Source organism: Arachis stenosperma, chromosome 5 (genome assembly GCF_014773155.1).
Source record: "Arachis stenosperma cultivar V10309 chromosome 5, arast.V10309.gnm1.PFL2, whole genome shotgun sequence".
Classification (NCBI taxonomy): Eukaryota; Viridiplantae; Streptophyta; class Magnoliopsida; order Fabales; family Fabaceae; genus Arachis; species Arachis stenosperma.
In genome coordinates this window covers 25,956,670-26,028,758 of record NC_080381.1, presented here as the reverse complement: position 1 = coordinate 26,028,758, position 72,089 = coordinate 25,956,670, and the positions used below count along the sequence as shown (strand labels likewise).

The 72,089-nt window shown below is 35.7% G+C and overlaps 1 protein-coding gene and 1 non-coding gene across 2 annotated transcripts; one reads left to right on the top strand and one right to left on the bottom strand.

Annotated features, from left to right (window-relative positions):
* Positions 1–44,393: 44,393 nt before the first annotated feature.
* On the bottom strand, positions 44,394–44,501 carry LOC130983824 (small nucleolar RNA R71). The gene has a single exon (XR_009087798.1). It is a non-coding gene; the product is annotated as a small nucleolar RNA R71 (small nucleolar RNA).
* Positions 44,502–48,670: 4,169 nt separating this feature from the next.
* LOC130980604 (uncharacterized) lies at positions 48,671–56,314 on the top strand. The gene is made up of 2 exons (XM_057904264.1): positions 48,671–49,484; positions 56,142–56,314. Exons 1-2 carry the CDS (start codon positions 48,671–48,673, stop codon positions 56,312–56,314), a joined length of 987 nt encoding a protein of 328 aa, XP_057760247.1.
* The last annotated feature ends 15,775 nt before the right edge of the window (positions 56,315–72,089 follow it).

Genomic DNA, 72,089 nt, shown 5'->3' with positions numbered 1-72,089 from the left:
ATTGGGGGTTGGTCGGATATAGTGACATATAATTCTCCCGATGTTTTGATCTAGAAAGGTGTGTGGTATAATCAATGACTAAGTTTCATCTCTTCTCATGAGCAATTAGATCAAAGAATTGACAATTGTTCAAGTTTAGAGAAATTAAATTGCCAAGGAATTGGGATTCAATCACTCATGATTGCCAAGAGATCAATGAGTTGTGGTGGACGAAATTGTGATCATCAATGTTGTATTCTTTGTTGTTGTATGGAATAATTATAATGGCTCTTTACTATGTGTGGTCACAACTCCGTTCAACTAACCAGCAAGTGTACTGGGTCGTCCAAGTAATAAACCTTACGTGAGTAAGGGTCGATCCCACAGAGATTGTTGGTATGAAGCAAGCTATGGTCATCTTGTAAATCTCAGTCAGGCGAGTTATAATTGATTATGGATTTTCGAATAATAATAAATAATAAGCAGGAAATAAAGATAAATAACATAGGATAGAAATACTTATGTAAATTAATGGTGGAAATTTCAGATAAGCGTATGGAGATACTGTGCCCTTTCTTTTTCTACTTTCCTACTTCTTCCTTCAATCCTTCTTACTCATTTCCATGGTAAGCTGTATGTAGGGCATCACCGTTGTCAATGGCTACATCCCATCCTCTCAGTGAAAAAGGTCCAAATGCTCTATCACAGCACGGCTAATCATCTGTCGGTTCTCAATCAGGTTGGAATAGAATCCCTTGATTCTTTTGCGTCTGTCACTAACGCCCAGCCTTTAGGAGTTTGAAGCTCGTCACAGTCATTCAATCCCGGAATCCTACTCGGAATACCACAGACAAGGTTAGACTTTCCGGATTCCCATGAATGCCGCCATCAATCTAGCTTATACCACGAAGATTCTGATTAAGAAATCTAAGAGATATGCGCCCGGCCTAAGGTAAAACGGAAGTGGTTGTCAATCACGCGCGTTCATAGGTGAAAATGATGATGAGTGTCATGGATCATCACATTCATCAAGTTGAAGTGCAACGAATATCTTAGAACAGGAATAAATGAAATTTAAAGGAAAAGAGTAGTAATTGTATTAAAACTTGAGGTACAGCAGAGCTCCACACCCTTAATCTATGGTGTGTAGAAACTCCACCGTTGAAAATACATAAGTGAAAGATTCAGGCATGGCCGAGAGGCCAGCCCCCTGAATGATCAAAAGACCGAATGGCCAAAAGATTACTAATACAATAGTAAATAGTCCTATTTATAATAAACTAGCCACTAGGGTTTACAAGAGTAAGTAATTGATGCATAAATCCACTTACGGGGCCCACTTGGTGTATGTTTGGGCTGAGCTTGATCTATCCACGAGCTTAGGCTTCTTTTGGAGTTGAACGCCAAGTTGTAACATGTTTTGGGCGTTCAACTCCGGGTTGTGACGTGTTTCTGGCGTTTGACTCCCGACAGCAACATGGAACTGGCGTTGAGCGCCAGTTTACGTCGTCAATTACCGAATAAAGTATGGACTATTATATATTGCTGGAAAGCTCTGGATGTCTACTTTTCAACGCCGTTGAGAGCGAGCCATTTGGAGTTCTTTAGCTCCAGAAAATTCATTTCGAGTGCAGGGAGGTCAGATTCCAATAGCATCAGCAGTCCTTTGTTAGCCTCCTTATCAGAGTTTTGCTCAGGTCCCTCAATTTCAGCCAGAAATTACCTGAAATCACAGAAAAACACACAAACTCATAGTAAAGTCCAGAAATGTGAATTTAACATAAAAACTAATGAAAATATCCCTAAAAGTAGCTTAAACTTACTAAAAACTACCTAAAAACAATGCCAAAAAGCGTATAAATTATCCGCTCATCAAGTTGCATGATTGAAGAAGAGATGAGATTGCATTGATCCGGAGAATTCAATATCTCCTAAACCCAATGATCCTCCCTATTCTCATCTACCCATTCTTTTATTCTGTTTACTTTTATTTTCATCACCCCATTCCCTTTTAATTTCAAATCATTTAAATTTTCTTTACTTTATGCAATTTAACTTTCAGCAATTTACATTTCTGCACTTTAATTTCAGTCATTTACTTTAAGCCATTTACATTTCTCGTCATTTAAATTCTTGCAATCAATCTCTATTAATGATTTGTTTAACTAGATTATCCACTTGACTAAAATTGCTCAATCAATCAATCTCTGTGAGATTCAACCTCACTCTTTGTGAGTTTTTACTTGACGACAATTCAATATACTTGCCGAAGGAAGATTGTAGAGATACAAAATTCAATGATCAAGTTTATGGCGCCATTGCCAGGGATTGATTTTGTATTGACAATGACTAAGTCAAAGGATACCTAGATTGAATATTTTTCTTTTATTTTCGCTAACCAATTTAATTTCAGTTGATTCACTTTATTTTACAGCAATTTTCATTTACTTTCATTGTATATCTAACCATTTGAATCCTAATCCACTAACTATTTTACCACTCAACTCTAACCACACTCTTTCAACAGAGTAATTTTCTTCACTTGCTTTCTTATGATGTGCCTTGTGTATGCCAGGAGGAAGAAGAGGGACATCAACCTCCTTTAATTCCAAACCAGAGAGGACATTTCTAAGACTAAGAAGAGAGGCATCTGTAAGAGGAAAGAGAGTTGTTGGTGAAGAAGAAGTGGAAGAGGACCCAGATTTAAACATGGAGGATGAAATGCCACATAATCACGGAGAAGGTGCTAGCAACCATGCTCCACAAGTGAGAAGTGTGTTAGGTTCTTTCATAAATCCCAACCTTGAGAATTGTGGAAGTAGCATCCTGACACCCAATGTGCATGCCAATAACTTTGAATTCAACCCTCAGCTAATCATCCTAGTCCAAAACAATTACCAATTTGAAGGGAGTGCTCAAGATGATCCTAACCAACACTTGTCCACATTCTTGAGGATTTGTGACACTGTGAAAACTAATGGTATTCATCCAGACATATATAGATTGCTCTTGTTCCCTTTCTCTCTTAGGGACAAGGCATACAAATGGCTTGAGTCTTTTCCCAAGGAGAGCCTTACCACTTGGGATGACGTAGTGAACAAGTTCTTGACAAAGTTCTACCCTTCTCAAAGAATCATCATGTTAAGGACAGAGATGTAGACCTTCAGGCAATTAGATGGAGAAATCTTCTATGAAGCTTGGGAGAGGTACAAGGAACTGACAAAGAGGTGTTCCCCTGATATGTTTAATGAATGGGTATAGCTTCACATCTTTTATGAGGGCCTATCTCAAGAAGCAAAGAAAGCATTAGACCATTCATCAGGAGGTTCTCTCAACACAAAGAAAACCATTGAGGAAGCCATAGACATCATTGAGACCGTGGCAAACAATGAGTATTTCAATGCCTTGAATAGAAGCACCAATTCCAAGAGAGGAGTGATGGAATTGAATCAAATGGATGCCTTGCTAGCACAAAACAAGTTGAACACAAACTAATTGGCAGCCCTTTGTATGCACATGGAGAAGACACAAGTTTTAGCAATCAATACACAAGCACCAGTTCAAGAAAGAGTCATCCCAGAAGAGGAATGTGACTGGGAACAAGCAAACTATGTTGGCAATTCATCCAGACAACCTTATGATCCCTATGCCAAGACTTATAACCTTGGATGGAAAAATCACCCAAACTTTGGATGGGAAAACCAGCAAAATCAGACCCAAGATCACAGACCACAAAACTCCAACTACTAAAGTAATCCCAACCATCAATCCTCCAATCACAGACCATACCAAAGCTCACATAATACCACTTTCCAATCCCATTACCAACCACAAAATAGCCATCCCCAACCTCCAATTTCCAACCCATCATCAAACCCTCCCTCTGAAGATAGACTCTCAAGATTAGAAAAATTGATTGAAACGCTTGTGGAGGAATCAATTGACACAAAGGAATTCAAAGAAAAAGTGAGATCCAACATGCAGAACCAAAGAGCTGCCATTAAGAAACTGGAAGTTCAAGTTGGATACCTCTCCAAACAAATCCCCCTGTCTACTCACACATTCCTTAGTGACACTATGGCTAATCCCAGAGAAGAGTGCAAGGTCATTACACTGATGAATTGGGAGGTTTTAGAAACACCCAAGTCAGAAGATAAGAACAAAGGAGTTTCAGATAAGACATTGAAAGAGTTAAAACAAGAAAGAAGCAGCCATGATTCAATGGAAAAGGAGACCCTGAGACCTTATGTGCCATAAGCCCCATATCCTCAAAGGCTCAAGGGAAGCACCAAGGAGAAGAAATACTCTAGATTTCTAAAGATATTCAAATCACTCCCTATTAACATCCCCTTCATTGAAGCTCTCCAACAAATGTCACTATACATCAAGTTCATGAAGGAGCTGTTGTCCAAGAAAAGTCCCTTGAAAGGAGGACAAACATTGGTGATGACCAAGGAATACAGTGCTCTCATTTAGAAGGATCTACCAACAAAGAAGAAGGACCTAGGGAGCTTCCATATTCCTTGCACCATAGGAAATATGGCTATTGACAGAGGATTCTGCAATCTGGGAGCAAGTATAAATCTCATGCCCCTATCTCTTATGAAGAAGCTTCAGATTACTGAGTTGAAGCCTACAAAAATAGCCCTGCAATTGGCTGATAAATCTTGCAAATAGGCACTTGGGGTTGTATAAAACGAATTGGTAAAGGTAGGGAAATACTTCTTCCCTGTAGACTTTGTCATTCTTGATATGGAAGAGAATCACCTTCATCCCATCATTCTCGGAAGACCATTCCTAGCCACAGCTAGAGCACTAATAGATGTTGAAAGAGGAGAATTGATGCTGATAATACATGATGAGCAGCTAGTATTCCATAAATTAATTTATAAAAATAGAACTAGTAGCTTTTATTATTCCACCCAAACATATATGTTAAAACATAATAAAATAATAGATTTTGTTATAAAATTATCAGTTTAATAGGTGCAAGTTACATATTAATTTAGAGGCAAGTTTCTATGGTGCCACTTTTAAAATAGGGGTATGGTGCCATTGTGATGGTGTAAGATCCTACCCCCACAAAGTCTTACATTATAGTCATAAATCAGAAGTAGTGAGGTATTACAACCTCTAAACGAAAAATACATACATACATACATACATACATACATACATACATACATACATACATACATACATATATATATATATGTATAGTTTGAAAAATATATTATCTAGGAGCTTTGAAACAAAAGATAAGCAAACAAAACATTAATCGTGTCGCACTCAAAAGCATTAAGAATAGAAGCGTCGATACAGAAAACCGAAGAGACAGATATAAATATATAGGTATAGAATTCCAAAAGAGTTATATAACAAGCTCTAATCCTGACTGTGAAGCAAAGGTCGGCATATATATACATCCCAAAAATACAACAAAAGCATAATTCTGTTTTCTTCAAAATCAACTTCTAAGAGGGATATACAAGTTAAAATACCAAAATGGAGAATACATATAATTGAGTACAAAATATAACTTCCAAAAGCAGACTTTGCCTCCCAAAGAGAATCTAGTACGCTCAGCAAAGTGCATCACGTCTTGTATTTGAAAAACAGAGAATTCCCAAAATGGGTGAGAAATAAAAGGTTTCCAACAGGATAACAGTTCCAAAATAGAGATGATGTAAAATCAAACGAACCCACTAGGCAATCCTAAACTTCGACAAACAAGATCAAAGCCTAGGGTTCATACTAATACAAAACAGGGTAAACATACTACATACTTTTCTATGTCAATGGTCCATAATCTTAAGTTCTCTCCAAGGGTCCTCTCAACCTTTCTCTTTTCACTTCAATACCACATCATTTCAGTATTAAATTCAGTAAATGTTTAGCGAAAACAAACACAAGTAATAGGTTGCAAACACAAACAAGAACAATTACAACATATATTGCAAATAATAGTTAAGCAGATATATACACATAGGCAATCTAAGTATAGATGTACACTAAAAAAAAATTTCACATAAATGTATATGATACATATCTTTCTTACTGGCCATGAGCTCATACGTCGGTTAAAGTGTCAGAACTCGATAAATCCGGTAGCTAACCCAGATATTGTCTCTTTGTCGTGCATCTCCGTGAGGAATATATAATCTCAACTTTATCAAAAGCCAATCTGAGAGGCTAGTTCCCTTGTACCTCTCATAGGAGGCAGTGCTATCCGGGGTACGTGTCCGGCCACTCTTACAACCAGAGAGAGCCACAAAACAAGTGAGATTAACCACCGTCTTTATTTTGGCATAACTTAGATCAGTGCACAAGCGGATTCACCATCGTTCATGCCACGCCCTTACCAAGAGTAAACATTAGTTCAGTATGCAATAGGGGTGTTCAAAATCGATCCGGATCGTACTAAATCGATAGATCAAACCAAAAAAACCAAAAACCAAATTAAACTGAAAATAAAAAATTGAAAAAAATGCATTTTGCTATTTTTTGCGGTTCGGTTCGGTTTTCGGTTCTTACCATGAAAACCCTAATCGAACCGAACTGAACCGGTTCGACCAAAAATCCTAAAAATTAAAAACTACCACCCCACCCCCCAAACGAGTCCTAGTACTGCGCAAGACAATGCGACTGCATCCCTCCCCAAATCCCCAATCTAAACCTAACCCCTAAATCCTAGATCGAAAACTAACCACTAACCACGCAAGGCACCATATCTCACCTTCTGCGACCTGCGCACCCAGCCAGCAGCCACAGAGCCAGCCTGAGCCACCTACGTCCTTAAATCTTGAAGCCTTCCTCCAAATCCCACTACCGAACAGAGCAGATCCCCCACCACCGGTGCACCATGAAGACAAAGACTCAGCTCAATACAGCACCTCGCCACCTTCGACCTCGCCACCTCCACCCAGCAGCGTTTTTGGGTTCTGGCCACCCACGATCAAGACAGCACCTTCCAGTCTCCCACCCAGCCACCGAATATGGAGCCCGAGCCATCTATTCAGGTAATCTTTAGTCGTTTACTATTTCCTGTTTACTGATGCATCGTTGGTATTGCTGGTTATTGTTCAGTTTATTCAGTTTAGGGTTATTGTTGGTATTGCTGTTTACCATCTATTCAATTTATTGTTGATAATTTGGTCTTTCTGATTTATTGTTCAGTTTAGGGTTATCAGTTTATTGTTCAGGTTTTGTTCAGGTATTGCTGGTTTATTGCTGGTTATTGAGTTAAACATCAGTTTATTGCTGGTTTCTGTCCTTGATTTATTGTTCAGATTATCAGGTTTTGTTCAGTTTATTGCTCAGTTTATTGTTGAATGTTGATATCTTGGTATTGCTGGTTATTGATTTATTATTCAGTTTATTGCTGGTTTTTAATTTATTTGTTGTTGTGTTTCTGTTCTATGTATCATCTATTTGTTGGTGATTGTTCTGATTCTGTTTGAATAATTTATGTTCTATATTCAGTGTATTTTTGAAATTGCTAATTGTTGTTGATTGTTGTATTTGTTTATGCAGTTTGTTGTATTTGGGGGGTTTTAGCTTATGAATGTGTATTATTTCTAATTGTTAGGGTTCTAGGTTCTGATTGTTAAAGAAGGTGTGTCTTTTATTGTTAGAATTCTAGGTTTTGATTGTTAGAGAAGGTGTAAGGTATATTTAACTGCATTTTATATATAACTAATTGCTGAATTTAAGATTTGTGTGCTAATGTAGTTGCCATAAGGAATTCATTTGGTGCCACAAATTACCCTGTTGTGCTATATATATATTGGTCTTTTCTGATTGCTGGTTCACTGATCATTGTTTAATTTATTTGTTGTTCTATTTAGGAAAATTTATTTGTTGGTTTACTGATCATTGTCACCTCTTAATTTAAGCAGATTTTGAAGTTTTTTTTAATGACATTTCCATTGATGGAGTTATTAAGGAGAGCTTTACGGAATAGTTTGTCCTGTTTGTTATAACACTTGTAGCTTTGGTTATGATGTACTAGGAAAGAATATGCATGAATATGAATATCTTGATAAGAATGGAATAGTTTGTCCTATTTGTTATAACACTTGTAGCTTTGGTTATGATGTACTAGAAAAGAATATGCATGAATATTAATATCTTGATAAGAATGTGATGGATTGTCGATTCTTTGAATCAGTGACTGATTTCTTATTTTAAACTCAGTTACTTTGAGATCATGCAAAGAAAACTCTAAAGGTGGCTCCAAGACTTTTCTTTTGTTGAAATTTATAGTTGCATTAGTAAAATTGCATATATGATATATGTGTCCTTATAAGAATAAAAGGATAACTTGGGTAGACATTATACATGCAAGAAATTATCACAATTCACAAATAGGTAAAAAAAATGAAGAGACAACATTTTTAAAAACTGAACAAACTGAACCGAACCAAACCGATTTTAATTGATTTGGTTTGGTTTGGATGGTCTCGATAAAAAAACCGAACCAAACCAAACCGCAGTTTAATTAAACGATTGAATTGGATGACTTTTCTCTCAAAAACAGAACCAAACCACACTACGAACACCCCTAGTATGCAAGCAGGATTAACCCTGGCCCTTGCTCAGTATGCAAGCGGGATTCACCCCGGCCCTTGTTAACACAGTAAAATCAGACATCATTAGTCTTATCATTATCTTTAACACTTCAATCCACAATATTATTCAAACTTATCAATTTCATCCCTTAATTAAGCTCATACTCATTCCCAAGCCTAAATACTAGTTAGCGGACCTTAAACAGGAGTTACAGAGGTGAAAAAAGCAAATTGGATAGGCAAAACAGTTAAAATGCAACATTTTCTAAAAAAAAAATAGGATAGTCATACGTACACATGCCTCGTGCGTACGTCAGAACTGCATCTGGGTTCGAATCCTACTGAGAGATCTACTAGAGATCAGAAATTGCTGAAGAAGGGTTAAGGATTTACCCGGTGTGAGATATCACATTGTTCGAGGAACCCTAGATGCTGTCGGAGTAAAGGATCGTCAACAAGGTCGTTCTAGTGCGTTGTAGATTCTTATCCAAGAATTCCCTTTTGGCGTGTACGCATGGAACGCGCACGAAAAATATTCAATTCAAAGGAAAAATTATATTATTGTAGATGTAATTGAAAACCAACATGCATTAGGAGAAGAAGAACAAATAAATGTCAAAGAAAAATCCTCAAAATACGAAGAATGGAGTTTATACTTAAAGAGTAAAAATAAATATACATTTTATTTTTAATTTACATATATAGTCATTAACAACATAGTTATAATAATATTAAGAATATCGTATTGAAAATCACATTTAAGAGGAATATATCAAGTCAAATACACAAAGAAATAACAACATGAATAAAAGACTAAAACATTATTACAGTGATATCAACATTGATTAGCGAATCCAAAGGTATGTTCTTTCTATAAATTTTTGAATATATTTTTTCTTTATTTAAAGAATTATATTAATATAATAAATTTAACCAGAACAATACACTATAATATTATTTTAACAAAACCTATAACATAATTTTAACTTAATTTCATCCATATTTATTTTTTATTTAACTATTATATTATAATATTTTTAGGTGACTATTCGGTTCGCACAATTTCAAATATAAAAATCTATGTCAATCCACAAATTCATAGAGCTTACTTATAGGTATTTCATAACCAACAAATCTAAAATATTAATCTATTTATTTTATTATTTTATTTAACAAATATAAATAATATCCTAAAAAGAATTGATTAACATGAAGAAGTAATGGAGATACCAAACTAAGATCATGCCAACACAAATTCTCAAAACAGATTGATCAGAAATCAAACAAATATCCAAGATCTATTGACTATGCAATGGAAATCTGATGATCAGCTATGACTGATGAGCGGATAATTTATACGCTTTTTGACATTATTTTTAGGTAGTTTTTAGTAGGATCCAGCTACTTTTTAGTATATTTTTATTAGTTTTTAAGCAAAATTCACATTTCTGGACTTTACTATGAGTTTGTATGTTTTTCTATGATTTCAGGTATTTTCTGGCTGAAATTGAGGGACCTGAGCAAAAATCTAATTCAGAGGCTGAAAAAGGACTGCTGATGCTGTTGGATTCTGGCCTCTCTGCACTCGAAATGAATTTTTTGGAGCTACAGAAACCCAAATGGTGCGCTCTTAATTGCACTGGAAAGTAGACATCCTGGACTTTCCAGCAATATATAATAGTCCATATTTTTTCTCAAGTTTTGATGATGCAAACTGGCGTTCAAACGCCAACTTCCTGTGCTATTTTGGAGTTAAACGCCAGAAACATGTTACAAGCTAGAGTTAAACGCCCAAAATAGGCTGCAAACTGGCATTTAACTCTAAGAAAAATCGCTACACATTAAAGCTACAATGCTCAGCCCAAGCACACACCAAGTGGGCCCGGAAGTGGATTTCTGTATCATTTACTTATCTCTCTAAGCCCTAGTAACTAGTTTAGTATAAATAGGACTTTTTACTATTATACTCAGATCTTGGGGGGGGGGGGACTTTTGACATATTTGGATCATTTTTAGTCCTTAGACATCGAGGGCTGGCCTCACGGCCATGCCTGGACCTTCATCACTTATGTATTTTCAACGGTGGAGTTGCTACACACCATAGATTAAGGTGTGGAGCTCTACTGTTCCTCAAGTATTAATGCAATTACTACTGTTTTCTATTCAATTCAAGCTTATTCTTATTCTAAGATGTTCACTCGCACTTCAACCTGAAGAATGTGATGATCCGTGACACTCATCATCATTCTATCTTATGAACGCGTGCCTGACAAACACTTCCGTTCTACCTGCGAAAGCTAGAGTGTGTATCTCTTGGATTCCTGGTCCATGCGTTTGATTGCCTCTCCTGACAACAGAGCCTTTAATTCCTTGAGACCAGAGTCTTTGTGGTATAAGCTAGAATCAATTGGCAGCATTCTTGAGATCCAGAAAGTCTAAACCTTGTCTGTGGTATTCCGAGTAGGATCTGGGATGGGATGACTGTGACGAGCTTCAAACTCATGACTGTTGGGCGTAGTGACAGACGCAAAAGGATCACTGGATCCTATTCCAATACAAGTGAGAACCGACAGAAGATTAGCCCTACGTAACCCGTAGCTGGACCATTTTCACTGAGAGGACGGACGGTAGCCATTGACAATGGTGATCCTTCAACATACAGCTTGCCATAGAAAGGAGTATGAAGGATTGGATGAAGGCATTAAGAAAGCAGAGATTCAAAAGGGATAAAGTATCTCTATATGCTTATATGAAATTCCCACCAATGAATTACATAAGTATCTCTATCTTTATTTTATGTTTATTTATATTTTAATTTTCAAAAATCTATAACCATTTGAATCCGCCTGACTGGGATTTACAAGATGACCATAGCTTGCTTCAAGCCGACAATCTCCGTGGGATCGATCCTTACTCACGTAAGGTTTATTACTTGGACGACCCAGTGCACTTGCTGGTTAGTTGTGCGAAGTTGTGAAAGAGAGTTGAGATTACAATTATGCGTACCAAGTTGTTGGCACCATTGAAATCACAATTTCATGCACCAAGTTTTTGGCGCCGTTGCCGGGGATTGTTCGAGTTTGGACAACTGACGGTTCATCTTGTTGCTTAGATTAGGTAATTTTCTTCTTGTTTTAACCATTATTTTATTTTCAAAAATCTTTCAAAATTTTTCTTCTTTTTCATTTTTCTAAAAATAATTTTCGAAAAATCCAAAAATATTTATAAAATCATAAAATCAAAAATATTTTGTGTTTCTTGTTTGAGTCTAGAGTCAAATTTTAAGTTTGGTGTCAATTGCATCTTTTTAATTTTCAAAAAATTTTCGAAAAAAATTCATGCATGTGTTCTTCATGATCTTCAAGTTGCTCTTAGTGAGTCTCCTTGTTTGATCTTCATATTTTCTTGTTTTGTGTCTTTTGTTGGTTTTCATATGCATTTTTGAATTCATAGTGTCTAAACCTGAAAAATCTCTAAGTTTGGTGTCTTGCATGTTTTTCTTTTCTTGAAAATTTTTCAAAAATAAGTTCTTGATGTTCATCATGATCTTCAAAGTGTTCTTGGTGTTCATCTTGACATTCATAGTGTTCTTGCATGCATCATTTGTTTTAATCCAATTAAGTCATTTTGTGGTTTTTCTCTTTTCTCATTAAATTCAAAAAAATCAAAAAATATCTTTTTTTTATTTCACTCATAAATTTCGAAATCTTTGGGTTGACTTAGTCAAAAAATTTTAAAATAAGTTGTTTCTTGTTAGTTAAGTTAATATTTCAATTTCAAAAATTTATCTTTTCAAAATCTTTTTCAAAAAATCAAATATTTTTCATTTTTCCTCTTAATATTTTCAAAAAAAAATCTGTAAAAAAAATTTTAATTTTCAAAATCTTTTTCTTATTTTTACTTCAAATTTTCGAAAATATTTACTAACATTAATGTTTTGATTCAAAAATTTCAAGTTTGTGACTTGCCTATTAAGAAAGGCTCAATCTTTAAAATTCTAAAATCATATCTTTTAGTTTCTTGTTAGTCAAGTCATTAACTTTAATTTTAAAAATAAAATCTTTTTAATTTCCTTTTCAAATCTTTTTCAAAATAAATTTCAATCATATCTTTTTCAAATCATATCTTTTTCAAATCATATCTTTTTCAAACTTTAGTTTCAAAATCTTTTCTAACTTCTTATCTTTTCAAAATTGATTTTCAAATCTTTTTCAATTAACTAATTGACTTTTAGTTTGTTTTACTATTTCTTATCTTTTTCAAAACCACCTAACTACTTTTCTCTCTCTAATTTTCGAAAATCACCTTCCTCTTTTTCAAAATCTTTTTATTTAACTAATTGTTTTAACTTTTAATTTATTCCTTTTCTTAATTTTCGAACTCTAACAAAATTTTAAAATAAAAACAAAAATATTTTCCTTTTTTTAATTATTTTCGAAAACTCTCTCTCTCATCTCTTTCTATTTATTTATTTAATCACTAACACTCTTCTCTTCTTCTTATAATTCAAACCCTCTCTTCCTCTCTGTGTTCGAATTCTTCTCTTCTTCTTCTCCTATTCTTATCTTATTCTACTCACATAAAGGAATCTCTATACTGTGACATAGAGGATTCCTCTTCTTTTTTGTTCTCTTTTTTTTTCATATGAGCAGGAGCAAGGACAAAGACATTCTTGTTGAAGCAGATCCTGAACCTGAAAGGACTCTGAAGAAGAAGCTAAGAGAAGCTAAAGCACAACAATCCAGAAAAAACCTTACAGAGAATCTCGAAAAAGAAGGAGACATGGCCGAATCCAATAACAATGCAAAGAAGATGCTTGGTGACTTCACTGCACCAAATTCCAACTTCCATGGAAGAAGCATCTCAATCCCTACCATTGGAGCAAACAATTTTGAGCTAAAGCCTCAATTAGTTTCTCTGATGCAACAGAATTGCAAGTTTCATGGACTTCCATTAGAAGATCCTTTTCATTTTTTTATTGAATTCTTGCAGATCTGTGATACTGTTAAGACTAATGGAGTTGATCCCGAGGTCTACAAGCTTATGCTTTTCCCTTTTGCTGTAAGAGACAAAGCTAGAACATGGTTGGACTCTCAACCTAGAGATAGCTTGAACTCTTGGGATAAGCTGGTCACGGCTTTCGTAGCTAAGTTTTTTCCTCCTCAAAAGCTAAGCAAGTTTAGAGTGGATGTTCAAACCTTCAGGCAGAAAGAAGGTGAATCCCTCTATGAAGCTTGGAAAAGATACAAGCAACTGACCAAAAAGTGTCTGTCTGACATGCTCTCAGAATGGACCATCCTGGATATATTCTATGATGGTCTGTCTGAATTGTCTAAGATGTCATTGGACCATTCTACAGGTGGATCTATTCACCTGAAGAAAATGCCTACAAAAGCTCAGAAACTCATTGAAATGGTTACAAATAACCAATTCATGTACACCTCTGAAAGGAATCCTGTGAATAATGGGATGCCTCAAAGGAAGGGAGTTCTTGAAATTGATGCTCTGAATGCCATATTGGCTCAGAGCAAAATATTGACTCAGCAAGTCAATATGATTTCTCAGAGTCTGAATGGATTACAAAATGCATCCAACAGTACTAAAGAAGTATCTTCTAAAGAAGAAGCTTATGATCTTGAGAACCCTGCAATGGCAGAGGTGAATTACATGGGTGAAGCCTATGGAAACACCTATAATCACTCATGGAGAAATCATCCAAATTTCTCATGGAAGGATAAACAAAAGCCCCAACAAGGCTTAAATAATGGTGGAAGAAATAGGTTTAGCAATAGCAAGCCTTTTCCATCATCTTCTCAGCAACAGATAGAGAATTTTGAGTAGAGCCCCTCTAGCTTAGCAAACATAGTCTCTGATCTATCTAAGGTCACTCTAAGTTTCATGAATGAAACAATGTCCTCCATTAGAAATTTAGAGGTACAAGTGGGCCAGCTGAGTAAAAGAGTCACTGAAACTCCTCCTAGTACTCTCCCAAGCAATACAGAAGAGAATCCAAAAAGAGAGTGCAAGGCCATAACCTTAATTAGTGTGGCCGAACCTAGAGAGGAGGAGGAGGACGTGAATCCCAATAAGGAAGACCTCATGGGACGTCCTCTGGACAAAAAGAAGTTCCCAATTGAGGAACCTAAGGAATCTGAGGCTCATATAGAGACCATAGAGATTCTATTGAACCTACTTCTGCCATTCATGAACTCTGATGACTATTCCTCATCTGAAGATTATGAAGATATTACTGAAGAGTAAGTTGCTAAGTACCTTGAAGCAATCATGAAGCTGAATGCCAAGTTATTTGGTAATGAGACTTGAGTGGATGAACCCCCTTGCTCACCAATGAACTGAATAACTTGATTAGGCAGACATTACCTCAAAAGAAAGAGGATCCCGGAAGGTTCTTAATACCTTGTACTATAGGTACCATGACCTTTGAGAAGGCTCTGTGTGACTTGGGTCAGGCATAAACCTCATGCCCCTCTCTGTCATGGAGAAACTGGGAATCTTTGAGGTTCAAGCGGCAAGAATCTCATTAGAGATGGCAGACAAATCCATGAAAAAGGCTTATGGACTAGTAGAGGATGTGCTAGTGAAGGTTGAAGGTCTTTACATCCCTGCTGATTTCATAATCCTAGACACTGAAAAAGATGAGGATGAATTCATCATCCTTGGCAGACCTTTTCTAGCCACAGCAAAAGCTGTGATTGATGTTGACAGAGGAGAGTTGGTCCTTCAATTGAATGAGGACTACCTTGTATTCAAGACTCAAGGTTCTCCTTCTGTACACATGGAGAAGAAGCATGAAAAGCTTCTCTCAATACAGAGTCAAACAAAGCCCCCACATTCAAACTCTAAGTTTGGTGTTGGGAGGCCACAGCCAAACTCTAAGTTTGGTGTTGAGAGGCCCCAACCATGCTCTGAATATCTGTGAAGCTCCATGAGAGGCCACAACCAAACTCTAAGTTTGGTGTTGAGAGGCCCCAACCATGCTCTGAATATCTGTGAAGCTCCATGAGAGCCCACTGTCAAGCTATTGACATTAAAGAAGCGCTTATTGGGAGGCAACCCAATTTTTATTTATCTATGTTATTTCATGTTTTCTTTAGGTTGATGATCATGTGGAGTCACAAGAACAAATGCAAAAATCAAAGAAAATTCAAAAACAATATTAAAAATAGCACACCCTGGAGGATAAGTTTACTAGCATTTAAACGCCAGTAAGAGTAGCAGAATGGGCGTTAAACACCCAGTCTGGTACCATTCTGGGTGTTTAATGCCAGAAATGGGCACCAGACTAGCGTTTAACGCCAGAACAAAGCATCAAGCTGGCGTTAAACGCCAGAAACAAGCAACAGCTTAGCGTTAAACGCCAGAAAAGGTATAAAAGCTGGCGTTTAACGCGAGAAACAAGCAGCAGTCTGGCGTTAAATGCTAGAATTGCACTCTAAGGGCGTTTTTGCATGCCTAATTGGAGCAGGGATAAGAAGTCCTTGACCCCTCAGGATCTGTGGATCCCACAGGGTCCCCACCAACCTCAACTCATTCTCTCTCTCTCTCACACCTTTTCATAACACTCTTCCCCAAATACCCTTCACCAATCACCTCCATATCTCTTCCCTAAAAACCCTACTACCTCTAAAATTCAAAATCCTTTCCCTCCCAAATCCAACCCTAAATACACGCACCCAACCCTCCCCCCATTCCTATATAAACCCCTCATCCCTCCTTCATTTTCACACATCACAATCACCTTATTCCCCCTTGGCCGAATTCACTACCACCCTCCATCTCCTCCATTTTTTTCTTCTTTTACTCGAGGACGAGCAAACCTTTTAAGTTTGGTATGGTAAAAGCATTGCTTTTTGTTTTTTCATAACCATTTATGGCACCTAAGGTCAGAGAAACCTCTAGAAAGAGGAAAGGGAGGGCAAAAGCTTCCAACTCCGAGTCATGGAAGATGGAGATATTCATCTTAAAGGTCCATCAAGACCACTTCTATGAGGTTGTGGCCAAGAAGAAAGTGATCCCTGAGGTTCCTTTCATGCTCAAGAAGAATGAGTATCCGGAGATCCGAAGAAGAGGTTGGAAAGTTCTCACCAACCCCATTCAACAAGTCAAAATCTTAATGGTTCAAGAGTTCTATGCCAATGCATGGATCACTAGGAACCATGATCAAAGTATGAACTCGAATCCAAAGAATTGGCTTACAATGATTCGGGGGAAATACTTAGATTTCAGTCCAAAAAATGTAAGGTTGGCGTTCAACTTGCCAATGATGCAAGAAAATGCACGCCCCTACACTAGAAGGGTCAACTTTGATCAAAGGTTGGACCAAGTCCTCATGAACATATGTGTGGAAGGAGCTCAATAGAAAAGAGACTCAAGAGGCAAGCCGGTTCAATTGAGAAGACCGGACCTTAAGCCTGTGGCTAGAGGATGGTTGGAGTTCATCCAACGCTCCGTCATTCCTACTAGCAACCGATCCGAAGTAACTGTGGATTGGGCCATCATGATCCATAGTATCATGATTGGGGAGGAAGTAGAAGTTCATGAGATCATACCTCTAGAACTCTACAAGGTGGCTGACAAGTCCTCCACTTTGGCAAGGTTAGCCTTTCCTCATCTCATTTGTCACCTATGTAATTCGACTGGGATTGACATAGAAAGAGGACAAGCCCATCACTAAGAAAAGGATGGAGTATGTAACACCCTACCATACAGAGTCTTATGCTTAAGTCATAATTCAGAGATGGCAAGGTATTACGACCTCTAAAATAAAAATTTAGTACGTATAGTAGTATGAATGATTGATTATAACTAGGAGCCTTTGTAGAAAAAAGGATAAACAAAAAAAACGCAACTCAAAAGCGCAACACTCCGATCGTTAACGTAACGAACAGGGATAACCCATCGCGAGATTATATATATACAAAGGAGTGTCAAGAACGGGAATATCAAGACTCAAGATCCGGCTGCGAAGATAACCGGTCCGAGCATAGCAATATATACATATGATAAAATAAGGAAAACCCCAAAGGAAACCCAAAGGGACACAAATACATAAAACTTATTCTCCAAGATCTCCCATAAGAGGAGTCATCACAGTTTGTATTATTTAATGGAGATAAAAGTATCTAAGCAAAACGTATAAACCAAAACATAGTCCCGAGAACAAAGGATCTTCGCAAATCTAGAAGTCTCCAGCATGCCTCAGCGGGAAACCTCACGTCCTGCATCTGAAAACCACAAAATCCGCATGGGTGAGAACCAAAGGTCCCCAGCATGGTAACAGCTTCCACATATATAATACATAATAATAGAGGAAAGTCAAAGGCAATCCTAGAACTTCCTCCAGATAATATCAAAGCTTATAAACAAGCTAAACCATATAAGGGCATCTGACTAAAGATTCTTCAGTCTAACTAATACTTCCCTTTCCAATTCCTTCAAACCTCCCAACCACCAGCAGGAGTATATTATAGCAAACACAGTTATATCAGACAAAGAATATACAAATAGGAGCAGTTAAGACATTTAGACAATTAGCAAGTAATATGCAGTCAAATAGGCAATCTCAAACAATTCACATAGTATGCATATGATGAATGCCTGTCCCTAGTGGCCGATGATATCATCTTGTCGGTTATAGAGCCAACCCGACAAGTCCTGGTCGCTAACCATTGGACTGTCCCTCTGTCGCGCATCCCCAACTCGAGTTATACTCGTTATAAACTTGATCATAAACATGATCCATATCCATCACCCTCACTGGTGAACATTTCGGGGGCGAGCTCATCCGGGCCTTTCACAGTGCCCGGCCACACTTACGACATAGGGTTAACAGAGCTTCGAGTCTCAACCTGGAGCACGTGGTGGCTAGCCACTGCTACTACCCAGGGAAACTCGTATCTCAGATAGTGGAAGCACAATTCACAATTATCAATAATTCAGCATAAACATGCATGAATTCTCATCCATGGATCAACATCCATATCAGCCATCCGGCTCACGGTTCAGTCCAGAACCAGCCAATATTCATATCATACACAGCCTTTCCGGCTCACGGTTAAATCCATAACCAGCCATCCGGCTCACGGTTAAATCCATAACCAGCCGTTTCATTAACAATTATAGCCTTTCGGCCCATGGCATAACAAGCACTTCCACCACCATCCTCCGCATCTCACATAATCATCTTGATCCTCATTGATCATTCATTTTTCCCTTGCTTCACTCGCAAGTTACCTCATTCACTAGCCCCTTTTTAATAGCTAGGCATGTCATAATGATTTAAGACATAAATGGTGAGATCGGAGGCTTAGAAGTATGAGATTTGGCTTTTAAAACTCAAAAATCAACTTTGGGATGAAAACAGGGCCACGCGTACGCGCACTCCACGTGCACGCGTGGATGGCCTCAAAAACTCATCGACGCGTAAGCGTCATGCACGCTAACGCGTGGATTAAAAATTTGCCAATCGACGCGCACGCGCCAACCGCGCGTACGCGCGGGTGTTCTCGTGCCCCAGACACAACACTGGCACAGTTCTGGCATAACTCTCTGGAAAATGGCTGGGCATTGGGTGCAGCACAATCGGCGCGCCCGTGCACATCACACGCACGCGTGGATGGCGTTTTCTGGAAGATCGGCGCGTACGCGCCAAGTGCGCCCACGCGCAAGTGGTTATTCTGCTAAAAATTTTCTAAGTTAAAAGGCTGCAGAATTCACCAATTTAAACCCCAATCTTTCATCGGACATAACTTCCTCATTTTAAATCGTTTTTCACCCGTTCTTCGAACGGCACGGACATCCCGGATCCAATTTCATTTCTAAAAAGATTTGGTACAAAACAGAGATCCGTAGTCCAAGTTATGTCCCGTCAAAGTATGCCCAAAAACCATATTTTCATACAAAACCACAATATGCCATTTTCAAAACAAGCCATTTTCAACTCTTTTCAAAATCAACCAAAACATGCCAATTTCATCCCTTTTCTTTGAAATCAATCAAAATGTATCAAATTCAACATCAAGCCTCCTCAACTCACACATTGACACATTACCACAAATTACCAAAATCACTGTCTCATCATTTTACCCCACTTCACCCAAGTGGCTCAAACTCAAACACATTGACATATCATATACTATTCCTCATGCCAATTCTCAACAACATCAATTCCAATAAATCATTATTGTACACAATCAACATCATACTCACCATCAACATGGTTCAACCCACAATTCAACCATAACCAATCATCAAGCATATATCACAACATGCATATTTCTCATACATCATACCATTAAGGCATCAATAATCATCATCACATATATGACCACATCATATATCTCAATCATTTAACAACATCAACCATTCAATGCCTATCTTAGGGCCTCTAGCCTAAGTATTTCCTACCACATTACATATTAGATACGGGAAACTGAAACCATACCTTAGCCGAATTTCCCAAGCTCCACCGGAGCACTTCCAAACCACTTATCCACAAGCTCTCAAGGCCTCAACACCTCCAAGAACAGATTTTTCACCCCCAAACCCTTTCCAAGCTTTTCAAAGTCACCAATCAAGCTCCAATATCCACACATACACAACCTAAGCCACAACCATCATACCCATACACAACATCTCAAAACCCAAACATCATAAAATCACAAATTACACTAGGGTTGAGAGTCTTACCACACCCAAGGTCCAAGGAGACAAGATTAACCTTCTCCTTCAAGAGAGTTGGGTCCTATAACATCAAAGAACCCAAAATCTCAACATTTTACCCATGAAACTCGAAATTAAGGGCTGGAATTTCGAACAGAAACACGTGGCTTACCTCAAGATTAATTGTATGGGTTTTGTAGAGCTCTCCACGGTGAACGCGTGGCCGCAAACGGAGCGGCAATCGGAGCTCTAGATCAAAAGTTATGGTGGTTTGAAGATCAAGTGAGAGATAGAGGTTTGAGAGAGTGTTCTTCCCCCATTTCCTCTCTTTTCAGCGTGTTTGGTGTTGTGTGAGGAGAGAGAGTGCTGAAAACTAGGGTTTTGGTTTAGTTATGTTGGGCCAAGGGCCCACTTTGGGTCCGGTTGGCCCGGTTTGGCCCGTTCGGTCCAATCTTGGTCCGAATTCTATAAAATTGGTACCGAAATTCTCGTCTCAGTCTCCTCTATCACATTTAGCCATAAAAATCACATTTTAGGCTTTCTAGAATAAATTCTCATTTATGGATTAATTAGCCGTTAATTAACCGGGTTTTACAGAGTAAACAAGAGAGCCCACTCGTGGACCTCAACAAGAGCATGAGGAAATTTCTCATCAAGAAATCCCTGAGATGCCTCAAGGGATGCATTTTCCTCCACATAATTATTGGGAGCAACTCAACACCTCTTTGGAAGGCTTGAGTTACAACATGGACTAACTAAGGGTGGAGCACGAAGAGCACTCCATCATTCTCCATGAGATTAAAGAAGATCAAAGAGCTATGAGGGAGGAGTAACAAAGGCAAGGAAGAGACATAGAGGAGCTCAGGCGTTCCATTGGATCTTCAAGAGGAATAACTAGCCGCCATCACTAAGGTGGACCCGTTCTTTGATTTCCTTGTTCTTATTTTTCTATTTTTCGAATTTGATGCTTTATGTTCGTCTATGTTTGTGTCTTCACTACATGATCATTAGTATCTAGTGTCTATGCCTTAAAGCTATGAATAATTCCATGAACCCTTCACCTCTCTTAAATGAAAAATTTGCCTAATTACAAAAGAATAAGAAGTACTTGGATTTCAAATTTTTTGTTGAAATTAGTTTAATTATTTTGATGTGGTGGCAATACTTTTTGTTTTCTGAATGAATGCTTGAACAGTGCATATTTTTTTATAGTGAAGTTTATAAATGTTAAAATTGTTGGCTCTTGAAAGAATGATGAATAAAGAGAAATGTTATTGATAATATGAAAAATCATGAAATTGATTCTTGAAGAAAGAAAAAGAAAAAGCAAGCAGAAAAAGCCAATAGCCCTTTAAACCAAAAGGCAAGGGTAAAAAGGATCCAAGGCTTTAAGCATTAATGGATATGAGGGCCCAAGGAAATAAAATCCAGGCATAAGCGACTAAATCAAGCTGTCCCTAACCATGTGCTTGTATCATGAAGGTCCAAGTGAAAAGCTTGAGACTAAGTGGTTAAAGTCATGATCTAAAGCAAAAAAAGTGTGCTTAAGAACTCTGGACACCTCTAATTGGGGACTTTAGCAAAGCTAAGCCACAATCTGAAAAGGTTCACCCAGTTATGTGTCTGTGGCATTTATGTATCCGATGGTAATATTGGAAAATAAAGTGCTTAGGGCCACGGCCAAGACTCATAACGTAGCTGTGTTCAAGAATCAACATACTAAACTAGGAGAATCAATAACACTATCTAAAATTCTGAGTTCCTATAGATGCCAATCGTTCTGAATTTCAAAGGATAAAGTGAGATGCCAAAACTGTTCAGAAGCAAAAAGCTACTAGTCCCGCTCATCTAATTGGGACTAAGTTTCATTGATATTGTGAGATTCATTGTATATTCTCTTCTTTTTATCCTATTTTTTTTAGTTGCTTGGGGACAAGTAATGAGCGGATAATCTATACGCTTTTTGGCACTATTTTTAGTATGTTTTTAGTACACTTTAGTTAGTTTTTAGTATGTTTTTATGAGTTTTTATTTAAAATTTACTTTTCTGGGCTTTACTATGAGTTTGTGTATTTTTTCTGTGATTTCAGGTAATTTCTGGCTGAAATTGAAGGACCTGAGCAAAAATCTGATTCAGAGGCTGAAAAAGGACTGCAGATGCTGTTGGATTCTGACCTCCCTGCACTCAAAGGGGATTTTCCGGAGCTACAGAAGCCCAATTGGTGCGCTCTCAATTGCGTTGGAAAGTAGACATCCTGGGCTTTCCAGCAATGTATAATAGTCTATACTTTTTCCGAGATTTGATGGCCCAAACCGGCGTTGCAAATCAGCTTCAGAATTCCTGGCGTTTAACGCCGGAACTGGCATAAAAGCTGGCGTTTAACTCCAGAAAAAGTCTCTACACATGAAAGCTTCAATGCTCAGCCCAAGTACACACCAAGCGGACCCCGGAAGTGGATTTTCACGTCATTTACTCATTTCTGTATATCCTAGGATACTAGTTCACTATAAATAGGATCTTTTGACATTGTATCTTTATCTCATGACACTTTACACGTTTCATACTGTAATTTCTACGGCATGAGTCTCTAAACTCCATGGTTGGGGGTGAGGAGCTCTGTTGTGTCTTGATGGATTAATGCAATTACTACTATTTTTCATTCAATCACGCTTGCTTCCATTCTAAGATATCACTTGTTCCTCAATTTGATGAATGTGATGATCCGTGACACTCATCATCATTCTCACCCATGAACGTGTGCCTGACAACCACCTCCGTTCTACTTTAGATTGAGTGGATATCTCTTGGGTTCTTTAACTAGAATCTTCGTAGTATAAGCTAGAATGTATTGGCGGCCATTCTTGAGAATCTGGAAGGTCTAAACCTTGTCTGTGGTATTCTGAGTAGGATTCAGGGATTGAATGACTGTGACGAGCTTCAAACTCGTGATTGTGGGGCGTTAGTGACAAACGCAAAAGAATCACTGGATTCTATTCTGACATGATCGAGAACCGACAGATGAATAGCCGTGCTATGACAGAGCGCGTTGAACGTTTTCACTGAGAGGATGGGAGGTAGCCATTGACAACGGTGAAACCCTACATACAGCTTGCCATGGAAGGAGCCTTGCGTGCATGAAGAAGAAGACAGTAGGAAAGTAGAGATTCAGAGGATAGAGCATCTCCAAAACCTCAACTTGTTCTCCATTACTGCAAAACAAGTATTTATTTCATGTTCTTCTACTTTTCACAATTAAACCTGAGAATTATTGATATCCTCACTAAGAGTTACAAGATAACCATAGCTTGCTTCAAGCCGACAATCTCCGTGGGATCGACCCTTACTCACGTAAGGTATTACTTGGACGACCCAGTGCACTTGCTGGTTAGTTGTGCGGAATTACAAAAGTGTGATTGCAATTTCATGCACCATGTTTTTGGCGCCGTTGCCGGGGATTGTTCGAGTTTGGACAACTGACGATTTATCTTGTTGCTTAGATTATGAATATTTCATTTTTGTTGGTTTAGAGTCTTTTATTTGAGTCTAGTTTCATATTCTAAGTTTAGTGTCTTCTTTGTGTTTTCCTTTAAATTTTCGAAAATTTGTGTTTGATTTTCTAAAAATTTTAAGTTTGGTGTCATTTTGTTGTTTTTCTCTTTCCTCATTTCAAAAATCAAATCTTTTTCAAAACAATTTTCAATCATATCTTTTTAATTGCTAATTCCAAAATCTTTTTAATTAGTTAATTAATTTAGTTTTCAATTTGCTTTGATTTTATTCTCTTTTGGTTTCTGAATTTTTATTTTATTTTCCATTTATTTTATTTTATTATTTTCGGTTACTGTTAGTTAAAAAATATATATATATATATATAAAATAAAATAAAATAATATCCACATCATCTCCCTTTCTCCATCATGGACCTAAGTGGAAGTGAGCAGTCCAGAAGGACTCTGGGGTCATATGCTAACCCCATTACAGCTGCATATGGGAGTAGCATCTGTATACCTCCCATTAAAGCAAGCAGCTTTGAGCTAAATCCTCAGCTCATTATCATGGTGCAGCAAAATTGCCAGTATTCCGGTCTTCCACAGGAAGAACCTACTGAGTTTCTGGCACAGTTCTTACAAATTGCTGACACAGTACGTGATAAAGAAGTGGATCAGGATGTCTACAGATTGTTACTGTTTCCATTTGCTGTAAAAGATCAAGCTAAGAGGTGGTTGAATAACCAACCCACAGCAAGCATAAAACATGGAGACAGTTATCAGACAGATTCCTGAATCAATTTTACCCTCCAAAAAGGATGACACAGCTAAGGCTGGACATCCAAGGCTTTAAACAAGAGGATAATGAATCCCTTTATAATGCCTGGAAGAGGTACAGAGGGATGCTAAGGAAATGCCCTTCTGAAATGTTTTCAGAGTGGGTACAGTTAGACATCTTCTACTATGGGCTTACAGAAAAAGCTCAGATGTCTCTAGACCACTCAGCTGGTGGATCTATACACATGAGGAAGACGATTGAAGAAGCTCAAGATCTCATAGATACAGTTGCTAGAAATCAACATCTATACTTAAGCAGTGAATCCTCTACAAAAGAAGAAGCTATGGCAGTAACTACTGATCCTAATCCTCAAGAACAGATTGTTGAACTTAATCAGCAATTACTCCTGATGACAAAACAGTTAGCAGAATTTAAAGAGATGCTCCAAGAAACTAAAATTGCTAACAAGAATATAGAATCACAGTTGAATCAGACAAAACAGCAGCTATCTAAACAGATAACAGAAGAATGCCAAGCAGTTCAACTAAGGAGTGGGAAGACATTGAATAATTCAGCTCAAAGTAGCAAAAAGCCAAGAAAGGAACAACTGACAGAGGATAACCAAATCACTACCCAAAATCCCTCTGAGGACAGTAAGAGCCCAGAGAGGAATCCTTCTGGCGTTCAAACGCCAGAAAAGGGGGAAAAGTTGGCGTTAAACGCCCATTCCTTGCCCAGTTCTGGCGTTCAAACGCCAGAAAAGGGTGGGAAGCTGGCGTTAAATGCTCATCCTGTACCCAATTCTGGCGTTCAAACGCCAATGAGGAATCAGACACCTGAGAGTACTGATAGTAACCCCTCTAAGAAGGCTTATCCAACCACCTCTGTAGGGAATAAACCTGCAGCAACTAAGGTTGAAGAATATAAAGCCAAGATGCCTTATCCTCAGAAACTCCGCCAAGCGAAACAGGATAAACAATTTGCCCGCTTTGCAGACTATCTTAGGACTCTTGAAATAAAGATTCCGTTTGCAGAGGCACTTAAGCAAATACCCTCTTATGCTAAGTTCATGAAAGAGATCTTAAGTCATAAGAAGGATTGGAGAGAAACTGAAAAGGTGTTTCTCACTGAAGAATGCAGTGCAGTCATTCTGAAAAACTTACCAGAGAAACTTCAAGATCCAGGAAGCTTTATGATACCATGCACATTAGAAGGTGCTTGTACTAAGACAGTCCTATGTGACCTTGGAGCAAGTATCAACCTGATACCTGCAACCACTATCAGAAAGCTTGGGTTGACTGAAGAAGTCAAACCACCCCGGATATGTCTCCAACTTGCTGATGGCTCCATTAAATATCCATCAGGCATAATTGAAGACATGATTGTTAAGGTTCGGCCATTTGCCTTTCCCACTGACTTTGTAGTGCTGGAAATGGAGGAGCACTAGAGTGCAACTCTCATCCTAGGAAGACCTTTCCTAGCAACTGGACGCACTCTTATTGATGTACAAAAAGGGGAAGTGACCCTGAGAGTCAATGAGGATGAGTTCAAGTTGAATGCTGTCAAAGCTATGCAACATCTAGACACATCAAATGACTGCTTGAGCACTGATATTATTGACTCTTTGGTGGAAGAGATCAATATGACTGAGAGTCTCGAATCAGAGCTAGAGGACATCTTTAAAGATGTTCAGCCTCATCAGGAGGAACCAGAGGAAATAAAAGAACCTCTGAAAATTCCTCAGGAAGAGGATAAGCCTCACAAACCTGAGCTCAAACCACTACCACCATCCTTGAAGTATGCATTTCTGGGAGAAGGTGACACTTTTCCAGTGATCATAAGCTCTGCTTTAAATTCACAGGAAGAGAAAGCACTAATTCAAGTGCTAAGGACACACAAGACAGCTCTTGGATGGTCCATAAGTGATCTTAAGGGCATTAGCTCAGCAAGATGCATGCACAAGATCTTATTAGAGGATAATGCCAAGCCAGTGGTTCAACCACAAAGGTGGCTAAATCCAGCCATGAAGGAGGTGGTGCAGAAAGAGGTCACTAAGTTACTAGAGGCTGGGATTATTTATCCTATTTCTGATAGCCCCTGGGTGAGCCCTGTTCAAGTTGTCCCCAAGAAGGGAGGCATGACAGTGGTTCATAATGAAAAGAATGAACTGGTTCATACAAGAACAGTTACAGGGTGGCGTATGTGTATTGACTGCAGAAGGCTCAATACAGCCACCAGAAAGGATCATTTTCCCTTACCATTCATAGACCAGATGCTAGAAAGACTAGCTGGTCATGATTATTACTGCTTTTTGGATGGCTATTCAGGCTACAATCAAATCGCAGTGGATCCTCAAGATCAAGAGAAAACAGCATTCACCTGTCCTTCTGGCGTATTTGCTCACAGAAGAATGCCTTTTGGTCTATGCAATGCGCTTGCAACTTTTCAGAGGTGCATGCTATCCATCTTCTCTGATATGGTAGAGAAATTTTTGGAAGTCTTTATGGATGACTTCTCAGTATTTGGAGACTCATTCAGCTCATGTCTTGATCATCTAGCACTTGTCCTGAAAAGGTGCCAAGAGACTAACCTAGTCTTAAACTGGGAGAAATGTCACTTTATGGTGATTGAAAGAATTGTCCTTGGGCACAAAATTTCAAGCAAGGGAATAGAGGTGGATCAAGCAAAGGTAGAAGTAATTGAAAAATTACCACCACCTGCCAATGTTAAGGCAATAAGAAGCTTTCTGGGACATGCAGGATTCTACAGGAGGTTCATAAAGGATTTTTCAAAAATTGCAAAACCTCTAAGTAACCTGCTAGCTGCTGACACGCCATTTGTGTTTGACACTGAGTGTTTGCAGGCGTTTGAGACCCTGAAAGCCAAGCTGGTCACAGCACCAGTCATCTCTGCACCAGATTACCATTCGAAATAATGTGTGATGCCAGTGACCATGTCATTGGTGCAGTGTTGGGACAGAGGCATAACAAGCTTCTGCACGTCATTTATTATGCTAGTCGTGTTCTAAATGATGCACAGAAGAATTACACAACCACAGAAAAAGAGTTACTTGCAGTGGTTTATGCCATTGACAAGTTTAGATCCTATTTAGTAGGGTCAAAAGTGATTGTGTACACTGACCATGCTGCTCTTAAATACTTACTCACAAAGCAGGATTCAAAACCCAGGCTCATAAGGTGGGTGTTACTTCTGCAAGAGTTTGATATAGAAATAAGAGACAGAAAAGGGACAGAAAACCAGGTAGCTGATCATCTGTCCCGAATAGAACCAGTAGCTGGGGCGTCCCTCCCTTCTACTGAGATCTCTGAGACCTTTCCAGATGAGCAACTCTTTGCCATTCGGGAAGTTCCATGGTTTGCAGACATTGCAAATTATAAAGCTGTGAGGTTCATACCACAGGAGTACAACAGGGTGCAAAGAAAAAAATTAATTTCAGATGCCAAGTACTACCTATGGGATGAGCCATATCTCTTTAAGAGATGTGCAGACGGAATGATCCGCAGATGTGTACCTAGAGAGGAAGCACAAAGGATCCTGTGGCATTGCCATGGATCATAGTATGGGGGACATTTCGGAGGTGAGCGAACAGCCACTAAGGTCCTCCAATGTGGATTCTACTGGCTTACTCTCTATAGGGATGCCCGAGAGTTTGTGCGTAACTGTGACAGTTGCCAAAGAGCTGGTAACTTGCCTCATGGTTACGCTATGCCTCAACAAGGGATCTTAGAGATTGAATTGTTTGATGTATGGGGTATTGACTTCATGGGTCCCTTCCCACCATCATACTCAAACACTTATATTCTGGTGGCAGTAGACTATGTATCTAAATGGGTAGAAGCAATTGCCACACCCAATAATGATACCAAGACTGTGCTGAAATTCCTCAAGAAGTATATCTTCAGCAGGTTTAGTGTTCCCAGAGTACTAATCAGTGATGGAGGCACTCATTTCTGCAATAAACAGCTGTACTTTGCTATGGTCCGATATGGAATTAGCCATAAAGTAGCAACTCCGTATCATCCACAGACAAATGGGCAAGCTGAAGTCTCTAATAGAGAGCTAAAAAGAATCTTGGAATGGACTGTTATTGCCCGTATAAAGGATTGGGCAAAGAGCTTGGATGATGCTCTGTGGACATACAGAACAGCATTCAAGACTCCTATAAGAACCTCTCCATGCCAACTTGTGTATGGGAAGGCCTGTCATCTGCCCGTGGAACTGGAACATAAAGCCTATTGGGCAACCAGATTCCTAAACATGGATGCTAAGTTAGCTGGTGAAAAAAGATTGCTCCAGCTAAATGAGCTAGAGGAGTTCAGACTCAGTGCCTTTGAAAATGCAAAAATTTATAAGGAAAAGGCAAAGAAGTGGCATGACAAAAAGTTGTCATCCAGAGTCTTTGAGCCAGGACAAAAAGTTCTGCTCTTTAACTCTAGGCTCAGACTATTCCCAGGAAAACTTAAATCCCGATGGAGGGGTCCGTATGTGATTACAGGAGTGTCACCATATGGATATGTTGAGCTTCAAGATATTGATTCTGATAAAAAGTTCATTGTTAATGGACAGAGGATCAAACATTATCTTGAAAGCAATTTTGAGCAAGAATGCTCAAAACTGAGGCTTGAATGAAGCACAGTAAAGGTCCAGCTAAAGACAATAAAGAAGCGCTTGCTGGGAGGCAACCCAGCTATTAGCAAGTGATTTATTTTACTTAATAGAATATTGACATACATTCTTCAAGGTTGATCATCAAAATTGAAGGAATTCACAGAGTTACAGAAGGATTCAGTGTAAAAAGCAGAGAAAAGGAGTTTGCTGGCAAGAAAACGCCAGTAAAGGGTACTCTGGGCGTTAAACGCCAGAATGGATACCATTCTGCGCCTTTAACGCCAGTAAAGGTACCATTTTGGGCATTAAACGCCAGAATGGGTACCATTCTGGGCATTTAACGCCAGGATTGCAGCATCATGGGCGTTTAGCAAAATGCCCAGTAATGAAGGGGTTTCTGGCGTTTAACGCCAGCCAGGGTACCTGGCTGGGCGTTAAACGCCCATAATGGCCAATATTTGGGCGTTAAACGCCAGAATGGTATGGTTGGGGACAGAGATTTTGTTTTCCACTTCAAATTTTTTTCAAACTTTCTTGTTTTGATCCATAATTTTCTGCATAAACACATTACAAACTTTCATCATTTACCTTCAAATTTCAAAAATTAAACAATTTTCTAAATCATTCTTCAAATCTCTTTCAAATCCTTTCCAAATCTTCTTCAAAAACTCAAATATCTTCTCAAATTCTTTCCATATCTTCTCAAATCTCCTTCAAAATTTTCGAAATCAATCCCCCTCCCTTATAAATACACGTTCGGCCATCCCCCTCTCCCCACCATTCGAATTCGCTCTCCTCCTCTCTCTCCTCTTTCCTTTCTTTTGCTTGAGGGCAAGCAAACCTCTAAGTTTGGTGTGCTTTTCCGTGATCACTAAGCCAAGATTTATCAAGATCATGGCTCCTAAAGGAAACAAACCAATTCAAAAGGCAAGAAAGAGAGTAATCCAAAGAATCTTTGGAGTCAAGAGAAGTTCTTAACCAAAGAACATGCAGACCATTACCACAAAATAATGGGTCTGAGGTCAGTGATCCCGGAAGTTAGATTCGATCTGAAAGAAGATGAATATCCGGAGATCCAAGAGCAAATTCGAAACAGAGGATGGGAAGTTCTAACCAACCCTGAGACAAAGGTTGGAAGAAACATGGTTCAGGAATTCTACTAAAATCTGTGGCTGACAGATAAGCAGAGAATGACTGGAACTACTTTTCATACCTACAGAATCATGGTCAGAGGGAGAATTATTTACTTCCATCTGGACAAAATAAGAGAGGTCTTCAAATTGTCTCAACTACAAGATGATCCTGAATCCTTTAATAGGAGAATGGTGAGAGTATATAAGGGGTTGGATCAAGTTCTAGAGGATATATGCCTCCCTGGAACTAAGTGGACAACCAATTCAAAAGGTGTCCCAAACCAACTCAAGAGGGGAGATCTCAAACCAATTGCAAGAGGTTGGCTAGACTTCATTGGGCGTTCTATATTGCCCACTAGCAACCGTTCTGAGGTAACGGTCAAGAGAGCAGTGATGATTCATTGCATTATGCTGGGAAAAGAAGTGGAGATTCATCATATGATTGCTTGTGAGATTTACACAATTGCAAACAAGAACTCCACTGAAGCCAAACTGGCTTACCCAAGCTTAATCTCTCTGCTATACAAAGATGCTGGGTGAGGATGGGAGTAGATGAATTCATCCCAATTGAACATCCAATCACCAAGAAGTCAATGGAAGGACAAATGCAAGATAACTCTATCAAAAGGAGGGCGCAGGAATTCCTCCCTGAACTTCCTGAAATTGACTACTGGGCCAGCCTAGAAGCATCTGTTGCCAAGCTGCAAGAAACTATGGAACAAATTAAGGAAGAACATCAGAATCAAAACTGCATGCTCTGCAAATTACTGAAGGAACAAGAGAAGCAGGGGCGTGAGCTACAGGAGCTGAAGCGCCAGAAGCTCTCCCTTGAAGGGTCAAATACCTCACAGGTTGAGGGAGCATCCACTTCTCAAAATCAAGGTTGTTGAGTCCTAACTCTGTGATAACTTCTATCATTAGGAGTCTATTTTAGAGTCATTTAAATTTTTGTTTTCTATTACTATTAGTCTTATCTTATATTTATTTTTGAGTCTTGTTCTTAATTCATGATTAATAAAATTTAAGGTTCATGTCTTAAAGCTATGAATGTCCTATGAATCCATCACCTCTCTTAAATGAAAAATGTTTTAATCACAAAAGAACAAGAAGTACAGGATTTCGAATTCATCTCTGAAACTAATTGAATTAGTTTGATGTGGTGACAATACTTTTTGTTTTCTGAATGAATGCTTGAACAGTGCATATGTCTTTTGAATTTGTTGATTAAAAAATGTTAAACTTGTTGGCTCTTGAAAGAATGATGGAAAAAGAGAAATGTTATTGAGGATCTGAAAAATCTTCAGATTGATTCTTGATGCAAGAAAAAGCAGTGAATTCAAAAAAAAGGAGAGAAGAAAAAAAAAAGAAAAGAGAAAGAGCAAGCAGAAAAAGCCAATAGCCCTTTAAACAAAAAGGCAAGGGTAAAAATAAAAAGTGATCCAAGGCAAAAAAAGCGTGCTTAAGAACCCTGGACACCTCTAATTGGGGACTCTAGCAAAGCTGAGTCACAATCTGAAAAGGTTTACCCAGTTATGTGTCTGTGGCATGTATGTATCCGGTAGTAATACTGGAAGACAAAGTGCTTTGGGCCACAGCCAAGACTCATAAAGTAGCTGTGTTCAAGAATCATCATACTTAACTAGGAGAATCAATAACACTATCTGAATTCTGAGTTCCTATAGATGCCAATAATTCTAAACTGCAAAGGATAAAGTGAGATGCCAAAACTGTTCAGAGGCAAAAAGTTACTAGTCCCGCTCATCTAACTGGAGCTAAGTTTCATTGATATTTTGGAGTCTATAGTATGTTCTCTTCTTTTCATCCTATTTGATTTTCAGTTGCTTGGGGACAAGCAACAATTTAAGTTTGGTGTTGTGATGAGCGGATAATCTATACGCTTTTTGGCACTGTTTTTAGTATGTTTTTAGTACACTTTAGTTAGTTTTTAGTATGTTTTTATGAGTTTTTATTTAAAATTCACTTTTCTGGGCTTTACTATGAGTTTGTATATTTTTCTGTGATTTCAGGTAATTTCTGGCTGAAATTGAAGGACCTGAGCAAAAATCTGATTCAGAGGCTGAAAAAAGACTGCAGATGCTGTTGGATTCTGACCTCCCTGCACTCGAAGTGAATTTTCTGGAGCTACAGAAGCCCAATTGGTGCGCTCTTAATTGCGTTGGAAATTAGACATCCTGGGCTTTCCAGAAATATATAATAGTTCATACTTTGCCTGAGATTTGATGGCCTAAACCGGCATTGCAAATCAGCTTCAGAATTCCCGGCGTTTAACGCCGGAACTGACCCAAAAGATGGAGTTAAACGCCCAAATTAGCATAAAAGCTGGCGTTTAACTCCAGAAAAAGTCTCTACACATGAAAGCTTCAATGCTCAACCCAAGCACACACCAAGCGGACCCCGGAAGTGGATTTTCACGTCATTTACTCATTTCTGTATATCCTAGGATACTAGTTCACTATAAATAGGATCTTTTGACATTGTATCTTTATCTCATGACACTTTACACGTTTCATACTGTACTTTCTACGACATGAGTCTCTAAACCCCATGGTTGGGGGTGAGGAGCTCTGCTGTGTCTTGATGGATTAATGCAATTACTACTGTTTTTCATTCAATCACGCTTGCTTCCATTCTAAGATATCACTTGTTCCTCAATTTGATGAATGTGATGATCCGTGACACTCATCATCATTCTCACCCATGAACGTGTGCCTGACAACCACCTCCGTTTTACTTTAGATTGAGTGGATATCTCTTGGGTTCTTTAACCAGAATCTTCGTGGTATAAGCTAGAATGTATTGGCGTCCATTCTTGAGAATCCGGAAGGTCTAAACCTTGTCTGTGGTATTCTGAGTAGGATTCAGGGATTGAATGACTATGACGAGCTTCAAACTCGCGATTGTGGGGCGTTAGTGACAGACGCAAAAGAATCACTGGAATCTATTCCGACATGATCGAGAACCGACAGATGAATAGCCGTGCTATGACAGAGCGCGTTGAACATTTTCACTGAGAAGATGGGAGGTATCCATTGACAACGGTGAAACCCTACATATAGCTTGCCATGGAAGGAGCCTTGCGTGCATGAAGAAAAAGACAGTAGGAAAGCAGAGATTCAGAGGATAGAGCATCTCCAAAACCTCAACCTGTTCTCCATTACTGCAAAACAAGTATTTATTTCATGTTCTTCTACTTTTCACAATTAAACCTGAGAATTATTGATATCCTCACTAAGAGTTACAAGATAACCGTAGCTTGCTTCAAGCCGACAATCTCCGTGGGATCGACCCTTACTCACGTAAGGTATTACTTGGACGACCCAGTGCACTTGCTGGTTAGTTGTGCGGAATTACAAAAGTGTGATTGCAATTTCGTGCACCAACAAGCAACAATTTAAGTTTGGTGTTGTGATGAGCGGATAATTTATACGCTTTTTGGCATTGTTTTTAGGTAGTTTTTAGTAGGATCCAGCTACTTTTTAGTATATTTTTATTAGTTTTTAAGCAAAATTCACTTTTTTGGACTTTACTATGAGTTTGTGTGTTTTTCTGTGATTTCAGGTATTTTCTGGTTGAAATTGAGAGACCTGAGCAAAAATCTAATTCAGAGGCTAAAAAAGGACTGCTGATGCTGTTGGATTCTGACCTCCCTGCACTCGAAATGAATTTTTTCGAGCTACAAAAACCCAAATGGCGCGCTCTTAATTGCGTTGGAAAGTAGATATTCTGGGCTTTCCAGCAATATATAATAGTCCATACTTTGCATCTTTGGATCATTTTTAGTCCTTAGACATTGGGGGCTGGCCTTACGGCCATGCCTGGACCTTCATCACTTATGTATTTTCAACGGTGGAGTTTTTACACACCATAGATTAAGGTGTAAAGCTCTGCTGTTCCTCGAGTATTAATGCAATTACTACTGTTTTCTATTCAATTCAAGCTTATTCTTATTCTAAGATGTTCACTCGCACTTCAACCTGAAGAATGTGATGATCCGTGACACTCATCACCATTCTCACTTATGAACGCGTGCCTAACAAACACTTCTATTCTACCTGCGAAAGCTAGAGTGTGTATCTCTTGGATTCTTGGTCCATGTGTTTGATTGCCTTTCCTGACAACAGAGCCTTCAATTCCTTGAGATCAGAGTCTTCGTGGTATAAGCTAGAATCAATTGACAGCATTCTTGATATCCGAAAAGTCTAAACCTTGTCTGTGGTATTCCGAGTAGGATCTGGGATGGGATGACTGTGATGAGCTTCAAACTCATGAATGTTGGGCGTAGTGACAGACGCAAAAGGATCATTGGATCCTATTCCAACACAAGTGAGAACCGACAGATGATTAGCCTTACGTAACCCGTAGCTGGACCATTTTCACTGAGAGGACGGACGATAGCCATTGACAACGGTAATCCTCCAACATACAGCTTGCCATAGAAAGGAGTATGAATGATTGGATGAAGGCAGTAGGAAAGCAGATATTCAAAAGGGATAAAGTATCTCCATACGCTTATCTGAAATTTCCACCAATGAATTACATAAGTATCTCTATCTTTATTTTATGTTTATTTATATTTTAATTTTCAAAAATCTATAACCATTTGAATCCGCCTGACTGATATTTACAAGATGACCATAGCTTGCTTCAAGCCGACAATCTCTGTGGGATCGACCCTTACTCACGTAAGGTTTATTACTTGGACGACCCAGTGCACTTGCTAGTTAGTTGTGCGAAGTTATGAAAGAGAGTTGAGATTACAATTGTGCGTACCAAATTGTTGGGGCCATTGAGATCACAATTTTGTGCACCAATGACCCAAAAAAACTCACAACATATGTTATACTAATTCAAATACCATATACTTACTAATAATAAAAATTAAAAATTCGAGTAGGAAAAGATCTTCACAATTTTAGTAACTATAAACGAAATTGATGACAAATTTGGATGGAGCTATGTTAGAATGTGAAAAGTGTAAGAAAAAAAGTACATAAGAAAAGAGACAAATACATTTGCGGCACATATAATCAAACGCCACAATATCCAACAACAAGGTAACTCTATATATTTATCAAAAAACTCCCATCAAATTATAAGTTACTAACTGAATAATTACCACAAGTTTAGAATTAAATTAAAAGTTTCAAATCAAAGTATTTAACAACTTTTGTTCTATTTGATGGATAAGCAAAAACATTATTGGGTATAACTGTCTCAAATCTAATGACACTCTATGAAACCAATGACACTGAAACACCATCCCAATTGAAAAATTTGTGTAACCTCACACTTATATTTGAAGTCAAATTAAATGACTTTAACCTCAAAAAAAATTATTAACAATACACTATTACCAAGACATTTATCCTAACAAATAATACTGAACCTCAAGTCCTACAGCAACAAATAAAAAAGGTAACACTATAAAATATTTCACTTATTCAAAACATCATTTATATTGCTCATTTAGATTTTTCATTGATTATAGGAATCAGCTTCGCCAACACTAATATCATCAGACGAAGATAACGTACCAATCAAGAGATTAAAGAAAAAAAAATAAATCCAAGACACATCTTCACATATATATAAAGATGGAACAAAAAATACAATAAAAAATACACACAAATGAACAGTTCATAAAAAATATGTCTTAAAAAAAAACATATGACAGAAAGAAGAAAGTAACAACTACAATGGCAATTGAAAAAAAAAAAGAAGAAACACCACATAAAAATACTAAGTGCATTAACAAAAATAAATATGACAATTAAAATAACAAATGAATATATAACTTTGTAGAATTCCAATATCAAAAACTCTTGCACTACAAAATATTTCAAATAAAATAATTTTCAAACTTGACATTACTTTATATATATTTAAATTATTATTTCTAAATAATATAATATTTATTAGAACATATTATATGCTATTGTTAATTTACCATTCCGCGTATCACACGAATCTCATTCTAGTTAATATTAATAGTCAAAGACAGTGATAAAAAGGAAGAAAAAATAGTTTCAAAGTTGAAAAGAAAATCACAATTCACATAAAGTAATTTTATTACGTAATTGGATTTGTCAATGGTGTGGTAGGATCTTTTACCTTCTCCATCTTCTTCTCCTAACAAGAATTTTTTTTATCTGTTCAAATTTTCTTTACGAGTCTTCTTCATTGATGGAGTGCAATATATAAATGCAAAACGGAAGATGAAAGATGAAATTAGTAGATATAAGGTTTTCTAATTGTAGTTTAAAATTAATTGTTCTAGGCTGAAAGGAACCGAAGTGAAGAAAAAAAAATGTTATAACTCAACTTTAATTAAAATCCTTTTACATTCTGCATATTTTCCCCCTTTCCGTATAGAAAAAATATCACAACAAAATCTTTACAATAACCCTACAGTTAGTTCACTCTTCAAAACATCATAATCCTCTTCTAAAACTTTTAAGACAGATCAGACATCATTGTTAGTAAAAAAAAAAATGTATAAATTCATAATGTAGGAAAAATGAAGAAAAAAAAGAGGGATATAGGCACACACTACTGAATTAACAACCACAACAACAGAAACGGTTTCCATCAGTGGCAAATTTATTCGTTTCCTAGTTGCTGTTGTTCGAGCAACAATAGCACTGTGGCAAAAATAACGATGGTAGTGGTATTGTTGGTGGCAGTGGTGGTGGACGAATATTTTTTGTGATGAAGAGAAAAATAGTTGTGTGAACACATTATAGAAGGAGAAAAAAAAGTTGACCAACATAATTTTTGATGAGATGAGAAAATGGGTGATGGTAAATGGTGCAAGGAAAATGTAGTAGGTACCATGGCTAGGGATTTGGATTTGAAGGAGAAAGAAAACACTATCACAGTAAGGAAAAATTTAGTCTGCTCTCCTGTATGTGAATGCTTTCTATTGAGGTGAAATTAAATTTTAAAAAATATAAAAAGGCCATAATCAATTTATCAATTGGATAATAAAAAAATTAAATGAACCGCATGTTTAAAGAAAATGTGATATTTGTTGTGTCTATTATAATTAAGGTTATTAAACATATTTTTTTTAGTTCTTAATTTTTTAATATTAATATTGTTCACCTTTAATATGAATTATAGTTTAATTTTAGAAAGATTAAAATGTTGATTTAAATTCATTTTAAAAGATTCGTTTAACATTACCTTTAAAAAGAATAAAATACCTTATAAGATTACTAAAAATTGTTTAGTTGTATTAAAAATTAAAAATTTCATTTTGATTTTGATTTTAGAAAGAATAAAATATTTTTTTATTTAGCTTTTTAAAAACCTAAATAACCTTCTATGAATAATTTCAAACTGACAAAAAAATTATGTTTGTTTATAACAAAATATTATTTTATTTGTTTTCAAATAATTCATCACTAGAAATGAACTATTATATTCGAAGTTAATCAATACAAAATAACAATTGAATTGATTTAAAAATTGATATATTAATCTAACATTTATATTTATATTTTTTATTTATTAGACAAATTTTTATCACCACTTATATTCGCAACGAGCTAGTGTGGTCGTCTAAAATGATTGGACTAATCACCCAGCAAACGAAGAGGTCGAGGCAGCCTACCAAATCTATATTAATACCTAAAGGAAAATAATGACTTTTAAACATTTGAAGACATCGAATAATTTCAATTTGAGAGATTTGAGTTTAGTTATAATATAATTCTACAGGATTTATAAGTTAATTCAATTCCTATTTTGTTGTGTATCTCAAACAAAAAAAAAAAAATTGATTCCTAAATCAAATCAAGTTCAAATTCATGGGATTTCAATCAAAATCAACTATTAAAATGTATTGAATAATTTTTCGTATATTGAACAAAAAATTAATGCTAAAAATGTAGTTCAGATCTTAAAAAGAACTAATAAAGTATTTTAGCCTTTTAAATATTCAATTCCAAATTTATAACTTTTTATACAATTAAATATCCTTAATCCTAAACATGTTTTTTTCGTCTTTTTAAAAAGTTTTTTTTATTTTTTTAAAAATTAAACTTTTTTTTTTAATTTTAAATTTCTAATAAAATCGATTTTTTTTTAAATAAAATGGTATTCTTATTATTACATATTTACAACCATTATTTTTTATTTATTGTTTTTCATAGTCTTCTATTCTTCCAAAAGATTCCTAACTTCTATGACATACCCATCCTGCCAACAAATGAACAAGAATTGTTGTCTTATGGTTGGTATTTTTCCCTTCAATTCAACCTGATGATAAAAAAAATTCACACTACAAAAAAATATTGGATAGTGTTGGATTTACTGTTGAATTCATCAAATAAATCTGTCGCTAAAATGATTACTGTCAGATTCACTGTCGTTCTTGGATTGACGGTATAAATGTCGCTGAAAATTACTTACGACGAATTTATTTTGTCTGACGTTAATTACCAACGGATTTTTTGTCAATCTTTTCAATAGATTTAGCGAGATTGTGTTGATGGTCTTTTTAAATTTCACGTGTTTAGACACCAAGTTACCACTGGATTTATCCGATGATAAATTCAACAGTAATGTTAATTTTATTTTTTAAAATTTTTAGCACAATTAAGCCACAATTAGTAGACTCTTATTAACAAAATTGTTAGCAGAAATTTAAAGCTGCCAGAAATTAACAAATTATTTCATTAAAAAATAAATTGTCAAAATAATATAAAATATAGAATACAATGAAGTAGACAAAAAAAAAATACATAAAATCCTAAACCCTACAAATCCCGGTAATCTTTGTCGTCGTCGCCGACGTTGTGGTCCCTCTGCTGAGGCGGCGGAGTAGGTGCTGCCGTTGGTACCTCACCAGCAGTGCTGCCGCTAGAACCAGCAGCGCCACTGCCTCCAGCGCATTTGATGGCTTTACTCCTCCATCTGTTGTCTCAACCGATCGAGCTGTTCCAACTCCTTCGTCAGGTTCGAGCTGACGGCAATGCGTGCAAGAATCTTTCGATACCTCCACTCAGACTGCTCCACCTGCTGGTGAAGCTCCTGTGTTAACTTTTGCATCTCCTTCCTCAAGTCGATAACTTCATGGGGATCAGCAGGGCTGGTAGCAGAGACAGAGGCAGAGGAAGTCACCAACGCGGAGGAGCGGAGGCCACTGGCGAAGAACAATCCCAACCCGAAGCGGTGATTCTTGTAAGGTTCAGAGGCGGTCTCATGCCAAATCCTATTAGGATCCACCGCTGAGGTCTCGGAGTCGGCTTCATCAGCCCCACTAGGTGGCTGATGTAAGACCCAGAATTCTTGAAAATTAAATAATAAGTTACTTACAATTTATTATATTTGTTTAAGATTATATTTTTAGAGATTTTTATATATAAGTTGACCAATTTCTTATTTATAATTTAGAGTTTTAATAATTGAAAAAAATGAGAATTTTATGTGCTTTTGAACCTTATTTTATAAATAAAGGAGAATTCATTTAATTTTTTTCTAATTTTCATTGAATTAGTATTTATTTGAAAATAAATTTACTGGTTGATAATAAAATAGTATTTCAAAGATAATTATTTTGTATTTAATTTGGTTTTAAATTATTACTCTATCCATTTATTTATATTAAAATGCTTACTCTACCTTAACCCCAAAAATCTCCAAAACAAACTCTAACTTACCCACACCACTCCAAAACCCTAACCCATACTACAGTCACCCATTCTTTCCTTCCTCTTCAGGCGCCAGCCCCCCTTTCTTCCAAAACTCACACCACACACAAACACACCCACGCAGAGAGAAGGGAGAAACAGATGAAGGAGTTGCTGCTGCCATGTCTCACCATCAAAGCTCTACCACCGCCAAGTCGCTGTCGACATCAACGCGAGGAAGAGAGAGATGCTACTGCGACCTCGCCATTCTGTCGTGGAGCCCGCACCGCCGTCTCCGAGGAGAGAAATGGAGGAGCTACGTCCCATGGCTGCTGTCACGCTCGTCACCGCCATCCGTGGAGCACCGTCGTCGCTGTCAACCTGAGGGAGAGAGAGAGAGTTCGCAGAGGAGAGAGAGGGAGTTCTTGAGGAGAAAGAGAGAGCCCACTGATGAGCGGATAATTTATACGCTTTTTGGCATTGTTTTTAGGTAATTTTTAGTAGGATCTAGCTACTTTTAGGGATGTTTTCATTGGTTTTTATGCTAAATTCACATTTCTGGACTTTACTATGAGTTTGTGTATTTTTCTGTGATTTTAGGTATTCTCTGGCTGAAATTGAGGGACCTGAGCAAAACTCTGATAGAAGGCTGACAAAGGACTGCTGATACTGTTGGATTCTGACCTCCCTGCACTCGAAATAGATTTTCTGGAGCTACAAAACTCCAAATGGCATGCTCTCAACGGCGTTGGAAAGTAGACATCCAGAGCTTTCCAGAAATATATAATAGTTTAAACTTTGTTCGAGATTAGATGACTCAAACTGGCGTTCAACGCCAGTTTCATGTTGCATTCTGGAGTCAAACGCCAGAAACACGTCACAAACCAGAGTTAAACGCCAAAAACACGTTACAACTTGGTGTTTAACTCCAAAAGAAGCCTCTGCACGTGTAAAGCTCAAGCTCAGCCCAAGCACACATCAAGTGGGTCCCGGAAGTAGATTTCTGCATCAATCACTTATCTCTGTAACCCTAGTAGCTAGTTTTAGTATAAATAGAACTTTTTACTATTGTACTAGCGTCTTTTGACCACATCTGAGATTTTACATCTTTGATCACATTTGGAGGCTGGCCATTCGGCCATGCCTGGACCATCACTTATGTATTTTCAACGGTGGAGTTTCTACACACCATAGATTAAGGTGTGGAGCTTTGCTGTACCTCGAGTTTTAATGCAAAGTACTACTATCTTTTATTCAATTCGGCTTATTCTTATTCTAAGATATTCGCTGCACTTCAACATAATGAATGCGATGATCCGTGACACTCATCATCATTCTCACCTATGAACGCGTGATTGACAACCACTTCCGTTCTACCTTAGAACGAGCGAGTATCTCTTGGATTCCCTAACCAGAATCTTCGTGGTATAAGCTAGAACCCTTTGGCGGCCACCCTTGAGGATTCGGAAAGTTTAAACCTTGTCTGTGGTACTCCGAGTAGGATTCAGGGATCGAATAGCTGTGATGAGCTTCAAACTCGCGATTGTTGGGCGTGATGACAAACGCAAAAGAATCAATGGATTCTATTCTGACATGATCGAGAACCGACAGATGATTAGCCGTCCTGTGACAAGAGCATTTGGACCTTTTTCACTGAGAGGATAGGAAGTAGCCATTGACAACGGTGATGCCCTACATACAGCTTGTCATGGAAAGGAGTATGAAGGATTGAAAGTAAGAAAGCAGTATGTTGCAGAGATTCAACAGGGACAAAGCATCTCCATACACTTATCTGAAATTTCCCCCAATGATTTACATAAGTATCTCTATCTTATTTTATGCTTTATTTATTATTAATTTTCGAAAACCATTATAAACTATTTGAATCCGCCTAACTGAGATTTACAAGATGACCATAGCTTGCTTCATACCAACAATCTCCGTGGGATCGACCCTTACTCACGTAAGGTTTATTACTTGGACGACCCAGTGCACTTGTTGGTTAGTTGTGCGGAGTTGTGACAAAGTGTGATTCACGTTTGAGAGCGCTACCAAGTCTTTGACGCCATTGTTGATGATCACAATTTCGTGCACCAAGTTTTTGGCACCGTTGCCGGAGATTATTCAAGTTTGGACAATTGACTGTTCATCTTGTTGCTCAGATTAGGTAATTTTCCTTTTGTTTTATTTTCAAAAAAATTTGTTACTTCTATTTTTGAAAATTATTCTAAATTTTTTAGAATAAATTCTAGAGTTTCATGGTGACATGTTGAAGTCTGGCTGGCTGTAAAGCCATGTCCAAATTCTTTTAGATTGAGGCTTCCACTTGTCAACATAAAAAGCATGTATATGGAATTGGATGAAGTATCAACTGTTGCATGCCTGATTTATATCCTAAAGCTGGCTGGCTATTAAGCCATGTTCAACTCCTAGATCGGAGCTTTAGGCTAACATTGAAAGATTCCTGGAATTCTTATTAAAAATTTTGAACTTCTTATTTTCTTTTTCCTATAAAATTTTGAAAAAATAAATAAATAATAAAAAATACAAAAAAAATTAATTAATAAAATCATAAAAACCAAAAATATTTTGTGTTTCTTGTTTGAGTCTAATGTCAACTTTTAAGTTTGGTGTCAATTGCATGTTTTAAAAATTTATGTTATTTTCGAAAATTTCATGCATGGTGTTCTTCATGATCTTCAAGTTGTTCTTGATAAGTCTTCTTGTTTGATCTTTAAATTTTCTTGTTTTGTGTTTTTTTTTTGTTTTTCATATGCATTTTTTCATTCATAGCGTCTAAGCATTAAAAATTTCTAAGTTTGGTGTCTTGCATATTTTTCTTTTCTTGAAAATTTTTCAAAAATAAGTCTTGATGTTCATCTTGATCTTCAAAGTGTTCTTGGTGTTCATCTTAACATTCATATTGTTCTTGCATGCATCATGTGTTTTGATTCATAATTTTCATGTTGTGAGTCATTTTTGTTATTTTTCTCTCTCATCATTAAAAACTCAAAAATCAAAAAATTATCTTTTCCTTATTTTGTTCATAAATTTTGAAAATTTGAGTTGACTTAGTCAAAAAAATTTTTAAAACTTAGCTATTTCTTATAAGTCAAGTCAAATTTTCAATTTTAAAAATCTTATCTTTTCAAAATCTTTTTCAAAAATCCAATCTTTTTCATTTTTATCTTATGATTTTCAAAAATTTAAAATAATATTTTCAAAATCTCTTTCTTATCTTTATTTCAAAATTTCGAAAACTTTACTAACAATTAATGTGATTGATTCAAAAATTTGAAGGTTGTTACTTTCTTATTAAGAAAGGTTCAATCTTTAAATTCTAGAGTCGTATCTTTTAGTTTCTTGTTAGTCAAGTAATCAATTTTAATTTTAAAAAAATTAAATCTTTTTCAAGATATCATTTTCAATCATATCTTTTAAAAATATCTTTCAAATCATATCTTTTTCAAAATCAGTTTCAAAATATCTTTTCTAACTTCTTATCTTTTTAAAATTGATTTTTAAATCTTTTTCAACTAACTAATTGACTTTTTATTTGTTTTAAAATTCGTATCTTTTTCAAAACCACTTAACTACTTCCTCCTCTCTAATTTTCAAAAATTCCTCCCTCTTTTTCAAAACTTTCTTAATTAACTAATTGTTTTAAATTTTAATTTTAATTTTAATTCTTCTTTTAATTTTCGAAAATCACTAACCCTTTTTCAAATTTAATTTTTGAAATTCTCTCCCTCTCATCTTCTTCTATTTATTTATTTATTTACTAACACTTCTCTTCATCTCAAGAATTTGAACCTATCTTCCCCCTTGTGTTTGGATTCTTAACTCTTTTCCTTCTTCTATTCCTTTCTTCTTCTACTAACATAAATGAATCTCTATACTGTGACATAGAGGATTCCTCTTCATTTTCTGTTCCTTTCTTTTTTATATGAGCAGGAGCAAGGATAAGAATATTCTTGTTGAAGCAGATCCTGAACCTGAAAGGACTCTAAAGAAAAAACTAACAGAAGCTAAATTACAACAATCCAGAGACAACCTTACAGAAATTTTCGAAAAGGAAGAGGAGATGGCAGCCGAAAATAATAATGCAAGGAGGATGCTTGGTGATTATACTACACCTACTTCCAAGTTTGATGGAAGAAGCATCTCAATCCCTGCCATTGGAGCAAACAATTTTGAGCTGAAACCTCAACTAGTTGCTCTAATGCAACAGAACTGCAAGTTTCATGGACTTCTATCAGAAGATCCCTATCAGTTTTTAACTGAATTCTTGCAGATCTGTGAGACTGTTAAGACTAATGGAGTAGATCCTGAAGTCTACAGGCTCATGCTTTTCCCTTTTGCTGTAAGAAACAGAGCTAGAACATGGTTGGACTCACAACCTAAAGATAGCCTGGACTCCTGGGATAAGCTGGTCACAGCCTTCTTGGCTAAGTTTTTTCCTCCTCAAAAGCTGAGCAAGCTTAGAGTGGATGTTCAGAACTTCAAACAAAAAGATGGTGAATCCCTCTATGAAGCTTGGAAAAGATACAAGTAGATGACCAAAAGGTGTCCTTCTGACATGCTTTCAGAGTGGACTATTTTAGATATATTCTATTATGGTCTATCTGAGTTCTCTAAGATGTCACTGAACCATTCTGCAGGTGGATCCATTCACCTAAATAAAATGCCTGCAGAAGCTCAAGAACTTATTGACATGGTTGCAAATAACCAATTTATGTACACTTCTAAGAGGAATTCTGTGAATAATGGGATGCCTCAGAGGAATGAAGTTCTTGAGATTGATGCTCTGAATGACATATTGGCTCAGAACAAAATGTTGACTCAGCAAGTCAACATGATTTCTCAAAGTCTGAATGGATGGTAAAATGTATCCAACAGTACTAAAGAGGCATCTTCTGAAGAAGAAGCTTATGATCTTGAGAACCCTGCAATAGCAGAGGTAAATTACATGGGTGAACCTTATGGAAACACCTATAATTCTTCATGGAGAAATCATCCAAATTTCTCATAGAAGGATCAACAAAAGCCTCAACAAGGCTTTGATAATGGTGGAAGAAATAGGCTCAGCAATAGCAAGCCTTTTCCATCATCTTCTCAGCAACAGATAGAGAATTCTGAGCAGAGCACCTCTAACTTAGCAAACATAGTCTCTGATCTGTCTAAGGCCACTTTAAGTTTCATGAGTGAAACAAGGTCCTCCATCAGAAATTTGGAGGCACAAGTGGGCCAGCTAAGTAAGAAAGTCACTGAAACTCCTCCTAGTACTCTCCCAAGCAATACTGAAGAGAATCCAAAAAGAGAGTGCAAGGCCATTAACATAATCAACATGGCCGAACCTAGAGAGGAAAGAGAGGATGTGAATCCCAATGAGGAAAACCTCATGGGACGTCTCTCAAGCAAGAAAAAGTTCTCTATTGAAGACCCAAAGGAATCTGAAGGTCATATAGAGACCATAGAGATCCCATTAAACCTCCTTCTACCATTCATGAGCTCTGAAGACTATTCTTTCTCTGAAGAGGATGAAGATGTAACTGGAGAGCAATTTGCTCAATATCTAGGAGCCATCATGAAGCTGAATGCCAAGTTGTTTGGTAATAATTTTTGGGAAGGTAAACCTCCCTTGCTCATTAGTGAACTAGATACATGGGTTCAGCAAACGTTACCTCAAAAGAAACAAGATCCTAGTAAATTCTTAATACCATGTACCATAGGCACCATGATCTTTGAGAAGGCTCTGTGTGACCTAGGGTCAAGCATAAATCTTATGCCACTCTTTGTAATGGAGAAGCTAGGGATCATTGAGGTACAGCCTGCCACATTCTCATTAGAGATGGCAGACGGATCACAAAGCCAAGCTTATGGATTAGTAGAGGATGTGTTAGTGAAGGTTAAAGGCCTCTACATCCCTGTTGGTTTCATAATCTTAGAAACTAGGAAGGAGGAGGATGAATGTGTAGTGACCCTCAGTTTTAAAAATATAAATATAAATAAGTTATAATTTATTTTATAAAATTAGAATTCTTTATTTTTAGAAAAATTATTTTTATTATCAATAATTAAACTAATTTTATAATAATTTAAATTTAATCAAATTTATATTATTATTATTATTATTATTATTATTATTATTATTATTATATATACTTACCGTAAGTATTAAATTGCATTATAAATTTATATATATATCATATTCATTGCATTACTATTATTATTATTATTATTATTATTATTATTATTATTATTATTATTATTATTATTATTATTATTATTACGTTTATTATTATTATTATTATTACATGACCATCATTACTATCGCTAGTATTATTATTATTATTATTAGCTATAAAGCATAGGAGATAAAAGGTGGTTTAAACTTTGCATCAGGTTACATATATATTGTTATTATCATTATGCATTAGGTTATGTGTTATATATATATATATATATGGCATCTATATAATAGAGAAACCAAGGCGGTTTATAGTTTATACATAATAATAAAAAAAAAGCTAAGACGGTCATATATATATATATACATATATACGTGAATATCGTAAGGGAGAGAGGGAAGAACGTAACGAAGAGAAAAAACATAAACTCTTCCGAACTTCCGGCTTCGATTTCTTGAAATCCGTAACTCCAATCAAAAATCTAATCCGGTAAGAGTATTCGTAACCTCCTCCTCTACACGTTGGTACCATTTTTTATTAGTGGAAGTTGACAGTGACGTAACTCCTCTTTCTTTTGAATTTGGCCAACGGGAGTTTTAGGAGGCATAAACGATTTTGGACATTTTCTTCTTCAATAGCTCAGTCAAAAAGCTTCTCCGGAGTTTTGAATATTTTGATTCCGTACGAAGGTATGGTTTTGGTTTCTCGTAGTTAATATTTAATGTCACGTGAAAACTTAGGCTAGAAGACCTTAAGATAGGAATGAACTGAGTGAATAATTGATGGTTTGTGTATATGGTATAAAATGTGAGGTTTAGCTGTTGTCAATAATTTGCTATTGAAGTTGGTCGGTTTGGAAAAAGATTTAATATTGGTATTTGTTTGATTATGAAATAATTTGTTACTGGAAATGATTTGAGTGACTGAGAGGTGTTTGGTTTGATAGTTGGGACCCTTTAAGGGTGGCAGAAATTTGAGTCTTAGAGGAGATAATGCCAAAATTTCTTTAAGAATTGGAGTTTGATTTGAGGTGGTATTTTAAAAAGAAAGAGATTATTATGTGGCTTGTGTATTTGAGACTATTTATTGACCCTCTGTCGCAAGATGTGACCGGGCACTTTAACACCCCGGATTCTCCCATGGGCATGCATATAAATATGAATATTGAATATTATATTTGAGCTTGGAGTATAACTCCATGGAATACTATATTATTGAGCTTGGAGTTTGACTCCATGGAATATTATATTTGAGCTTGGAGTTTAACTCCATGGAATATTATTGAGCTTGGGGATGCGCGCACAGAGGGACTGTCCAATGGTTAACTACCAGGACTTGTCGGGTTGGCTGTATAACCGACAGATGAGACTCATCAGCCATAGGACAGGCATACATCATATGCATTTGTTTGCTTTGTTTGGGTGTGCATTGTTTTAGTTTGCTTAACTGTTAAATTCTGCTTATCTGCTACTTGTTCTACTTGCTGTAAATGCTTCTCTATTTGTGTTTTCCTTGTCTGTAATGTTTGTCTATATAATTGAGAGGCCCCTTGTCTGGCGAAGGAATGACGAGGGTTGTTCCACCAGTGATTCAGAGGATTAGAAGTGACAGAAAGTAGAATGTTGGGTTAAAGTTAGATTCAGAACTAGAATACCTTAGACAATTTACCTAACTTCCGGTTTAGTTGAATTCTTAAGCTGAAATCTGAGAGTCGAAGTTCTAGGAATGCCTCGGACTTTCCCGAGACCTTTTATATTAACTATGCGGGCACCTTTACCATACTGAGAACCTCCGGTTCTCATCCCATACTATGTTATTATTTTTCAGATGCAGGTCGAGAGACACCTCGTTGAGCATTTGGGTATCCTCCTTACGAGCGAAGAACTGTCTTTTGGACTGTCATATTTTGTTTTAGGCTATGTATATATGTTTATAGAATCTCCGCATGTATATTTTGTGTTTTGTCCCTCCTAGAGGTCGACTTGGAGATACAGGGGTTTATTTTGTGGTTTGAGTTTTATTTTGGGTTGTATATAAACATAATTATATACTCTGGTCGGCCTTAGCTTCGCAGGTCGAGTCTGGAGCTTGCTATCTGAGTTTTGGAACTCTGATATGTATATATGTGTTCAGTTATATTTCGATTTTACCTGTCCGTTTTACGAATATCCATGCGAGTGTGTCACGATTTTCTGTTTATCAATTTGTTTAGCTTGTTCTTCAAGGCTCCTAAATATGATTTCACCCAACTATATCTATGTAGATATCATTTTCTTTTAGAGGTCGTAATACCTTGCCACCTCTGCTTTACGACTTAAGCGTAAGGCCCTGTGTGGTAGGGTGTTACATTATGGTATCAGAGCAGTTCGTTCCTATAGAGCATGAGGGATGGACTGATTATGCTTCTGGGCATACTCTGGGTGTGTGTATGTGCTATTAGGATATCTGATTGATATATATGGCATAAACGTTCATGAGCATGCATTTGGAACTTGAAGCATTAGACTTGCGATATTGAGACTGATCAACTTAATATCACTTGTTTGGTGTGAACAGGGACCAAATGTCGTCTCGTGGATCCGAACGAGGTGTTCAGAGAGGAAATCCCGTGGTTGAACCAATGCAAGGACGTCCAGGTGGAAACCCTAGTGCTAGTACAAGTAACGTAAGTCGATACTATAGGTCTATGACCCTTACTGACTTTCTCAAGAGTGGTCCACCTCGGTTTAACGGAAACGCCAATGCCCTGGAGGCTGATCAGTGGTTTCGAGAAGTGGAGAGGTTTTTGTACACTCAGCATGTTCCTGAAGTACAGTCAGTAGAGATAGTGACTCATATGTTGGAAGGAGATGCTCAGAATTGGTGGCAAGAATTGTGTCATACCTTGCAGGTGGAGTTAACGGATGTCTCTTGGCATGGATTCAAGACAGAGTTTTATGGGAGATATTTCTTGCATGCGTTTCGCATTGCAAAGGAATTGGAGTTAATGCAGCTGAAGCAAAAGGATATGTCCGTTGCCGACTATACCCGTGAATTCGACAACCTGTGCCGTTTCTCAAAAACTTGTCAAGGAAATCCAGCTGATTATGAGGAATGGAAGTGTGCTCAGTATGAGAAAGGACTAAGGAGAGATATCTTTAATTATGTGTATCCACAAAAGTTAACAAATTTCACTGAGTTGGTTAAGAAGAGCCAGCTCGCTGAGGATTGCTCCATGAAGTGGACACTGCTACAGGAAGGCTTTGGTGAGACCACTCCAGAAGAGTCGCGCAGGTACGGACTGGGAATGTGTTTTCGATGTGGAGCACCGGGACATATGTCTAGGGATTGTTCACGTGGGAGAGCCGCAGATGCGGGTTGGCCACGAGAGGATCGAGGTAAGTATGATATCGAATGCGTAAGATGGATTTGTTCTGTGTAGAGCTAGGACCCCGCTTTCGTTTAGGTTACATAATCGAACTGAGAAGTTTAGGACTGGAAAGGCTGGACATAGTTTTGAACTTGGATATGGACTAGGAGTTTAGGCCGATAGAAATATCTATTTGATAACCGGTTAGGTGGCGAGAGAAAAAGTAAGTTGTGATATATTTAGTGTTAGAGACTGAACCAGTTTCGATTGTATTACGAAAGGTGGAACCATTAGAATCGGCAGAACTTAAGAGCTAGACGAAGTGAGTATTAAAAGCGATAAACCCGTCATTCTAATATCAGCCTGCCTTATAACCCTTTTGCATCGAGCCTATCTTGTATCTTTTACTTGCATAGACTTTTAAGCCATAAGAATATCCTGAATTTGCAAACTAAACATGTCAAATCTTTCTGTTTTTCTTTGACATGTTTAAGAAGGGAAGTTACGTTAGTATGAATCTTTTCCATGTTATATCAATTTTCGAGGGCGAAAATTTTTATAAGGTGGGTAGAATGTAGTGACCCTCAGTTTTAAAAATATAAATATAAATAAGTTATAATTTATTTTATAAAATTAGAATTCTTTATTTTTAGAAAAATTATTTTTATTATCAATAATTAAACTAATTTTATAATAATTTAAATTTAATCAAATTTATATTATTATTATTATTATTATTATTATTATTATTATATATACTTACCGTAAGTATTAAATTGCATTATAAATTTATATATATATCATATTCATTGCATTACTATTATTATTATTATTATTATTATTATTATTATTATTATTATTATTATTATTATTATTATTATTACGTTTATTATTATTATTATTATTACATGACCATCATTACTATCGCTAGTATTATTATTATTATTATTAGCTATAAAGCATAGGAGATAAAAGGTGGTTTAAACTTTGCATCAGGTTACATATATATTGTTATTATCATTATGCATTAGGTTATGTGTTATATATATATATATGGCATCTATATAATAGAGAAACCAAGGCGGTTTATAGCTTATACATAATAATAATAAAAAAAAAAGCTAAGACGGTCATATATATATATATATATATATATACATATATACGTGAATATCGTAAGGGAGAGAGGGAAGAACGTAACGAAGAGAAAAAACATAAACTCTTCCGAACTTCCGGCTTCGATTTCTTGAAATCCGTAACTCCAATCAAAAATCTAATCCGGTAAGAGTATTCGTAACCTCCTCCTCTACACGTTGGTACCATTTTTTATTAGTGGAAGTTGACAGTGACGTAACTCCTCTTTCTTTTGAATTTGGCCAACGGGAGTTTTAGGAGGCATAAACGATTTTGGACATTTTCTTCTTCAATAGCTCAGTCAAAAAGCTTCTCCGGAGTTTTGAATATTTTGATTCCGTACGAAGGTATGGTTTTGGTTTCTCGTAGTTAATATTTAATGTCACGTGAAAACTTAGGCTAGAAGACCTTAAGATAGGAATGAACTGAGTGAATAATTGATGGTTTGTGTATATGGTATAAAATGTGAGGTTTAGCTGTTGTCAATAATTTGCTATTGAAGTTGGTCGGTTTGGAAAAAGATTTAATATTGGTATTTGTTTGATTATGAAATAATTTGTTACTGGAAATGATTTGAGTGACTGAGAGGTGTTTGGTTTGATAGTTGGGACCCTTTAAGGGTGGCAGAAATTTGAGTCTTAGAGGAGATAATGCCAAAATTTCTTTAAGAATTGGAGTTTGATTTGAGGTGGTATTTTAAAAAGAAAGAGATTATTATGTGGCTTGTGTATTTGAGACTATTTATTGACCCTCTGTCGCAAGATGTGACCGGGCACTTTAACACCCCGGATTCTCCCATGGGCATGCATATAAATATGAATATTGAATATTATATTTGAGCTTGGAGTATAACTCCATGGAATACTATATTATTGAGCTTGGAGTTTGACTCCATGGAATATTATATTTGAGCTTGGAGTTTAACTCCATGGAATATTATTGAGCTTGGGGATGCGCGCACAGAGGGACTGTCCAATGGTTAACTACCAGGACTTGTCGGGTTGGCTGTATAACCGACAGATGAGACTCATCAGCCATAGGACAGGCATACATCATATGCATTTGTTTGCTTTGTTTGGGTGTGCATTGTTTTAGTTTGCTTAACTGTTAAATTCTGCTTATCTGCTACTTGTTCTACTTGCTATAAATGCTTCTCTATTTGTGTTTTCCTTGTCTGTAATGTTTGTCTATATAATTGAGAGGCCCCTTGTCTGGCGAAGGAATGACGAGGGTTGTTCCACCAGTGATTCAGAGGATTAGAAGTGACAGAAAGTAGAATGTTGGGTTAAAGTTAGATTCAGAACTAGAATACCTTAGACAATTTACCTAACTTCCGGTTTAGTTGAATTCTTAAGCTGAAATCTGAGAGTCGAAGTTCTAGGAATGCCTCGGACTTTCCCGAGACCTTTTATATTAACTATGCGGGCACCTTTACCATACTGAGAACCTCCGGTTCTCATCCCATACTATGTTATTGTTTTTCAGATGCAGGTCGAGAGACACCTCGTTGAGCATTTGGGTATCCTCCTTACGAGCGAAGAACTGTCTTTTGGACTGTCATATTTTGTTTTAGGCTATGTATATATGTTTATAGAATCTCCGCATGTATATTTTGTGTTTTGTCCCTCCTAGAGGTCGACTTGGAGATACAGGGGTTTATTTTGTGGTTTGAGTTTTATTTTGGGTTGTATATAAACATAATTATATACTCTGGTCGGCCTTAGCTTCGCAGGTCGAGTCTGGAGCTTGCTATCTGAGTTTTGGAACTCTGATATGTATATATGTGTTCAGTTATATTTCGATTTTACCTGTCCGTTTTACGAATATCCATGCGAGTGTGTCACGATTTTCTGTTTATCAATTTGTTTAGCTTGTTCTTCAAGGATCCTAAATATGATTTCACCCAACTATATCTATGTAGATATCATTTTCTTTTAGAGGTCGTAATACCTTGCCACCTCTGCTTTACGACTTAAGCGTAAGGCCCTGTGTGGTAGGGTGTTACAGAATGCATCATCCTTGGAAGACCATTCCTAGCCACAGCAAGAGCTGTGATAGATGTTGACAGAGGAGAGCTAGTCCTTCAATTAAATGGGGACTACCTTGTGTTTAAAGCTCAAGGATATTCCTCTGCAACCATGGAGAGGAAGCATGAAAAGTTTCTCTCAATACAGAGTCAAATAGAGCCCCGACAATCAAACTCAAAGTTTGGTGTTAAGAGGCCACAACCAAACTCTAAGTTTGGTGTTAAACCCCCACATTCAAACTCTAAGTTTGGTGTTGGGAGTCCACAACAATGACCTGATCACCTGTGAGGCTCCATGAGAGCCCACTGTCAAGCTAGTGACATTAAAGAAGTGCTTATTGGGAGACAACCCAATTTTTATTTATCTAATTCTATTTTTACTTTTATTGTTCTTTTATGTTTTATTAGGTTCATGATCATGTGGAGTCACAAAACAAATACTAAAATTAAAAACAGAATCAAAAACAGTAGAAGAAACAGCACACCCTGGAGGAAGGGCTTACTGGTGTTTAAACGCCAGTAAGGAGCATCTGGCTGGCGTTCAACGCCAGAACAGAGCATGGATCTGGCGTTGAACGCCAGAAACATGCAGCAATCTGGCGTTTAAATGTCAGGATTGCACCCTGAGGAAAGCTGGCATTAAACGCCAGAAGCAAGCATGGAACTGGCGTTCAACGCCAGAAATATGCTGCAGACTGGCGTTGAACGCCCAAAACAAGCATAGAGCTGGCGTTTAACGCCAGAAACAAGCATCAATATGGCGTTAAACGCCAAGATTACATGCAGAGGGCGTTTTACACGCCTATTGGTGCAGGGATGATAAATCCTTGACACCTCAGGATCTGTGGACCCCACAGGATCATCTCAGGATCTGTGGACCCCACAGGATCCCCACCTACCTCAACTTACCTTCTCTCTTCTTCACACAATCCAATAACGCTCTTCTCCAAACACCCTTCACCAATCACCTTAATCTCTCTTCCCAATTACCATTTCACCACTCACATCTATCCACTCTTCCCCATAAACCCCACCTACCTTCAAAAATTCAAAATCTCTTTCCCACCCAAACCCACCCTAAATGGCCGAACCTACTCCATCTCCCTTCACTATATAAACCCTCTATCCTTCTTCATTTTCACACACCACAACCCTCTCTTCTTCACCTTAGTCGAAACCACACACCTTTCCCTTTCCTCCATATCCTCTTCTTCTTCTTCTTCTTCTATTCTTTCTTCTTTTGCTCGAGGGCGAGCAATATTCTAAGTTTGGTGTGGTAAAAGCATATCTTTTTTTGTTTTTTCATAACCATTAATGACACCTAAGGCCGGAGAAACCTTTAGAAAAGGAAAAGGGAAGACAAAAGCTTCCACCTCCGAGTCATGGGAGATGGAGAGATTCATCTTAAAAGCCCATCAAGACCATTTCTATGAAGTTGTGGCCAAGAAGAAGGTGATCCCTGAGGTCCCTTTCAAGCTCAAGAAAAATGAGTATCCGGAGATCTGACATGAGATCCAAAGAAGAGGTTGGGAAGTTCTGACCAACCCCATTCAACAAGTCAGAATCCTAATGGTTCAAGAGTTCTATGCCAATACATGGATCACTAGGAACCATGATCAAAATATGAACCCGAATCCAAAGAATTATCTTACAATGGTTCGGGGAAAATACTTAGATTTCAATCCAGAAAATGTGAGGTTGGCATTCAACTTGCCTATGATGCAAGAAGATGCACGCTCCTACACTAGAAGGGTTAACTTTGATCAAAGGTTGAACTAAGTCCTTATGGACATATGTGTGGAAGGAGCTCAATGGAAAAGAGACTCAAAAGGCAAGCCGGTTCAATTAAGAAGACTGGACCTAAAGCCTGTAGCTAGAGGATGGTTGGAGTTAATCCAACCCTCCATCATCCCCACTAGCAACTGATCCGAAGTTACTGTGAATCTGGTCATCATGATCCATAGCATCATGATTGGAGAGGAAGTAGAAGTTCATGAAGTCATCTCTCTTTAATTCTACAAAATAGTCGAAAAGTCCTCCACCATGGCAAGGCTAGCTTTTCCTCATCTTATTTGCCATCTATGCTACTCAGCTGGAGTTATCATAGAAGGAGACATTCTCATTGAAGAGGATAATCCCATCACTAAGAAGAGGATGAAGCAAACAAGAGAGCCCATTCATGGATCTCAAGAGACACATGAGGAAGCTCATCACCAAGAAATCCCTGAGATGCCTTAAGGGATGCATTTTCCTCCAAACAACTATTGGGAACAACTCAACACTTCTCTAGAAGACTTGAGTTATAACATGGACCAACTAAGGGTGGAACACCAAGAGCACTCCATCATTCTCCATGAGATTAGAGAAGATCAAAGAGCAATGAGGGAGGAGCAACAAAGGCAAGGAAGAGACATAGAAGAGCTCAAGGACATCATTGGACCTTCAAGGAGAAGGAACCACCATCACTAAGGTGGACTCACTCCTTGTTCTTATTTCTCTGTTTTTCAGTTTTTAATGTTTGTCTATGTTTGTGTCTTTACTACATGATCATTAGTATTTAGTAACTATGTCTTAAGGCTATGAATAATTTCATGAATCCTTCACCTTTCTTAAATGAAAAATGTTTTTAATACAAAAGAACAAGAAGTACACGAGTTTCGAAATTGTCCTTGAAATTAGTTTAATTATATTGATGTGGTGACAATACTTTTTGTTTTCTGAATGAATGCTTGAACAGTGCATATTTTTGATCTTGTTGTTTATGAATGTTAAAATTGTTGGCTATTGAAAGAATGATGAAAAAGAGAAATGTTATTGATGATCTGAAAAATCATAAAATTGATTCTTGAAGCAAGAAAAAGCAGTGAAAAAAAGTGACAAAAAAATTTAAATTAAAAAATTTTATATAAGAGAAAAAGAAAAAGCAAGCAGAAAAAGCCAATAGCCCTTAAAACCAAAAGGCAAGGGTAAAAAGGATCCAAGGCTTTGAGCATCAATGGATAGGAGGGCCCAAAGAAATAAATCCATGCCTAAGCGGCTAAATCAAGCTGTCCCTAACCATGTGCTTGTGGCATGCAGGTCCAAGTGAAAAGCTTGAGACTGAGTGGTTAAAGTCGTGATCCAAAGCAAAAAGAGTGTGCTTAAGAGCTCTGGACACCTCTAACTGGGGACTTTAGCAAAACTAAGTCACAATCTGAAAAGGTTCACCTAGTCATGTGTCTGTGGCATGTATGTATCTGGTGGTAATACTGGAAAATAAAGTGTTTAGGGCCACGACCAAGACTCATAAAAATTGATGTAGTCAAGCATTTTTCAACAATTTCAGCAGCAGGAATCAGCAAACAGGTCAATAATCCAACATTTTTAGCAATCTTAGAGTCTAATCTAACATATTCTAACCTATCCTAACCAACTAAATCCACTAAAATAGAAAATTATACTAACTAAACTCTACTAACTAATTAATTAACTTGATGTAACATAATTTGAAATAAATAGAGTTTAAACAAAAAATCTTGAATGCAGAACAAGAGAAAACGGAGAAGATGAGTGGAGGTGCAGTGGCAGAAGAAGCAGAAGCAACAGGGGCATTGCAGCAGCAGCGGCATGGATGTTCAACAACGGCGACAACGTCAAAGGTAGCAGCGGCGACATTTGCGGCAGCGACAACGGAGGAGGTTGACGAAGAGGAGAGATGAGAAGGTTAGAAAGTGGAAGGGTGAGAGGTTAGAGAGAGAGGGAAAGGTGAGAAGTTAGAGAGAGAGAGAGAGAGAGTGAATTCAAAATGAAAGGGAAGGAGGGGTTCATGGTTCCAATTTAGGTCGGATTTATCGGGGGATATTTCTAATGGTAACGCAGTGCGGATTACCAAAATGCAGTGTTTCATTAAACGTGTTTACCATCGGATTCTTCCGACATTAACTTCGACGCTAAAATTGGCGCCTATTTGTTGTAGTTTTTCACCAAAAATTACCGGCAATTTTACTGTCGAAAACAACTATCCACCGATATTTATTTAACATGACGAATTACTCATTAAACCTATCGCTAAATTCGATGTTAATCGTCGTTGCTGAATCCGAGATTCTCAGCACTTTTCTTGTAGTGTCATCATGTCTTTTATTTATTTATTTTTTGATAAAAAATAACATCCAAAAATATTGCTAGCCCATTAATTTTTGAAAATATTATGGACCTAGTTATAATAAGCTCAAACAAATCCAAAAACATATTTATTATCCACAAAAATTCAGTCACCTAGTTTTCGATTGTCCATCACTCTTTTTAGGTAGATTCTTTTATGGTACAATAACTCTACATAAACCAAATTGGATTATTCTAGTGGTTAGCTTATTAGTACGCTAAAATAAGTGTCAGAGATTCAAATTTCGCCTTATGCATGCAGCAACCCATTAACCAACAACAAACTCTTAAATAAAACTCAGTACCACAATGAATTAATTCTTAACTTGCCAAATTAAATAATACCATAAAAAAAATCTACCTAAAACAACACAAATCAATAGTATCTAACATAAGTGGCACGATACCACTAATTTATCGGTATCGCCACAGATTTCACCTTAATTAAGATGTCATTAATCAAGTGTAAACCGTTAAATGATGTTTTTAAAAATCGAACTTAAATCATGAACTCCTCAAATAACCAGCATTTATACTAGGTTTCCGTAGTTCTAATTAGCCATTGGCCATGAGTGCAACAGTGACGATCCAGAAAATTTAGGTAGTGGAGACAAAAATAACAATATATTTATATATTTAAAATTTAAAATATATTAATCAATTTTTTAATATATCACATATTATTTAATACTAATATCTTGTTAAATATTTTATACCCATAAAAAGTTATTTTTATTGATTATTTTTTATATAATAAAAAAATATACCTTAATATTCGAAAAAAAAATCTATAAAAAACCTAACTTAAATGGACTAATTTCGATTTTTCAATATAATTGTGTGAAAAAATAATAAAAAATTGTGTAAAATATAAAAATTAAAAAATCAAACAAATCACAAATTTTTTTATATATAGTTATAGACAATTTCTCTTTTTTTTATTAAATTATTATTCAAATATTTTTTATTATTTAATTACTGAGTTAACACTCTATAATATTTATGTTATAAATTATTTTTACGGAATTAACTAATTTTTGTAGTCAACATCGGTCAATTTTTAAAAATTATTCTGTTTATCTTAAAATTTAAACTTAAAATTATTAATTTTTAATTTTAAATCTTAAATTATAAACCTAAACACTAAAATAGATTAATATTAACTTATTAAAAATTATTTTTTATATTTTTTTAAATTTATATAATACAATAATTTTTATCATTGTATTAATATTTAATAGTATAATTTTTTTTCACACTATAAGTAAAAATTTTTAAATGTGAAAACAAATATATTATTGTAATGGCGACATTGCAAATACACGTATATTTATTATTTGTTTTTTTCAAATTTAATGGGAGCAATTGCCCCCACCCTTATATAGGTGGATCCGTCATACAATCTTATTTAATTCTAATCTCACCAAACATCTTGTCAAGACAGAATATGTTCTTCCCTCACAGATCAAGTCATATTTTGTACTACGTTGGCTCTTGGAGACATGTTTCCATTATACATTTCTCTCTACGAAATTTTGATTGATTTCATATTTGATTTCAAGTTGTTTTTGCCAGCACTTGTTTTATAGTTTTGGGTGCGGAGTCTTGGGAGAAAACAAAAAGTAATCAATATTTGTCAATAAAAAATCAACCAACAAGGCGTATTGACTATTAAAAACAAAATTTCAAATATAACATTTCAAGATTAAAAAAAAAATCAAAATTTTAATATTTATTTACCCCAACCCCCCCCCCACCCCCTCCCCCCTCTTTTTTTTTTTTTTGTCTCCGTTATCATCTCTCAACTCATTTGCTAATTCGTATTTCTCGTCACTAATCTGATGACAATACTTACTTCAATGTTAATACTATATTTTTTTCACATAATTACTGCATTATATTAAATTTTTTTCTATAAATAGTTAAATACTTTTAACATTTTACTGGTTCTAGAATCTCATTCTTTTCATACTCTTCTTACCACCTACCATCACATGGCATTTAACTGTAACTTAACCATAAATAGATGAGATTTTTCGACCCCTTTTCTCATTTTAACATACACATACAGTTGACATGCACATCCACATCTGCCACTCTATGTTCCGCTTAGGCTAGTTTCTTAACAAAGAGAAAAACATGTGGATTAAAAAACACATTCAAATTAACTACGGTTCACCACCCAGCCAAAAACACCCCATGATCCTAAATACAAGTAGAAATAATATTCGATCATTTTCAAATTGTCCGGGTGTCATAAGCAACAATTCATATTAGCTTCACCCTCTTGAAAGATTTGGCTAGTTTGCACATAGATAATAATAACAAAAAAAAACAAGTTAAGTCACCTAATTGAAAAAGACATTATAGGTCAGTTTAGATTGTTTTTTGAAAAAATATTTAATTTTTTTATTTTTTTTAAATTAATAGACAAAAATTAGTTTATATATAAATAGATTTTAAAAAAAATCAAATATTAAAAATATCTTTTATTTATGTATTTTTTTAAAAACAATGTATTATTAGTTTTTAAAAAAATTAAAAATTTACTTTTTTAATAAAAATTCTTTCTTTTAAAAGACATATCAAATAAATTTTAAATTAAATAAAAAAATTTTATTTTTTAAATATAATATTTTTAACTCAAAAAAATCAATTTAAAGTAATATAATTACACACATAGTTACTGTATAGAATGTTTCAGTACAATTGTTGTCAAAATAACCCTTACACCAAACTATAATGAAAAAATTATAAAAATTATGAATTAATAAAGATATTAAATATATATATCTTAATTCATAAGCCCTCGCTATAACCAACTGAATTAAAAATGTAATGTATTTTAACGTTGTATAAATTATTTTTTGTATCAAATATTTGGATGTTAAATTTATCTACAATAATAACAATAGTAAGCGAGCACTATTATAACAGTGCTCATACTTTAACCATTGATCACATTACTTCTGTTACATTGTCAAAATAATAGATGCACTGTTAGATTATCTATTACATAGTTTGTCAATATATTTTAATTGCATAAATGGATAAGTATTTATTTATTTAGCTTATTAGCTGGTTAGATATTTAGCTGTAATTATCTTTTAACTAAGTTTATAGATAGTTTTAGTACAAAGAGAACAACTTGAGATTTACCTATTGAGAATGTTTTATCAAAAGAAGTTTTTTATAAAATTAAATGTTGGGATTGAAATTTCAATATACTACTAGATCATAGTTATAATATTTCACATCAATCCAACATCAATAGATTATGATAGATTTACATTTGTAATAATGAATTATCCTTTTCTATACCAGATTTTACCAAAAAAACAATATATATGATGTGTGATTATTGCAATTCACCGGTTGGATTTATTAAAATACTTTAAAAGTGTATGCTACCAAGAGTATCGTGTGTTTAGTTTTTACAACTATATATGTTATATATACACATAAAAAATTAATTATTTATATAAAATATATATTAAAATAAAATATACACATTAAAAATATAAACAAGAGCACATAATTATACAGAAATACGTAATATTTGATGTGTCCATTTATTATTTTACACAATTAGTATAAATTATAATTTCAAGAGAAATAAATATATTAACTCTTGCTATTTCAATAAAATTTTCTATTTGTTATTTTTAACGAATGTTTTTAGAATATTTAAGATAATTTGTTACTTATACTTGCCCATCTTTTTTCCTCTTTCACATGAAATCATAATGCATAATCATTGAAAATTATAGATTATAATTATTAACATTAAATAACTATTTTTTTTTTAACATACACGCGCACACATTTTCACTCACACATACTAAATCTAGCTATTATGACTTAATATGAGGCAAACTGATTTGCCACTCACACACTACCTCCGGCTACAACTAGTGGTGCTTTGATTTAATTTTTTTTTTCTCTATTTTTTTCGGGATCTAAGGAATGAACCTAGTGTTTTAGATATCTTGTCTGGACTGAGAAACTTCAAGTGTTTAGTATAATTTTAAAAAAAGAAACGCAACTATTTCATTTGGGCTGTAGTGATTAGTTAGTGGCCCAATATTCAGAACGAATTCCTACACAAGACCAAGAATTGAAGGCTTTTTTAATTTTGTTTTGGCCACAAAGAAATGAAGGCTTGAAATATCATATTTAAAAGGATAAGTCAAGTGCTCAACTCACTCCTCCGTTTAAGCAAATGTCGGGAGTTCGAATCCCCACTTTGTGCATGCAGCAACCCATTGGCCAGCGGCAGACCCTTAAATGAAGCTCAGATCCGTGACGGATTAGTTCTTAATCTGTCGGGTTGGGGGATACCGTTTGGGTAAACCAAAAAGGATAAAGTATATTTTTTATTTTTAAATTTTATTTTATTTTAATTTTGTTTTAAAAATTTTTAATTTACATAAAAAATACTCTTGACGGTTAAATTTTTAAAAAATTTAGGACCAATTAACAGGTAAATTAGATATAGTTGTCATGGTAACACTCTACCACACAAAACTTTACGCCTAGGACGTAAATCAAAAGTGGCACTACGACCTCTAAAAGTAATATATGAAAGGAAGTTTAACTAGGAGTCTTGAAAAGAAAGGTTAAATGAAACACAAACAGAAAGCGTATCACTCTCGATAAGGTCAATACAGAAAGGTAGATAAGATTGAACAGAAAAGATAATATATATATATATATATATATATATATATATATATATATATATATATCAGAGTTCTAAGGATATAAATAACAAATTCCAGACTCGACCTGCGAAGCTAATGCCGGCCGGAGTATATATACATACATATATACATCAAAAGTATCCCAAAACACAAGACAACACCGGTTTTCTCCAAATCAGCCTCTAAGAGGGACAAAGTAAAATATATACAAGGCGGAAAATCTATTACATATATAAATATAAGCAAAATAGAAATACTGAGTCCCAAGATAGTTCTTCGCTGCTAAGAGTTTCCAGAATGCTTAGTGCGGTGCTTCGCGTCCTGCATCTAAAAGCAATAACACATGCATAGAATGAGAATTGGAGGTTCTCAGTATGGTAAAGGAGCCCACGTACATAAGATATAAGGTTTTGGGAAAGCCAGAGGTGATCCTAGAATTTCGACACTCAGATTTAAAACTTAGAGTTATAATTTAAAACCATGAACAAGGTAAGTTATCTAAGGCCCTTAAGTTCTAATCAAATTCTAACTTAACCTCTCATTTCTCACTTTTCTCCAACCCTCCAAATAATGACAGATCTAGAAAATTTTATCAGTGGGGCAAAATATATATAATAATAATTTTTATAATTATACTATAGTATTATAAAATATGATTATTCTTCAAATTATTAAACTAAAAAATTAAAACAATAAAATAATAATTCAAAATAATAAATAATTTAAAATTCCAATCTTCTAGGTTTCATACTTTGAAAAGATTGAATAATCTTTTCATCGTCAATACAATCAAATGCCTCTCTTTCTATATATGTCACTAAAAAATAATTTAAAAATTCATCTCCCATACGGTTACGGAGCCGACTCTTTATGATGTTCATAGCAGAAAAAGTTCTTTCAACTGATGCAGTTGCTACAGGAAAAACTAAAGTTAACTTCAAAAGAAGAAACACTAATGGATAAACAATATTTTTTCGAGTCTCAACTAATTTCTAAGAAAGAGCACCAATCCCATTTAAGTTTGAGAATTGATCATCAGGATGCACATCTAATATGAAGTTCTCAAGTTGACTATCAAGTGCCAAAAGTTGAGTAGAAGAAAATTCTAATGAATAAAATTGAGCTAACTGGATCAACTTCTTCTTATCAAACACAAAAAATGAGTGTCTTGGATTCAGACAAGCTATACATAGAAGCAATTCAGTATTCACTTTTGTAAAACGATTGTTGAGTTCTTGAAGTTGTCTATCAACTACTTGATAGAATATCTCAACTTAAAAATGATGCAAATTTGAGATCTTTTGAGTTTTGCGTCTTGATCTTCCTTGTGACACAAATGTATCATCCATTTTTGGAATAGTAATATTATGTTTGTCACAAAACAATGAAACTTCGTCAAGTAAAAGAGACCAACCATCATCTCTTATAGTTTGCAACCGTTGCTTAGACACTTTAACTAATGCCATAGCATTTATAATGTCTTGATCATTCCTTTGTAACGTTTGAGATCATTCATTAGTAACTCCCAATATATTTTTCATCAAGTACAAGTTGAAAATAAATTCAAAGGATTGAATGACATTCAATAAATGACATGCTTCACCCCGATGTTCTGAATTATTTCCATCTTCCTCAACATATTCAAGAACATTGAGCACAGAAGGAAACAAAGAAATTAATCTAAGTATAGTTCTATAGTGTGAACCCCATCTAGTGTCTCCAACTCTTTTCAAAGCTATTTCTTGATTCAAACCATGTCCACTAGAAATTTCTCCACTTTGTAATGCTTCAATTGTCTTAGTCATCTGACTATCACGAAGCATATCTCTTCGTTTACACGAAACTCTAACAACATTGCACAAATTGGTTAACAAATTTAAAAGTAAAACAATTTCAACTTATTTTTTTGCAACCGTTACAAGAGCTAACTGAAGTTGGTGGGCAAAGAAATGTACATAGAAAGTATAAGAATTTTCTTTCAATATCAAAGTTTTCAAACCATTAAATTCTCCTTGCATGTTACTTGCACCATCATATCCTTGGCCACGTATTCTTGATAAACTTAAATTATATGTTTCTAATAATGATTCCAATGCTAATTTTAGAGATAAAACATTAGTATTAGAAACATGAACAAAACGAAGAAAATGCTCCCTAACTTGCCCTTCTTTATTCACATACTTTAAACAAACTGAAATTTGCTCCTTAATAGAAATGTCGCGTGCTTCATCAACCAAAACAGCAAACAATTCATCCCAAGATCATTAACAATAACTTTTGTCGTTTCACTTGCAGCAGCTCTTACATATCTTTTTGAATTGAGGGAGCTCTTAGTTTAAGATTCCCACGAGCATTATTGAAAGCACGATCAATCTCTTCATTATGTTGTGCAAGAAAGTTTAAAAGTTCCAAAAAATTTCCTTGATTAACAGAATCATCTGTCTCATCATTACCACGAAAGGCCAATCATTGTCGCAAAAGAAATCTAATACAATCAATTGTGGCTGTCAAGTGAATTTGATAATTCTTTTTAGCTTGCTCAGATTGTTTTTCAATAGCAGCACTAATTTGTTGGTTTGGCTTCATAAGTGCTTCACATTTTCTCCAAACTTGATTATGAGCACTATCATGAATTCCAACATGAGTTTGTAATCTCTCATTTTTTTTCCAATTTGAAAAGCCATTGGTTACAAAAGCATTGCCACCTTCAATCTCAGGTTTCATAAGATAACAACAAAGACAAAAAATAGCATCTTTTGATATACTATACTCTAACCAATTGTCATAATTATCAAACCAATTAGGAAACCTTTGAAAAGAAGAATCACAAGTAGTTTGAGAAAAATCATGAATCCTTAGTTGACAAGGACCTTTTTGAAAATATGCACATCTAATTTTGTCTGTGTCATTCGGATGATAACATGAAATCTTTGGTTGTTGTCCTGGATCTGCTATGAGACTTTCTATTTCGAATTCTAAAAACATCCTCTTGTTAGAAGAAGTCGATGAATTGTTTTGGAATCCAATCTCCAATGATAAAGTTCTTTTGAAATATTTTTCCATTACTAATAGAATAAAATTATAAACCTAAATTAATTAATTAATAAAATTAATTCACAATTTTACACAAATTGACAAAAATATCTCAATATACAAAAATAATTAACATTTAACAAATAAATTAGTGAAACTAAAGTATCAATTACATCATCACAACAAATTCAATCACAAATTCACAGTTTCTAAACTAACTATATCAAATTATCAATTATCAAATCATGAAGCAAATGAGCAAAAACCTGAATGAAGATGTGTGGTACTTCTGCTACCGAGTACTTGAAGAAGATTAGATCAATTGTTGATGCTCTTGCATCAATTGGTCATTCTTTACCTCTGGAAGATCATATACAAGCCATCACTGATGGACTTAATGAAGATTATCACATGTTCATATCTTCAGTGGTGACAAAATCATATTCTATCTCTCTTATTGAAGTAAAAGCCTTATTATTGGCTCATGAATATCTGAATGAAAGATTTAGAAATGTGGAATTAGGATCTGTTCATGCCAATGATTCTCAAGGTCTATATCAATATGGTCGTGGCAATAATTTCACAAACCCTAGCAGGAAAGGAAGAGGAAATCGTGCTTTTAGAGGAGGCAGAATATGAATCAGAATTTTCGCCCCCAATCTCAAGTTTGTGGACGTGTTGGACACACTGCCATGATTTGTTTTCATAGATTCGATCGAAGATATCAACAATCTCCTTCTGAATCTGCTACTTCTCAATCTTCATTTTCCATTGATCATCCTCCTCCTCCTCCATCTTATTACCAGCCACGTGTATACCTTGCTACACCTTCCACCCTGACAGATTCCTCATGGCTAATCATATTACATATGATTCCAAGGAGTAGTATTTCTTCAATTGGTACAACATACTTTGATAAATCTTTATTCACATAAGCAATTTATTTTAAATCAATTACTCTTTGCACCAAAAATTGCAAGAAATTTAGTAAGTGTTCAAAAATTTGCTCAAGACAATCTATGTTTCTTTGAATTCCATGCTCATGCTTGTTTTGTCAAATCTCAAGTCACCAAGGAGATCCTACTCCAAGGGACACCTAAGAATGGAGTTTATAAATTTGACAATGTTGCTGTCCTAAAATCAACTCCAACTACCACTGCTAAATCCATTCCTCATTCAATTCATTCAAATACACATGTTTCTTCTGCCTTTAATGCTCAATCTGATTCTTATGATCTTTGGCACTATAGACTTGGCCATTATGCCTCAAAGACTGTTATTTCAATTCTGAATCAATGTAATCTACCTATTAGTATGAATTGAATAAAATCTACTTTATGTGATTCTTGTTGCAAAGCTAAGATGCATTACTTACCTTTCTCTCTTGACTCTTATAATTTTAATGCACCCTTAGACATGATATATTCTGACTTATGGGGCCCTGCACCTATGCAATCTTATCATGGTTTTCATTACTACATATCATTTATAGATTCTTTCACTAGATTCACTTCTATTTTCTTAGTTCATTCTAAGATTCAAGCTTTTCAAGTATTTCTATAGTTTCAGACTAATATAGAAAAATACACTGGTTTAAAGATCAAAGCCCTCCAAATAGATCATGGTAGAGTATCTTCACACAATTTCTCTCAATATCTTACATCACAAAGCACCACTCATCGCTTCTCTTGCCTATACACCCATCTACAAAATGGAAGGGCAGAGAGAAAGCATAGACATATCATTGAAACTGCTATCTATGCTTGTTGTAGCTTCTCTCCTATTAACACACTAGGATGATGCTGTTTTATCTGCTACTTTATTATAAATAGATTACCATCTTTAACTACCAAAGACATTTCACCTTTTGAACTCATGCACAAACACTGTCCAGAATATTCCTTTCTAATAGTGTTTGGTTGTGCTGCATATCCATGCCTTAAGTCTTATTCTTCAAATAAATTTGATTTTTAAGTCTGATCTTTGTGTCTTTCTTGGCTATGCTCCTAACCACAAAGGCTATAAATACCTTACTAAATCAGATAAAATCATAATAACCACGCATGTTGTCTTTGATGAAAAGAAATTTTCACCAATGACCAACCTTTTTCTCCAAAACACCAATTTCCTTATACCAGTCTCACTTTTCCTAATCTGCCTTCTTCATATCAGACCTCTACCATTTTTCATTCTGACCAACTAGATCCTTCACCATCTCCCTCAACTTCTTCTTTACCTCCATCTTTATTAGGTACAGATCACACTAGACCTCACATGACTACTTCTACTCAGACACATTCTTCCACTAACATTCACAATTCTCAACCTGATCCTACTTATTCTTCTCCTCCTCCTTCTTTTTCTACCACTCACACTAAATTTGATCCTGGTCATCCAAATCTCATTGCTACCTCGGGGATACAAATTCAATTCGAATCCAACCCCACCACTCCTCTAACTAGTAACCAGCATCCCATGATCACTAGATCAAAACTTGGGAAAACTATTGTTGCACAAAATTATGATTTAATTAATGAGATTCCTAACAGTGTTTCTGCAGCTCCCAACTCTCAAAATTGGCATAAAGCTATGCTTGAAGATCTGCAAGCTTTACACAAAACTCAAACTTGGTCTATTGTTGATCCAAAACCAGATACTAAGGTCATTGGTTGTAGGTGAATTTTTACAATTAAAAGGCACCCAAATGGTACCATTATGAAATACAAGGTTCGCTTTGTGTCTAAAGGAAACCATCAAATTGAAGGAGTGGACTTTGACCAAGTCTTTGCTCCTGTTCTAAAACCTGTAACTATTTGAATTCCTATAAATGGCAAATTTGGCAATTCAATTTTAACAATGGCTTTCTCAATGGGGATTTAAGTGAATTGGTTCTCATGTAAGCTTCCATTCGGGTGAGGTAAATTGAGTTTGTAAATTGCATAAATCTTCGTATGGCCTTAAGCAAGCTCCTAGAGCTTGGTTTATTAAATTGACTAACACACTTGACAAGTTAAATTGTACATACTTGTGATTTAAAATTGTACATACTTCTCTATGTTAATGATATATTAGTAACTGGCACTGATCCAAAAGCTATTCAATCCACCATTGATCAATTATATAATGTTTTCTCATTGAAAGATTTAGGTGAATTTACAAATTTCTTAGGCATTGAGGCTGAAAAACTACCATCAAGAGCATACCGTCTCTCTCAAACTAAGTATGTGAAAGACTTACTAATCAAGGCTGGGATTGCTGAAGCTAAAGGAGTTCCAACTCCAATGGTTACAATAGTGAAACTGTCAAAAGAGGGAGTAGATCTTTTCGAAAATCCAAAATTATATAGATTTATTTTTGGTTTCTTACAGTATGCAACTTTCACTAGGCCTGAGATTGCTTATTCTGTGAATAAGGTTAATTAGTACATGCAGAATCCTTTAACATCTCATTGGATGTGTGTTAAGAGGATTCTCAGGTACTTGGCAGGAACAACAACTCAAGGTCTAATTTTTCAACCAAGCACTGATTTAAGATTATTTGGTTTTACTGATTCAGATTGGGGTTCAGATGTTGATGTTAGGAGATCTACTTGTGACTTTGCATTTACTTTGGATTGAACCTGGTTTCATGGTCTAGCCAAAACAATCTTCAGTGAGCAGGTCAAGTACAGAGGCTGAATATAGGGGCCTGGCTGCAGCTAATTCTGAGGTTATTTGGATACAAAATCTGCTTCAAGAATTGAAAGTTCATCAATCAGCAAGTCCAATTTTTTACTGTGATAACATTAGTGCAGTCCTCTTAGCATCCAATCCTATTCTTCATAGCCACACCAAGCATTTTGAGCTTGATCTTCACTTTATTCGAGAAAGAGTTAATCAACAAAAACTGCATGTTATTCACATTAGATCGACTGAGCAGACTGTTGACATTTTTACCAAGGTGTTGTCTATGGAGTCCTTTGATAAATTTAAGTTCAAACTTAAAGTAACTCCCAAAGAAGTGACTTTAAGTTTCAGGAAGGATAATAGCGTAGCTAGGCAAATTGATCAAGATTAATGTAAGATCACCTTACTGTCTCAAGAAGTATTCTTGATTATAGGTAGTTAGCACTAATAACAGAATGCAGTTATATTCTGTTTCTATTTCTCATTCAGTTGCTATATATAACATAGAGTGTAAACCATGAGATTAGATTTGACTTGTAACATTGCTCATAACTCAATATACGTTTTCTCAGTTTCTTTACACTTACACTGCATTCTCCTATCATTCACATCAGTTTCCCTTCAATAAAAAATACAAGAGACAAATTAAAATTAAATAGAAAAGAATTTCTCTACTTACTATCCAGTTTTTTTATATAACAAGAAAGTAACTCACTCTACTTCATTTGTCCACACCATAATTTTATTACAAAACCAAAAAGATCTTTTTAATTTCCCTAATTTTCACTACCTACAATAGTTTAGGAAGTACTTATAGTCTATATTAAGTTAAAGAAAAAAACATAACCCTACTAACATAAAAGCTAATCTACTAATTAAATATTCTAACAGTTTAAAATAAAAACTGATAAATTACTAAACTGTACTTGGATTCATTTACTTTTATTACAATAAAATTATAAAACGTTTTTCCTCAAGTGACAAATCCCAAACTTTCACCAATAGTCAATACTAGTCATATTGACTTGTCTTGCAAATTATTGAAGTGTTTATTTGCCCTATGAAGCACGTGTCATTCTTCATCTCTTTCAAAATGATTCGTTCTTGAATGTTGTGGTTAGAGAAGATAGTATATAGAGAAGAAAATACAAAAAAGAAAAGAAGACAATTTGAATAAAGAAGTGACACCAAATTTGTCTTCATCGTTATTGCTTATTCCTTACAAACACACCTCTTTCAGTTTGCTCTTTTGATGACATATATTTGGGACATCCATATCATTTACTATCAAATCCACAACAATCATCTCTATTTGTTTGGATATTAGGATGAAAACGTTCAACATAAATTTGAAAAAGGGGTTTGTTATCAATAAATACCTCAAAGTAATAATCTTCATTGATGACTTGAAGATGGACAAAATCTATGTTGTTCTCACTCTTCAAAGTTTGTATATTCATGCTTTTTTTTGTCACAAGACAAACTCTTTTATTTCTTTGTTCACTTAGCATAAGCCCCTTATATTTATCAAGGATAAAAGTGAAATTAACTAAGTGTAAGAGTAGTTAATCTGTTAGTCTGTTTTAGTTAATTTGTTATGTGGTTAGTTATTAGTCAATTAACTTTTTTTTGTATAGTTTCCTTCCCTGTGACTGCTATATATAGTAGTTAGCTGCTGGGAACTTGTACAACACTTTTACACACTAGTTCCTGCATTACTCATTAATTTTCTTCTCTGGTTTCTCTGTCTTTTCTTTCTTTCTTTTCTTTTCTTGCACACTAAGCAACACCTCAAGAATCCTTTTATGGTATCTAGAGCCAGTTTTTTTTTCTAATCCATGGCTTCACCTTCTAATGATTATGCTATCTTAGCAAACACTGATCCAAATTCTAACAATTCAATTATCAATTCGATTCTTCCTCAACTCTATAACTAAAGGCCTTTCAATCTAATTCAAGACAAATTAGATGAAAAGAATTACAAAACTTGATAGCAACAGGCCTTTGCAGTAATTCGAGGACAAGCTTTGGAGGATCATTTATACAAAGGCGAAATTCCTAAAGAGGTATGATAATCAAGAAAATCAAGCTGATGTATTTAATCTTTCAAATACAAGTAGTGGATTCAAGATGACTGGAATCTCATTTCATGGCTATTGGCCTCGATTGATTTAGTTTTCAAACCCAAAATGGTTGGCTGCGAGTTTAGCTATTAAATTTGGGACAAAATTGAATCATATTTTGCTACATCTACTAAGTTCAGAATCAAACAGTTGAAGGCTCAACTCAAACTCACCAAGAAACAAGGTCTTTCTGCCATTGACTATATCTCTAAAATCAAAGGTTTTGCATATTCTTTAGCTGCATTAGGCAAACCTTTCAAATCTAAAAAACAAGTTCAAAAAATTTTTGAAGGCCTCAATGAAGGTTATCAAATGATGATCACTACTATTAGCTCTAAGCCAAAAGTGTTCTCTCTTTGTGAAGTAGAAACCAGTTTGCTCACTCATGATGGGATGTTGAAAAAATTTCGAAAACCTGATAATCTTATGGTACAAGCCAATCTTGTTTATATTTCTTTTCCTTCCATTCCATCTCATATGCGTTGTAATGGTGGTATAAGAGGTAGAGGAGGTGAGGCAAATTTGAAAGAGAGGCATGTCATATTTTGGTAATTCTAGACCACAATGTCCAGTTTGTGGAAAATTTGGTCACATAGCTTGGCATTGTTTTTCTCGTTTCAATCAAGAAATTCCTCCTCCTTCTCAAAATCAGAATACAATTCATCTAATTCTTCATCTTTTTCAACAAATTCATCTTAGTGTGGTTCTTTTTTCAACAACACCTCCACCACCAGCTTCAAGTTTTTACAATCCTACTACCTATCTTACTGTATCATCTGCTATGTTAGATCCTTCTTGGTACCCTAATACAGGAACTTCACATCATGTTACTCCTAATCCCTCTAACATGATTAGCTCTTCAAAATATCATGGACCAGATCAAGTTAGTTAGGTAATGGATCAAGTATACCAATTTCTCATATTAGCAATTCTTTTCTATATGCTATTGATTCAAAAAGATGGTTCTCTTTACAATAATTAATATATCACCTAACATACTAAAAGCTTAATTTGTGTTTCTTAATTTTTTTAAAGAAACTTTGTTTATTTTGAATTTCATGCTTATCATTGTACTATGAAATATCAGATTACTCAGAAACTTGTTCTACAAGGATTTAGAAAGGATGGCCTTTATCAATTTGTTAATGTTGTTGTGCCAAAGACATGTTCTTCTTTTGTTCCTAGAGTTTTTTATTGCATCTACTATTTCTTTTGATCTTGGCATAAAAGACTAGGACATCCAATCATAAAAATTGTAAAATCCATTCTTGATATGTGTAATATTCCAATTCTTATTAAAGATGATGCTTCTTGAAATATAATTTGTGAAAACTGTGCATATGCCAAAATACATGCTTTACCATGTCCTGATTCTTTAACTCTTTATTGATGTATATTCTAGATACACTTGTACTTTTTTTTAGTGAATAAATCACAAATCTTTAATGTTTTCAAACAATACAAATCTTTTATGGAAAGTCTTACTAATTTTAAGTTCAAGGAGTTCTAATCTAATAATGGAGGTGAGTATAACTCAAAAGCATTCTCTTCATACATGGTTGAACAAGGCATCTAGCACATGTATTCTTGTCCTTATACTCCCCAACAAAATAGGAGAGTAGAGAGAAAACATAGACATCTTATTGAAATGAGCTTATCTATGTTTTCCACTGTTGTTATGCCTATAACTTTTTGGGATGGAGCAATGGTCATTGCTACTTATCTGATTGATAGATTACCAACACAAACTCTTGGTAATAAATCTCCATTTGAACTCAATTTTAACCAAAAATCAAACTATAGTCT

What these genes read in the sequence shown, in the direction of transcription:
- LOC130980604 (XM_057904264.1), top strand. Translation starts at nt 48,671, where the DNA reads ATGTCGTCTCGTGGATCCGAACGAGGTGTTCAGAGAGGAAATCCCGTG. An exon ending in TTGGCCACGAGAGGATCGAG is followed by an intron (nt 49,485 to 56,141) that starts GTAAGTATGATA and finishes TCTTGAATGCAG; the next exon opens with AACAAGAGAAAACGGAGAAG.